At 48.4% G+C, this 70906-nt stretch overlaps 2 protein-coding genes across 2 annotated transcripts; both read right to left on the bottom strand.

Annotated features, from left to right (window-relative positions):
• Positions 1-19979: 19979 nt before the first annotated feature.
• On the bottom strand, positions 19980-39497 carry LOC136168303 (solute carrier family 22 member 20-like). The gene is made up of 10 exons (XM_065935586.1): positions 39123-39497; positions 38939-39042; positions 37271-37425; positions 33768-33936; positions 32210-32333; positions 31107-31222; positions 26790-27004; positions 24634-24742; positions 24227-24430; positions 19980-20076 (listed from the first exon to the last, which is right to left on the bottom strand). The coding sequence occupies exons 1-10, from the start codon at positions 39495-39497 to the stop codon at positions 19980-19982; spliced, it is 1668 nt and encodes a 555-aa protein (XP_065791658.1).
• Positions 39498-40920: 1423 nt separating this feature from the next.
• CAPN1 (calpain 1) lies at positions 40921-67840 on the bottom strand. The gene is made up of 22 exons (XM_065937709.1): positions 67700-67840; positions 66138-66405; positions 65914-65983; positions 65538-65656; positions 63979-64112; positions 63723-63891; positions 62819-62902; positions 62386-62471; positions 61948-62022; positions 61657-61817; positions 49478-49659; positions 48637-48648; positions 45717-45928; positions 45576-45615; positions 44952-45017; positions 44814-44871; positions 43780-43844; positions 43318-43386; positions 42998-43076; positions 42300-42416; positions 41984-42042; positions 40921-41674 (listed from the first exon to the last, which is right to left on the bottom strand). Exons 2-22 carry the CDS (start codon positions 66402-66404, stop codon positions 41648-41650), a joined length of 2151 nt encoding a protein of 716 aa, XP_065793781.1. The 5' UTR covers position 66405; positions 67700-67840; the 3' UTR covers positions 40921-41647.
• Between the last annotated feature and the right edge of the window lie 3066 nt (positions 67841-70906).

The raw sequence follows: 70906 nt of genomic DNA, 5'->3' as shown, positions 1-70906 counted from the left end.
GTGATGAGAACTCCAAGGGTTTACTCTTTAACAACTTGCGTATATAGTGTACAGCAGTGTTAGTTATATTTATCATGTTGTACATAAATCATTAGGTCGCATTTTGGGGTGGTCCAAGAGGCTCTAGTTCTTTATGTCTCAGTGCAGAAAGAACTCACTGAGAGGCGAAGTGATAGATAAGAAGTGATTTACTAAAATAGAACCCTTGTGAGGCTTACAATTGGGTGGGCAAGAGGGTGCCACACCCCAAGAATTTATTGGGCTACAGTTTTATAATCACAGAAAAAGTGGGGAGGGGAAAAAACCACTTTCTCCCTCATTCTTTTTTTTAACTATTTATTTAATTTTTGGCTGCGATGGGTCTCTGTTGCTGCGCCTCTGTTCTCTCGTTGTGGGGATTGGGGGCTACCCTTTACCTCCGGCTTCTCGTTGTGGCAGCTTCTCTTGCTGCGGAGCACCGACTTGAGAGTGCTGGCTCAATAGTTGTGGCTCAATAGTCTTGCAGCATGCAGAGTCTTCCCGGACCAAGGATTGAACCTGTGTCCCCTGCAGTGGCAGGCGAATTCTTTACCACTGAACCAACGGGGAAGCCCCAATCTGTCTTTTAAGGTTTTTAGGTTCCCTGCTTTACTTAACAAGACCTTCCCAACCTAAGCTTGTTCAGTTGTCCTTCTAATATTTCTTTTGTTAACTGCTTTACATTTTACTTTATATACTGATCTGAATCTTTAAAAATTATTTATTTATTTTGGCTATGCCAGGTCTTAGTTGTGGCATGCGAGATCTAGTTCCCTGACAAAGGAGTGAGCCCAGGCCCCCTGCATTGAATCACAGTGGACATCCATCCCTTCTTCCTGTGTCTGATGTCAGTGGCTTCAGGATGGCTCATTTAGTTTGATGTTTCCTACTTGTTTGTGTTATGAATTCATAATCAGAGTCCAGTATTTTTCTTCCAGTTCTGTTTTACTGAAAGTGGTTTTTAGAAATGGCTGCTGAATTCTGCCCAATTCCATAAGAGAATGATTTCCTTTTTTAGTTTATGAGTGTAATAAAATGTCACTTTTATAATGATGAAATAAAGATTCATTCTAATTTAACAGATTGTGTATTAAAAACATTTACGTATCAAAGAATACTATCAAGAAAGTGAAAAGATAATCCATAGAATAGGGGAAAATGTTTACAAATTATGCATCTGATAAAGGTCTAGTTTCCAGAATATGTAAAGAACTCTTACAACTAAGCAACAAAAAGACTCAATTTAGAAATGGGCAGAGGACTTGATTATACTTTTCCCTAAAGAAGATATACAAATAACCAATAAGACATGAAAATATGCTTAACTTCATTAGTCCTTGGAGAAATGCAAATCATATTACTTCACACCCACTAGAATGGTTATAACAAAAAAAGATGAGCAATAGCAAATGTTGAATTTGTGAAGAAGCTGAAACTTTCATACATGCTGATGGGAATGCAAAATTTAGAGCAAACAGCCTGATCGTTCCTCAAATAATTAAATGTAGAGTTACCATGTTGCGGTGCTAAGTTGCTTCAGTTGTGTTTGACTCTTTGTGACTCTTTGGACTGTAGCCCACCAGGCTCCTCTGTCCATGGGGATTCTCCAGGCAAGAATACTAGAGTGGGTCTCCATCCCCTTCTCCAAGGGATTTTCCTGACCCAGGGATCGAACCTGTGGCTCTTACGTCTGCTGCACTGGCAGGCATGAAGCCCCTGGGAATTACCATATGATCCAGCAATTCCACGCCTAGGTATATACCCAAGAGAATTGAAGGCATATGTTTTTACAAATACTTCTATAAGAATATTCAAAATGGCGCTATTTATAATACCCAAAGAATGGAAACAACCCAAATGTCCATCGACAGATGAGTGGATAATAAAGTATGACATATCCATACAATGGAATATTAGTCAGTGAACAAAAGGGAATAAAGTTACTAATTCATGCTACAACATGGATGAATCTTGAAAGCATTATGTTAAGTGAGAGAAGACAGAAATAAAAGAAACAAAAAAACAAAAAAGAAACAAAAAATATATATGAGATGTTCAGAATAGATACATCTGTAGAGACAAAGAGTAGATTTGTGGTTTCAGGGGCTAGGGAGGGAGAATGGGGAGTGACTGCTAATTGGTAAAGGCTTTCTTTTTCGGGATGATGAAAATGTACTAGCATTTGATGGTGCTGATGGTTACACAACAGTGTGAATATACAACATTGTGAATGTACTGCTGCTGCCGCTGCTAAGTCGCTTCAGTTGTGTCCGACTCTGTGCGACCCCACAGACGGCAGCCCGCCAGGCTCCTCTGTCCCTGGGATTCTCCAGGCAAGAACACTGGAGGGGGCTGCCATTTCCTTCTCCAATGCATGCATGCATGCTAAGTCTCTTCAGTCGTGTCCGACAGTGTGACCCTATGGACAGCAGCCCACCAGGCTCCTCTGTCCATGGGATTCTCTAGGCAAGAATACTGGAGTGGCTTGCCATTTCCTTCTCTGAACAACAAATTGTACACTTTGAAAGGGTGAAATATCTCAATAAAGCTTTTAAAAATGGTCATGTGGCTGTGTTTTGTAATAGTATGCTGCTGCTGCTAAGTCGCTTCAGTCGTGTCCGACTCTGTGCGACCCCAGAGACGGCAGCCCACCAGGCTCCCCCGTCCCTGGGATTCTCCAGGCAAGAACACTGGAGTGGGTTGCCATTTCCTTCTCCAATGCCTGAAAGTGAAAAGTGAAAGTGAAGTCGTTCAGTCATGTCCGACTCTTAGCAATCCCATGGACTGTAGCCTACCAGGCTCCTCCGTCCATGGGATTTTCCAGGCAAGAGCACTGGAGTGGGGTGTAATAGTATAGACCAATGTAAATGCTCATTATGTAGTATCTCACATTAAGGAAAAACAATTTCTTTTGAAACCATCAGGTGGAGTTTTGGGGAACTCCGAAGAGCTCTGGTCCTTTATGTCCTAGTTCAGAAGGAATTCAGCAAGAAACAAAGTGATAGATAAGTGATTTATTAGAATAGGCCTTGTGAGACTTACAAGCAGGCAGGCTAGAAGATGCTGCCTGAGAACTTAGTGGATTACATTTTTACAGTCAGAGGAAGAAATCATCAGCTTCTCCTCCAAGTTGGGCAGGGAGTTTTCTTGTCCCTACATGGTCAAGCTAGGTCTACAAATTGCTGTTATTTTGTGTGTGTGCAGAGAGCGTGTCCTAACTTGCTGAGTTCACTGGGCAGGATATGGGTCTCATGCCGCCCATTGTTTTTTTGGTTGTGCTGGGTCTTTTTTCTCTAGTTATGCTGAGCAGGGGCTACTCTCTAGCTGCGGTGCATGGGCTTCTTGTGGCCGCGGCTTCTCTCTTTGTGGAGCACAGGCTGTAGGGTGTATGGGCTTCAGTACTTCCAGCTCCTGGGCTCCAGAGCCTGGGCTCAGTGGTTGTAACCCAAGGGCCTAGTTGCTCCACAACATGTGGGATCTTCCTGGATCAGGGATCGAACCCACGTCTCTTGCACTGGCAGGTAGATTCTTAACCACTGAACCACCAGGGAAGCCCCCACCATTGTTTCATTGTTTGGGGGCATGTTTCATGCTTCTGTTGCTAAGCAAACCTGCTTTCTTGAGTAAATATTAACAGGGGTCTCCCATTTTTTTTCTACTTACAATTGCCTAGTGGGATTAAGTATTTAATCACCTATTTTGTCCTTTTACTCTGTCCCTATCACTGTTAGGCTGTGAAAAACCCTTAATATCATGAAAGGCTGGGGCAGAGAGGGTTTATCATCATCATCATTATTATTATTATTTTGAATAACTTGTCATCTCAAAGGAACAGTTTGGTCAGGGAATATAATACATGCGATATCCCATGCTGTGACATGCTGTCCTCCCCATATAAAGTCTGCCTGTGGGTGGAAAGCCCAGGCTATCTATGGCGGAGGCAGGAGCAGCTCCTGGTCCAAGTGGCCATTCAGGGAACAACCACTCTCTGGGGAGGTTCCCAGACCAGCCTGTGTTTTCTAACAGAGACCTTGGCCACCAGATATTGTGAACCTGCTCTCAGATAGCTCTTTGACCTTCGCTTTGTCGTGCAATGATGATGCAATCCCTGAGTCATTGGTATTGTTACCTCTATTTCCCACATGCAAATAAGGAAATTCAGAGAGGGAAGTGAAAGCCCTGGGGAGAGTTCTCTCTGGGCAGAGGCAAATCCAGTCCAGCCCAGATCTCAACCTCAAGTTCATGCTTCAAATGCAGCCCTTAACAAACAAAACTCCCCTAGATGAAAAAAAAAAGAAAAGAAAAACAGGGAATCCCATCTTAATATAGGAATACAATACTTTCTTAGTGCTTTCCAGCTTATGATGCTTTTACTATAGTTTGTCATTTGATTTTTGGCACATTGGTTGTTAACCCCATTTTACCGATAAGGATTCTATAAACTTGGAGAGTTTAGATAATTTGCTGGGTGGGTCACATTGCTGGTAAGGAACAAGCTAAACTGTGGACCAGTTCTTTCATACTGCAGCTGTGAGTAAGTGTAGAGAAACTAGTGTGGGGAACTCCCAGGGAACAATGAGGTGAGATTTAAAACCAGCTCCTGTCAGAGATCCTGGACTCTGATCGCAAATCGGGACCTCCTGTACCTCACATTTGTTAGAAATGATTTAAGGAGTTAAGGTCAGGGCCAATGGCACACTGCTGTTGGTTCATGCCGTGGCTAGGTCACAAGTATTCTGTACCTCAGAAGGAGCTGACGCAGTGGAAATCAGATGGAACATGATGCTGAGAGTTTATGCTTGCAAACTTCTTAAAGGGTGGCTTTTGAGCCAAAGAGCAGCAGTATATATAAACATAGCATATAACATATTATTGTCGTTCAATCACTTGGTCATGTCCGACTCTTCCCGACCCCATGGATTGCAGCATGCCAGACTTCCCTGTCCTTCACTATATCCTGGAGTTTGCTCAAACTCATGATACATGTTTAATAGTATATAATTATATACATCCCCTCTTGAGAGTCCCCTGGACTGCAAGGGGATACAACCAGTCCATCCTAAAGGAGATCAGTCCTGGGTGTTATTGGAAGCACTGATGCTGAAGCTGAAACTCCAATACTTTGGCCACCTCATGCGAAGAGTTAACTCATTGGAAAAGACCCTGATGCTGGGAGGGATTGGGGGCAGGATGAGAAGGGGACGACAGAGTATGAGATGGCTGGATGGCATCACTGACTCGATGGACACAAGTTTGAGTAAACTCCGGGAGTTGGTGATGGACAGGGAGGCCTGGCGTGCTGCGATGCATGGGGTCGCAAAGAGTCGGACACGACTGAGTGACTGAACTGAACTGAACAAATATACACCCCTAAGGATGCCCAACAGAAATATAAAGGGCTTGAGGGAAATGTAGAGATAGGACAGAACTGTCATGTAATAATACAGTTTGTAATAATAAGAAATAAATCTTGAGACTACAGCATAATCCCCATATTAGGCAATGCTATATCCTAAATCAAGTGAGAAAGGATTTATTTCACACTTCTAATTTTTATTATTTCATTTATTTTTATTGTGGTAAAAACATAAACCTAAAATTTACCATCTTAACCACTTTTATTTGTATACTTCATTAATATTACCTTTTATTTCTGACACTAGTATTGCCTGGAGGTATTGCCCTGCAGTGTAGACATGTAGCCACCACGAGGCGGCAGTGCGGCTCAGTCCCAGGGACTGAGCTTCTGCAAGACTGTTCTCTCTGTCCTTCCCAGACTCCCAGGCTGTTGCTATGGGAAACTAAAACATTCTGAATAGAAGGAGGCAAGATTTTAAAAAAGAAAGCTATGAACCTCGAGCTAATTAACTACAGTTTATTGAGTTACTATAGAGTCTGAGGTGCAGAGATGGGGGTGGGGGGAGGGATTGTTACAAAGACGGTACATCCTGGGTGGGCTGAAGGCTGGGGTCATAATAACTGCAGTGGGTATCTACTTTGCACTCACTCTGCTGGGTGCCTGTCCTGAGTTTTCCTGGCTCCTAAGGCAACCTTATGTGGTGTTACTGCAACCACTCTCTACTCCCCCCACCCCCACCATGTGTGTGTGTGTGTGTGTGTGTGTGTGTGTGTGTGTGTGTTTTAGTTGCTCAAATGTGTCTGACTCTTTGTGACTCCATGGACTGTAGCCAGGCTCCTCTGTCTATGGGCTTCTCCAGGCAAGAATACTGGAGTGGGTTGCCGGTCACTTCTCCAGGGGATCTTCCCGACCCAGGGATCGAACCCTGGTCTTCTGCATTGCAGGCAGGTTCTTTATGGTCTGAGCCACCAGCGAAGCCTACCCAGTCAGTTAGCCGCTTCCTTATTTTGGCCTCTGTGATCTGTGAAATTCAAATGTAGTCACGTCAGCCCTCCCCCTTGGGTAGAGCCCTTTCAGTGGATTCCTCTTATCTCTGGACCCCCACCCCCAGGCCCGGCCTTTGTTGGCCTTTCTCAGGCCACACTGGTCCATCCTCCACAGAGGTTTTGTTCCCGCTCTGCTCTGCACCTGGGAAGTTTCTGCGTCCCCTCTTCATGGATTACCTCCAACTCCTCTTTCTCAAGGCCTCTTCCTTGACCTCCAGAATCTCTCCTTCATGACCCTTATCATGGCTTTATTTTCATATTTGTCATTTATTTGTCTTGGATTCATATCTCTCCAGCTCATTCTCCCGCAAGCTCCCTGAGGCAGATCACATGTCTGCGCTGACATCTCGGTGCTGACCCTTGGCAGGTAAATGCTCTCAGGAGGTGCTTGCTGACTAAACAAAGGAAAGAAGCAGGCAGTTGGAGGGTCTTGCTTAGGCTCCTGCAGCCTAGAGGTGCCAGCCGAGATTGGGAGCAGGTTTCCGCTCTGTCCACTCAAGTTGAGCCCTTTGTGACCTCGAACTGATGAGCTGACCTCTGCACTTCAGTTTCCTTATTTGTCAAATGGGTATAAAACCAGGTGGAAGGACTGTGGGACTCCAGGATGGCTACGAAACAAAATGAGTTGACACATGTGGAGGAAAGATACAGGCATTGGAGTGCTGGCTAGAGACCAATGAAAGAATGTAAAATATCTCATTAATACTGCTTTATATTGATTGCAGGTTGAAATGATAATATTTTGAATATATTGAGTCAAGTAAAATGTCATATTTTATTAAATGTATATTATAAATTAATTTCTTTTTACTTTTTTTGGCCGTGCTGGGTCTTTGTTGCTGCATGTGGGCTTTCTCTAGTTGCGGTGAATGGGGGCTACTCTCCAGTTGCGGCGCACATGCCTCTCCTTGCAGTGGCCTGGCCTCAGCAGCCGTGGCACACAGGCTTAGCTGCTCCTCTGCATGTGGAATCTCCCAGGACCAGGAATTGAACCTGTGTCCCCTGCACTGCAAGATGGATTCTTAACCACTGGACCACCAGGAAAGTCCCTCTTTTTACTTTTTTAAATGTGGCCACTAGAAAATTTTAAATTACACATGTGACCTGCATTATATTTCTACCATCCTGTCTCACCAGGATGGCTGGATCCTGGTGTGGTCCCCACACCACTCTGGCTCCCTTCCAATCTATTTTCTATTAATACTCCATAGCCAGAGCAATCTTTTCAAAAAGCAATGTAATCCTGTCACACCTGTCACCTCTTGCCCCATCTTATGTAAGACCAATCCTTCATTTCCCTTTGTTTATAGAATGAAGAACCACATCCTGTTGAAGCCTTAAGCCTCTGCCCAGACTGGCCCCAGTTACCCTCCTCCAGGCGGCATGTGAACTCTTAATTGTGGTGTTGGTGTGTGGGATCAAGTTCCCTGACCAGGGATTGAACCCAGGCCCCCTGCATTGAGAGTTGCAGGGCCTTAGCCACTGAACCACCAGTGAAGTCCCAGCAGCCTCCTCTTTAAAAAACAAAAAAAGAACGTTCCCAGTGGTGCAGTGGATTGGAGCTTGCCTGCCAATACCAAGGACATAGGTTCCATCCCTGACGCAGGAAAATTTCACATAATACCGAGCAACTAGCCTGTGTACTGAAACTGCAGAACCCATGCTCTAGCGCTCGAGAGCCGTAACTACCGAGCCCGCATGCTGCAACTACTGAAGCCTGGGTGCCGACAGCCTGTGCCCCGAAACAGGAGAAGCCACTGTAATGAGGCCTGCTCGCCGCAACTACAGAAAGCCCGTGCATAGTACCAAAAACCCAGTGCAACAAAAAATAAAGAAATTAATACAATAAAATAAAAATTTAACAAGAAAGAAAATAGCTATTGCTGTGAGTTTTTTAAAAAAATATTTTATTTTTATTTATTTATTTTTGGCTGTGCTGGGTCTTTGTTACTGTACGGCTTTTCTCTAAGTTGCAGGGAGCAGGGGCTACTCTCCACTTGTAGTCTGAGAGCTTCTCATTGCTGAGCACGGGCTCTCAGGTGCTCAGGCTTTGGTGGTTGTGGCACGTGTGCTCAACTAGAGCTCAGGCTCAATAGTTGTGATGTATGGGCTTTGTTGCCCCACAGCGTGTGGGATCTTCCCGGATCAGGGATCGAACCCGTGTCTCCTGCATTCGCAGGCGGATTCTTTACCACTGAGCCACCGGGGAAGCCCTGCTGTGAGGTTTTGAGAGTTATCAGTAAACTGTACACGATAGGAATTAGGCCAGGCAGATTGCCTTCCTCCTACAGTAGAAGAGCTTAATGTTTACTGAATAAGCAGAACCTCCGAGTGCAGTTGTGCAGGCTGTTCACTGAGCAAGGAGGCCTGGCCAGATGGGCGGGAGCAGGCTGTTGAAATCGAGCTCCTGTTTTGCTAGCCAAGCTGCGGATCTCCCTGGGGGTGGAGTGGGCGCCACCCACTCACCAAGTTGGGTGCTGAACATGCTGCATCTGCCTGGAGGGGGTATCTTTTCTAAATTCACCCATGGGTGGTGTGTGGGCTAGGTGGCCCTGCATTTATGATCAGCCCAATGGTATGTTTTAATTGAATCAAGCGTTCTATTGTAAGAAATTACGAAGAAAAGACAACCTGTTTATTTGGGGTGCCTGCTGCGTGCTAGGTCGCTTCAGCTGTGTCTGACTCTTTGCGACCCTATGGATTGTAGCCTCCCAGCCTCCTCTGTCCCGGGAGTGCTGTGTCTAAATGGGAGAATATGGCAATGACATCAGTCTTTCTTCCCCTCACTTTCCCAGCTGTGCTCTCGAGTTACAGGATGCTTAGCACCTAGACCTTCTTCTTTAGCACATGATGTGAACTAGAACCAGGTTGGACTGAGCTGGACCCCAGTGTGGGCTGTTTACCTTGTCCTTAAAGGTGACCTGTGGGAGATAAGTTGTGTTCCCAAGGATCACGCCAGCGTACAAGACAAGCTCTGCTTCTCCCTTTAGCAAACACTCCCTGAGGGCCAACCCAGGCGACTCCTTGCCACTGCTGTTACCCGGCCTCCCCCACCCCCAGCCCCATTTATAGAAGAAAGGCTGTTCTGGGAATTCCCTGGTGGTCCAGTGGTTAAGACCCCATGCTTCCACCGCAGGGAATATGGATTTGACCCGTGGTGGGAAAACTAAGAACCCACATGCCATTAGTGAAAGTGAAAGTCGCTCAGTCGTGTCCGACTCTTTGCCACCCCAGGGACTATACAGTCCATGGAATTCTCTACACCAGAATACTGGAGTAGGTAGCCTTTCCCTTCTCCAGGGGATCTTCCCAACCCAGGGATCAAACCCAGGTCTCCCGCATTGCAGGCGGATTCTTTACCAGCTGAGACACAAGGGATTGGGCATGGCCAAAAAAAAAAGCTGTTCCTCCCCGACCCCTCTCCCCCAGGGCTGGGGAGGGGTGGAGACATCAGCCAAAGAGGGGTGCCATTTCCCTCCTGTGTGTTTCACCCTGAGGTCCAGTCAGAATGCAGCCACTGTCCCAACTGCTCCAGGTTCTTGGGCTGGAGGAAAGGGCAAGTTTAATGAGTCCAGATGTCTTTCTGACTGGTTCTGGGCACAGTACAAGTGTTCCAGAAGACAAGGAGGTGTGTGTGAGCTAGGCCTGGAAGATGGAGCTATCAAGAAGACAAGTTTTTTTTTTTTTAATTAGCTAATTTTATTATTATTATTAATGAACAAAGCAAAATAAATACCTGGAATACATGAGGTAGCTAGCAAGTGGCCACAAAGCTGAAGTGCATTTTAAGCTCCATTTTTATACAGAATTAAAGCTACAGTTGTTACACATTCTCCTACTTTAGTAAATAGCAAATTTTCAATTCATGTTAGTAGGTACAATGAGCTTCTTCCTCAAGATGATCAGGCTGATTCTGACATTCTGTTCTGTTCTTTCTCTTTTTTTAGGCATAAAAAAGTCTTTTTTTTTTTTTAATGAAGTATAGTTGATTTATTTTCTGTTTCTTTATCTTGTTTTCTTTTAACTAATGTGTTTTCATAGTTTATTATTTTTTCTTTCCTAATCAGGCCAAAAAATAAATATAGAACATTATGAGTCTTTTTCAGATACAAGAGGACATTTAGTTATTTCTTATTCTTTGTGTAATATATGGGGCTTCCCAAGAGGCATAGTGGTAAAGAATCCACCTGCTAATGTAGTATATTCAAGAGACGTGGGTTCGATCCCTGGGTCGGGAAGATTCCGTGGAGTAAGGAAAGACAATCTACTCCAGTATTCTTGCCTGGAAAATTCCATGGACAGAGGAGCCTGGCGGGCAGCAGTCCATGGGGTCTCAAACAGAACCGACTGAGAGCAGTCACACACACACATACCCCTACATGTAATATTTAAGTAACCTTTTATGTTCTAAAGTCACATTGCTGTTTTTTAAACCTTCAAAACTGTATTGCATGTAGCGTGGCTTTCTGATAAATAACAATGTCTTGTTTGGCATGTTGAATGAACTGATGTTTTATTTTTGGCCGAGCTGGTTCACTGCTCTATAGTTGTGGCCAATGGGCTTAGCTGCCCCACAGAAGGTGGGATCTTAGCTCCCTGGCCAGGGATCAAAACTGCATGCCCTGCATTGCAAGGTGAATTCTTAACCACTGGACCACCAGGGAAGTCCCTTGAATGAAAAAGTATTATTACAAGTTTGTTGGTTGAATTTACTTTCAAATACTTCTTAGCTTTTACCTGTTAACATGAAATCAGGCAAAAGTATGGGAAGAGAATAAACTGTGAGCATCATGGTAAAACAAATTTACAATATGGAAATCCTTGCTATGTGTCATCAGAATTTCTCTGAATAGTTATGTTTCTGCAGCAAGCAAGCATTTACCCCTCGAGTGTCTGGACCCCAGGGGCCCTTGGGGTGGCTCTGTGGCTCGCTGACCCCCCACTGGGTGCTCCATGGCTGCTGCCCAGCTCTTCACTCCCCCCATCTCCTTGCCAGGCTCCCCACTTGCTCACAGATTAACGTCTTCCATGGAAAAGCTCAGGCAAGACCAGCTACGTAATTTGTGAGACCTAGTGCAAAGTGAGAATGCGGGGCTCCTTGTTCAGAAATGACTGAGCATTTCAAGATAGTTGAAGCCAAGCTTTATACCCAAACGTGGGACCCTTCTGAGTGTGGAGCTCCGAGCAACTGCAAGTTTGCACACTCATTAAGTCGGCCGTGTTCACAGTCCTCGCGAATGCCAGAGCCTTCTTTTGCTTGAAGCCAGCACTAGACTAGACCCCGGTGGGCTGGCTGCCCTTCTCCTGACTTGGGTTCTTCAGCTGCTTCCCCTCTGCCTGATGGGTCTATTTTATAATCTTAATTAAGTCCTTCTGAGACCTGAAGCTGCTCTGTGAGAGTGGAGGAGTGTCCTGGGAGCAGACATGGCCGGGGAACCAGGAGACCTGGCTGGGTTCTCTCTCCAGAAAGGGCTGGGTTGGGGTTAGGCTTATATGACAGCTGACCTTGGGTTGCCCTTGGGTGAGTGCTTGCTAAAGTGAGAAGTGGTCTTGGCACCTGGGAGCTGATGAAAAGCTGCCCGAAAGAGATAACAATGGTAGCATTATTTAAGTTTGGGTGTTTTTTTGGTGTTTTGCACAGTCATCCTGTCTTGCACAGAACTACTCTGGAAACTTGTTTAGAAATAGTTGGAAATCACCCAGGAAATTCATGTGTATCCATCACCTTATCATTAAAGGTAATCAGGACTCATTAAAAGAGCTGCCTTCTTGTAAATGAAGGAGCCTCTATGCCCAGCACCCCTTCAATATCCCAACAGTGATAATCCTGAGACAGCTGGAGAGGAAGTATCTAGAGCAGGGCCATGGTGGAAAGTTTCTAGATCTGTGCCTCCTGGTACAGTAGCCACTAGCCACATGTGGCTACTGAACACTTGGAATGTGGCTAGTTAAACCCAGGAACTACATTTAAATTTTATTTAATTTTAATCAGTTTCAATCTCAGTAGCCACAGGGACCCAATAGCAATTGCATTGGACAATGCAGACTAAATCTGGAGTCTGGATTCAGAACAATGTAACCCAAACAACTTTAAAATATTTGCAAAGACTCAAATAATGTCAAAAAGTGGTTCTATTAAATATTTTAGGCAGACAAAGCCCAGAATGGGGAACCAGATAGAAGAGCCTTGTGTTGACAAGGAGACAGATAAGGAACATTGACTAAGATGTAAGAATTGTAGAATTTGTGAGCTGATGAGATCTAAAGCTTTTTAAAGTCCTTTTCCAATTGTGCCGGTAGACCCTGTTGTAGAAACAACCATGCAACATGATGATGATGGTAATGTTTTGTCAATGTCATCCACCAACAGTCAGCAAGGACAGTGGTCCTTCCAGTGGAGTAAGTACTTCCAAAGTCTTCTCCCCCATAAAAACATATGAACACTGGCAAAAGATGTTGAAATCAACTTTCTCAGAACTCTGAAAATTAATTAGTCAAAGGCTTGCAACAGATGCTCAACAGATCAGTCATTAACAAAATGCAAATCAAAACTGCACTGAGACACCACTTGACACCTACTAGGATAACTGTAATAAAACATGGAAAAGAAGTACTGGCAAGGATGTGAAGAAACTGGAATTCTCTGCTTTATGGGGCAAATGGAAAATGGCACAGCCACTGTGCAGGTCCTCAAGAAATTACCTGATTACCCACAAATTCCTCTCCTGGGTATTTAACCAAAAGAATTGAACACAGGTATTCAAACAAATACTTGTATATGAATATTTGAAGCCACACTATTCACAGTATTGCCAAAGTGGAAACAACTCAAATGACCATTAGTTGAATGGTGAAACAAAGTGTGGTTTATCCATGCATTGGTGTATTATTTGATCATAAAAAGGAATGATGCACGGATACACGCTACTATAGGGATAACCCTTGGAAGCATTATACTAAGTGAAAGAAATCAGACACAATGACAAGTTTTATATGATTCCCTTGTCTGTCTCTCTCTCGAAAGGTAAGTACCATTCATGGTTCTTTATGACTGGTACTTAAGACAAATCTATAGAGATAGAAAAGTAGATCAGTACCTAGAGGGGTGGGATGGGAGGGAGTGGGAGTGGGTGGGAGTCATGTTCCAGTGGGAAGGGACAGGGGTAAACCTCTGGCTGATTCATGTTGGTGTTTGGAAGAAATCAACACAATACTGTAAAGCAATTATCCTTCAATTAAAAATAAATAAATTTAATAAAAGGAAAGCAGATTAGTGATCGCCAGATGTTAGGGGAAGGAAGTCATGGGGCTTGCCTTCACAGAGTTCACAGTCTAGCAGAAAAGGCAGACGCTAAACAAGAAGGACAAATGAGATGATAAAATGTGCAAGGGGCTATGGTTCTATTCTAAGAGCGTGTGGTCCAGTCTGGAGGGGATCCTGGCAAAGGGTGGGGGTGCTTCCTGAGGGAATGATATCCACCCAGGACCTGCCGCGTGAGAAGGCATTAGCCAGGGTAGAGGCGGGGGAGAGAGGAGGGCCAGCCACCAGTTCATCCCCTTCTCTTGCTGCTCTTTCTTCCAACCCTGACACGTCTGACCCTCCGCACTGCTGCCAGAGAGGTTTTTCTAAAATTCACATTTGTGCTCGTCACTTACTTGAAACCCTTGACTGAAAAAAAACCATATAGAACTATGAGCGATACTTACCTTTGGGGAGAGAGACAGACAGAGGAAATAATTTTTTTTTTTTTCGTTTTGTGCTTTTCTGGGTTTATATTTTCTACATGTACAACTTCTGCTTTTAAAATGTCAACAGAGGTCATTTCCTTGATATTTTCCCTTGATACATCCTTAGGAGATTATATTTTTCTTCACACTCTTCTCTGACTTTCTGCTGCCATTTGGAGAAAAAGCCAGTTGTTTAGCAAATGCGACCTTCCCTCACCTCTCCCATTTTTTTCAATCCCAGTTGATACTCCAGTATTTCAGTCAGGACCTAAGAAATGACAGAAGCATGACTCAAAATAATTTATGCTCTTGACTTTGCTTTGTTCTGGTTGGTTTCATTCTCACCCTGACTTTTTTTGTGTGCAATTGACATGGGCTGGGGAGCACTGCCCTACCTGTTCCGTGTCTATCTTCTATTTGACTGTCCTATTGGGTAGGCAATGCTTATTTCTCTCATTTCATAGAGAAGAAAACCAAGACAAGAGAGGCTAGGCAGCTCCCCCAACGTTTCACATTTAGTAAGGGAGCTGGAACCAGGCAGATTGCCTCCAGAGCCTGCCACCCGAGACATGGATCTCTTGTTGAAGACCCCCTGGGTCAGGATCCAGAGGATATCGTCCTCCAAACCCTAGTCGGGATTTCATTAAGTGAATCTTATTGACCCTCCTTGGGTCACATGGCCTCCCTGCACCAAACCTTGGTGCTAAGGAAATGGCATGTTCTGATTGGTCAGGCTGGCCACCGAGCCAGCCTCTTTTGAACCACAAGGACTGGTTTTTCCCACCTGAAAGTGGGGGGCTTTGTTACCTTTGTTCTGAGCTCATCTAGCCACAGGATTCCACCTTGCATCTTCCAATATGCCTCACACTATCTTTACTTCTTTGTCTTTGCTTATGTCCTTTCTTCTTTCTGGGACTCTTCCCCACTCCCTTCCACCCCACTCCCCCCTCGCCACTCCCCACCAGGCCAATGCCAACTTCTCCATCAAGATTCAGGTCTCTCATTCATTTCCCGCAGGAAATAGTTTATAACTCAGCAGGCTGTCAGACCCACAGTTCTCCTATGGCTCTGAGCGATCTTTACCCCATTCTGGTTGAAGCTTTCTGATCCTTGTGTTCGGGATGCACCAGAATCAAGCAAAGCAAGTCAGATGCCATCCAGAGATTTGAAAATGTAAGTGAGGAATCAGAGACAGAAGGTGCTCAGAGCTGCACCATCACCCACAGGGCCCTGGTTGTCTGCTAGGGCTGGGGCACTCTTGTTGAGCAGCCCTGGGGCTGTTTGGATCCTTTCACTTTTTCTTCCAGTCTGTCAATTCACCCAACAGCTGTCCAGAAAAACCTCCCCCGGGATTCAGTTTAGCCAGAGTCAGTTTCTGTTGCTAAAGACTAGAAGAATCTTAGTAGACAAGTGCCTCTCGCCCTGGTCATACCTGTGCACACCCGTCACACATCAGCAGAGCTGAGTTATTTGCTCACTAAACCGGTTTCCCTTTATACAGAGTATTGTCCCATCTTACAGATGAAGGAAGCTAAGCTTTAAGATGTTAAATGCCTTGCTCAAGTTTACACACTTAGTAACTGATAGCACTGGGACAGATAGGTACTTGAAATAATGGGAAATGAATGGTTTTATGGAAATGCAGTTGTTGTTCCATTGCTCGATCGTGTCTGAATCTTTGAGACCCATGGACCACAGTACACCAGGCCTCCCTGTCCATCACCATTTCCTGAAGTTTGCCCAAGTTCATGGCCATTGCATTGGTGATGCCATCCAGCCAGCATTCTCTGATGCCTCTTCTCCTTCTGTCCTCAATCTTTCCCAGCATCAGGGACTTTTCCAGTGAGTCGGCTGTTCACATCAGATGACCAAAATAATGGAAATGCAGACCTGGGTTCAAATTACAGTTCTGCCACCAGTCAGTCAGTCAGTCAGTCAGTCAAGTTACTGACTCCTTCACTTTTAGCCAGGAGAGGTATTAACTGAACATTTGATAGGTGCCAGGTAAGGTTCTTTGTATATATCATGTCATTTAATCCTTAAGACAGCTCTGTTGGGTAGGCCTTATTTCCCCTCAATTTACAGTTGAGGAAACTGAGAATCAGAGTAGTCAAGTGACTTGCCCAAGATCACAAGAAAAAAAACATTCTGAAAGAATTTACCTCTAACTGTGAAGAGAGCGTGGGGACTGACAGAGTACAGGGAAGAAAATTTCACGTTTTTTCCAGACACTTTCCTCTCAAGTTTGAATTTTTACAATATGTGAATTGCTCCCCAGGTGGCACTAGCAGTAAAGAACCTGACTGCCAATGCAGGAGACTTGAGAAATGTGGATTTGATTCCTGGGTCGGGAAGATCCCCTGGAGGAGGGCTCAGCAACCCACTCCAGTGTTCTTGCCTGGAGAATCCCAAGGACAGAGGAGCCTGGTGGGCTATATATAGTCCAAGGGGTTGTAAACAGTCAAACATGACTGAAGCGACTTAGTTCATACACATAGATAAAAATGTCTGAATAATATTATCACTGTATGAAGGCTTTAAGTTGGTAGGTGAAGTCTGGGGAGGAAATACCTTGCCAAAACCACAGTCAGAGTGTTGGAGGAGAGTGTGGCAGCCAACCTCCAAAACCTCCTCCCCAAAATCTTCACCTCCTGATATCCAAGGCCACAAGTAGATTCATTTGGCATGAGTCAAGGCTTACTTGAGTGATTAGCAGAATGTAGCAGAAGGGTGTGCTTTCTGAGGCTAAGGTGACAAAGAGCATTCATTCTGGATTCTACCTTGAGCTCTGGATCACTTCTTATGGAGGAAGCCAGTCGCCATATTATGGGAATACTTCAACAGTCCAGTGGAGGCCTTCAGGGAGAGGAACTGAAGCCTCCCGCCAACAGCCCGCTCCAACTTGCCAGCTATGTGAGTGAATGACCTTGGAAATGGATCCTCTAATGCCACTTATATTGTCACTCTGCTTATTTAACATACATGCAGAGTACATCATGAGAAACGCTGGGCTGGAAGAAGCACAGGCTGGAATCAAGATTGCCAGGAGAAATATCAATAACCTCAGATATGAAGGTAACCCACCCTTATGGCAGAAAATGAAGAGGAACTAAAAAGCCTCTTGATGAAAGTGAAAGAGGAGAGTGAAAAAGTTGGTGTAAAGCTCAACATTCAGAAAACTAAGATCATGGCATCTGGTCCCATCATTTCATGGCAAATAGATGGGGAAACAGTGGAAACAGTGTCAGACTTTATTTTTTTGGGCTCCAAAATCACTGCAGATGGTGATTGCAGCCATGAAATTAAAAGACGCTTACTCCTTGGAAGGAATGTTATGACCAAACTAAATAGCATATTAAAAAGCAGGGACATTACTTTGCCAACAAAAGTCCATCTGGTCAAGGCTATGGTTTTTCCAGTGGTCATGTATGGATGTGAGAGTTGGACTGTGAAGAAAGCTGAGCACCGAAGAAGTGATGCTTTTGAACTGTGGTGTTGGAGAAGACTCTTGAGAGTCCCTTGGACGGCAAGGAGATCCAACCAGTCCATCCTAAAGGAGATCAGTCCTGAGTGTTCATTGGAAGGACTGATGCTGAAACTGAAACTCCAGTACTTTGGCCACCTGATGTGAAGAGTTGAGTCATTGGAAAAGACCCTGATGCTGGGAGGGATTGGGGGCAGGAGGAGAAGGGGACGACAGAGTATGAAATGACTGGATAGCATCACCGACTCAATGAACATGAATTTGAGTAAACTCCGGGAGTTGGAGATGGACAGGGAGGCCTGGCGTGCTGCGATTCATGGGGTCGCAAAGAGTCAGACACAACTGAGCAACTGAACTGAACTAAACCTCATGAAATTCCTGAGTTAGAGCCACCCAGCTGAATTCCTTCTTGAATTCCTGACCCACAGAAATAATAAACATCAGGAATAATAAACATTTATTATTTGTTTAAACCACTAGGTTTTGCGATGATTTGCAAAGCAGCAACAGATGACTGATTATGAGGGTGAATGGAGTGGGGTGGAGATCATGGTTGATTGTTTCACTCTGTTTTTCAAACTTGCCATAGTGTCATATTCCTAAGGAGAGAGTAAGGGACAAGGTAGGTGATGAAATAGTTAATCCCACTAGGGGACTGTAATTAGAAAAAAAAAACATGGGAGGCCCCTCTAAGTTAACGATTACACAAGAAAGCAAGTTTGCTTAACCACAAAACCAAGCAGGCTTACTTAGCAACAAAACGATGTAGCAGAAACAAGAAATATACTCCAAAACACTAAAACAATGGAAGCAAGAGACCCACGTCCTGCCCAGTCAACTCAGTAAGTTAATGATCCCTAGGACATACTCTCTGTACACATAAAAAATGATAATTTACAGAAAAGTACTCACTGTACAGAGACCTGAAATAATTTCTACAGTCCTGACTTGACCATGTAGAAACAACAACAAAAAACTCTCCTGCTCAACCTGGAGGAGAAGCTGGTGTTGGAAGCATGACGTCTACTCAAGAAAGACAAAGACGGTCTTCTCCCCCTCCCTACTCTTCTTTTGATTATAAAACTGTAGCCCTCTAAGTTCTCAGGGCGGCACCCTCTCCCCCACTTGCTTGTAAACCTCAAAATCATCCTGTTCTAACAAATCACTTCTTATCTATCACTTTGCCTCTCACTGAATTCTTTCTGTGCTGAGACATAAAGGACCAGAGTTCTTCAGAGCCCCCTAGAATGCCACCTATAGTTTGCTATAACTGAAGTTTGCTATAACTTCAAAAAACAGTGGCAAAAATCATTTAAAAGAAGAGAGAGAAACACGTTATTTCTATACCTCTATATTTGTTCCAATACGCCATGGAAATACCCCTTGAAAACATTATAATGTCTTAGTATTTACTTCTTTTTTTTTTTACTAAGATAATAAAAATAATGCAATGTATCAGAAATTTGTGTTTGTACTTTTGAATTTGTGTTGTACTTGTTTCTGCTAAGTCACTTCAGTCATGTCCAACTCTTTCTGACGCTATGGACTGCAGCCTGCCAGGCTCCTCTGTCCATGTGATTCTCCAGGCTAGAACACTGGAGTAGGCTGACATTGCCTTCTCCAACTTGTCTCTAATCTTTCAAAATATATTTAATATTGGATCTGAGCTCCGAGGGGTGCTGTGTCATACCAGGGACTCGATCTTCTGCCTGACTCCTGGGGAACCAAACCACATCCCATTTCTGCAAAGTGGAGTTGCTAGAAATGCCAGTGATGGGTGGAGGTCTCTATCCATTGCCCGAGTCTGGCTGCATCATTTACTCATCAATTGTGTGTTGAGACTGTACTGTCTCCGAGGCCCATTGCTGGGGAGACATTTGCCAGGGGAAGATACAAGTCACACACCGGGGAAGCGCTTTAATCATACAAGGCAGGAAAGAGTTAATGCCAAATGAGTCCTGAAGTTCCTGGAACCCAGCAGGCAGGGGCTGTTCCAGGGGAGCAGAAATATCACCTTAACCCTACAAAGACATGGCATTTCCATGTGGGACAAGGATGAACAGAGAGGTTTTTAAGGGGCAGATTCAGGGACTGGAAAGGAAGACCGTGCCTTCTTTGATCCCTGGGCACCGTTTCTCTTTTCTCCACATTCACAAAGCCACCGGGCCGCTGCTGACCGGTTTTCTCCGGCAGCCCCAGCCTTGCAGTCAGGGCAGCTCTCTCTCATGGGTGTGCAGGGTCGCCCTCGTCCTCAGCCAGTCTTGCCCCCATCAGCGCCAGGAGAAACGGGAGGAAACTGGACACTGGCTGGGGCGCTGCCAGCAAGTGCCAGGCTGCTGGCAGCTTAGATGGTTTCCTTGAGGGGTGAGGCTCCCAGCTGCTGAAGAGAAACTTCTTCACCCTTCTCTTCTGCATCCTTCCTGGACAGGCGTTCCTTGACTCTGTTGAAATGAAAAGACAAAGGACATAAAAAGGAGGTGATGAGGGGCAGGCGTTGTGAGCGTTGTGGTCAAGGGTACATTTGTTCCACGTACAGGAGGTTTTATCTCCGCTGTCCCAAAGTCCCCAAAGAAGGTGACCTGTTCCCTCGTCCCTGTGAGGAACCTCAGCGGGTGCCCTCCCACCGTCCTGTCCACTCCCTCGCTCTCTCCTGAGGTCCACAGCTGCCAGGGGCTGGCCTGGCTGGTATCAGCCAGACTTGGAAAGGATGCAAAGTCAAAGAGTCTTAGGATGAGGCCCTGAGGCCAGACACATACCCCAGGTCACGGAGCTGGTGAACAGGGCACCAGGCTCAGCCCACTTTCTGCTACTGGGCCGGGCTTGCCTGTGGACCAGGGGTGCCAGTGAGACCCCGGAACTGGGCCCTGGTACAGGTAGAGGTCAGTCGCTCAGGAGACAGGGAGGGAGGAATCAGGGGAGGATGAGGGGAGGGAGGTCACTGAAATAGCCTCCCAGTAGCCCGAGGGCTGCCCCCAGGGCTGCCTGTCCCTGACCACATCCAGCTCTGCTGTTTCCTATTTGACCTTCTAGTCTTTGATATGATTGTGTTCTGATCTCCTTCTGTTTATTTCATCCTCCTCTGGCACAAAGAACTGTTTGTTTTTCTATTTAGTTTTTCTTATCTTCTTGTCTTAATCACTCACATAGCTTGCCAGACTCTCCTGTCCAGTTTTAGCTGGTTCCATTTTTAGAACTTCTTCCATGTTCAAAACATTTCATCAGTGTTTTTTTTATTTTTAATCCTTACCTATTCTATTTCTGATCTTTTAGTTCAATGGTTTAAGCCTTTGTGTGTGTGTGTGATCATGTCCTAACATAATCACAAAGGAACATTTTTCTTCTCACTTTACTGTTCTGCATCTCTCTTTTCTGCCATTTAAGCCTCATTTTTCTGACCTCTGTCCCTTACGGTCATTGAGGGACAGAAGCTTGTTGGTTTTGTCTGCTAAGTGCCTGCGGTGGGGACTGAGCGGTGGTTCTCTCCAGTTCTGTCTACTAGCATCCTCTTCCCTTTCAAAGATGATTCCTAAAAACCCAGAGACAGACATTCTCCACATTCAACTGCTGCAATGGGTAGGCTTGCTCAGTGTTATTTTTTAAACTCATAAAATGAGCAAAGATGACCAGAGGCAGCCTCTTCATGTAATCCATAGTGGTTTTTTTTGGCTATGCCTCACACCTTGCAGAATCTTAGTTCCCTGACCAGGGATTGAACCCAGAGCACAACAGTGAAAGTGTGGAGTACTAACCACTGGACCACCTGGGAATTATGCATGGTCTTCTTTTTATAAGTATCTGCAATATAGTATAAAATATATATATAACTATCTGAAATATAATATATATATACACACACACAGTGATTAGGACTCCACGCTCTCAAGGTAAGCATTAAAACCATGCTTGGGTCAGCCATTCAGCTGGTGCTCACCTTGGGTGGGAGGGCAGCAGGAGGTCCTAGTTGACCAAGAGCCTGGCCCTTGGCCTTGGTGGAAACCAGACCTCTGCTGAAAGGCTGAACCTCTCTCTCCACCCCTCACCTCTCCATGCCCCTCACCAGTGGGAAGAGCTCCATGGAAGGTCACTGGTTGGACCTTTGGCACTTTCTCAGGCCAGGCTACCTCTCTTCCAGTTTTCCTGACACCTCACAAGCTTAGGGGAGCTTCAGCTTACTTCTAGGCCCCAAGAGGGACTGCCCTGTGTCTGGGAAATGGCCTAACTGAATTCTTACAATTTTTTTCATCGTGTGACTCATCTTTTTGATTACCAAAGAAAACCTGCCCAATGCAGATAATCTGGAAAAAAAATTCTACATATAAAGTAGCCAGGAAAAAAATAAAATATCACTTATACTTTGAGACAACCACTGTCACCATTTTAATATACTTTTTTTTTCTCTTTCGGGTCTCTATTTCTTGACATAACTAGGAAAATACCTTAATTATAACACACTGTTTAACAGCAATATTAAACATTCCCCATGCCATTAAAAACTCCTCATCAACATAACATTTAACTAATGCACAGTGTATCATAGTTTATTTAAATTGCTGGATATTTGGAGAGTTGAACTTTTTTTCTGATACATTAAGCATGATGATGACTATCCTTGTAAATAAACCCATTTCAGCTAATTTTTTTAGGGCAGAGTCTTGGAAATGTCATTGCTGCCTAGAAGCTTGTGAAAAATTTTCCAACTCATGGTAGTAATGCCAAAGAACCTTCCAGAAAGGTTGCAGGAGTTTCCTCCTTGCTACCTGTACATCTCCTGCATTGAAAATGTTTCCTCAGTGGATTTTTAAAACAGGGCATCATATGGTTTTAATTGCATTTCTCTGATTATGACTGAGGTGGATACTTTTTCTCTGTTTACTTCCTACTGGCATTTCCTTCTTTATGAATGTTCTATTCTTACATAAAAGGGCCTTTTTTTTTTTTTAAACAGGATTAGTCAACTGCTCCTTTGCTATGTTGCTCCAACAAACTAGGGCATAGACCCAGCTGGGGCTGAGCCCTGGACCACACCAGGCATTCAGATACTCTCAGAAACAGTATCTGGTCTCGTGATGAATGAAGGATCTTGAGGATGAGCAACTTGAACCTTAGAAACAGGCATTTTTTTTTTCATCTTAATCTTTAACATCCTAGGCCTGTGACAGACATTCATAAGTAGCTGATGAGATTAGAAACAGAAAAATGAGAGGGGCTGAGAAGTTCTGAATTCTTATCATCTAAATGTCTGAAACTCCAGGGAAGGACACTTCTCTCCAGTTTCTCTTCCAAGTACGTGGGGCTCTCAGGCAACATCTCAGAGCACGTGCGAACAGACTCCGGACTGGGTTATTAACAAATACTTACTAGCCCCTGGGATCCCTGGACCTACATCTGTTCTGTGGGATGAGTAGGGGCTAAGAACAAAAGGAAGAGCATTCCACCTAGGGACCCCTGGTGGCGGGCGGGGGTCAACCATGGGAGGGTGGGCTAGAACCAGGTCCTGAGAGTTTTGTTAAGGTTTCAATTTTTATCCTCAATGCAAAAAAGAGCCAAGGAAGGGTTCTGAGGAGAGAAATGCTGTGATTCTACTTACAGGACAAGTCCTTCACACCAGCGCCTGTGTAGAGAGGAAAGAGGAGAGGGGCGGGAGAGGACCTGAAGTTTTTGTGATTGTCCAGACGAAAGATGATGGTGGCCAGGAAAGTGGAGAAAGATGGACAGATTCAAAATATATTTTGGAGGTAGAATGGACAGGACTTGCCATGGTCTACATCCTTGATTTATGTGAGTCCAGACTTTGTCCACAGCTCAGGGTAGAGATGGGATGTTTCTGGTTTTGGTGATGGATCCCGTGAGGCTTGTAGGATCTTAGTTCCCCAACCAGGGATTGAACCTGTGCTCCCTGCCATGGAAGTGCAGAGTTCTAACCACTGGACCTCCTGAAAATTCCGGGGGGTTATTTTAAAGGGATGCAAACACAGTCCACACACACAGGCCTCTGGGCCCAGATGGTTCAGCTGTGGCATCAAGCTGGACTCAGAGAGGTCTCCTGGCACCCTAAAACTAAGGCTCATCACGGAGCCCTTGTTGGTGAGAAATGCCTCAAGAAGCCACAGGAGTCCCCTCCAGCTCTTATTTTAGAAACATTGTCAGCTCACACAATGACTTCTCTGAGAAGATGTGTTAGAGACACGTCTTCCAGTGCTAGCTGCTGATAAAAACTTCCTTTTCCCTAAGGAACTGGTGTTCCTCCTCCTCTCTGAAAAGTCATCAATGAGGGTTTCCTTTCTGCTGCTAGGAAGCTTAGAGCCAAAATGGACAGCCTGGGGACAACCACGTGGGCCCGTCTCAGCCTCAAACTGGGGCACCTCTTCCTCCGGCTAAACATCACCCCACTGCCCTGCCACATTTCCCTTCAATTCCTCCTATTTTTCCTGATCTATAGGTTTTTCTCATTTCCAATTGACCGTTCGCTGTGGAAAGATGGAGGCGAGCAGGACGCTGGTCTCTAGGGCTCTGTTGTCTCCACCAGACCACGTGTTAGCGGCACGTGGAGGACTCCGCCGCCCACCCCGACTGTGCCCAGAGGCCCCTCACCTCCTCTCCATCGCCTCGATGGTCTCCACCAGGGGCACGTCGCGGGTCTCCGCCAGGAAGCAGACGGCCAGCCCGGCCAGGATCGAGGGGGCCCCGAAGCCCACGGGTGGCAGGACGGCGCTGAACTCCCTGAGCATGGTGAGTAGCGGCGCCGCCAGGCCCCCGAGCCGGGCGTTGACCGAGGCGAAGCCCATCCCCATCTGCCTGTCGGAGCAGTAGGGCCGGGTTAGCGGCTGTGGCCTGGACGCCCGGAGGGCCGGGCGCGCCGGGTCCTGGGTGTTGGGGGCAGAGCAGGACGGAGATCGGGTCCTGCTTCAGCAAACCCAGCAGGCACCAGCCTGAGTGAGAACCTCCCAGTTCGGGGCCAGCACCCTTGCGTACCCCCTCACCTGCCCCCAGGCCCCCACCTGATCTCCGTAGGGTACAGCTCTCCCGTGAACAGGTACACGCAGATGAAGGAGCTGGCCAGGCAGCCTTTGCCCAGCGCCGCCTGGGCCGTGCGCAGGCTCTGCATATCTGGGGGACAGGGGGACGGAGTTTCAGGGGGAGCCCGGAGCAAAAGGGGAGCAAGGAGACACAGCAGGGTGGGGCTGGAGGGGGAGGGACTCCTGGGGAGGAGGGTGGATGAGGTTCAGAGGCTACAGGGGGGGAAAGGAGGCAGAGCCCCAGGGTAGAGGCTGGGGGCGCACAACATGGAGGGGAGGATGGGGGCTTTCTACCTCCTGGGACAAAGAAGTCTGCACACTGCCCTTCTCTGCCCTCTGCTTTCTTCTGGGGAGGCAGGACAAACTGCAGAGTTAGGCCTGGGTTCCAACCCCAGCTCTGACTCAGCTGGGTGACCTGGCTACTGGGTCTCAACCTCTCTGAGCCTCCCTGGCCTCATCTGGAAAATGAGGAGAATACCTGAACCGGCTTCATGGGCTTGTCAGAAGGTTGACATGATGTGATGAGCGCAGAGTGCTCAGTGTCATTGAAAGTTTGCTGCTACCATCATTATTCATCATGCAGCTGGTTATAAACAGTAAAATTCCAATAACAAGCCCAACATCAGGGTGATGGTCAAAGAAATTATGACACGTCCTCTGGATTTGGGGGCAGCTCCTTTTACACACTGGAATCAGGAGAGGAGATTTTATAAAACACCCACACCTGGGCCTGGCTCCATCTCCATTACATCAAAGCCTCTTGGGGCTGGTTCAAGTTTGGGTATTTTTAAAAGACCCCCCCAAGGGAGCCTGATGTGCAGCTAGAGTTGAAAAACACCAATCAGGTTAAATACTAAACAGTATAAAAAATTAGGGTCACGAAACATTTGCATGAATGTGGAAAAGCAGATTTGTGTTACAACAAATAGTGAAAAGAGATATGTTTTATATAGATAACTACGTGCAGTATATACATATATAATCCTATTTATAGTATTATGTATATATTTATCTCAATTATGTCAAGTACAAAATCTATGAATAGGAAAAAAGATTGGAGGAAAATAAGTCAAAATTTCAATAGTAATAATCTATTCTACTATTCCCTGGTGGCTCAAACAATAAACAATTTGCCTGCAATTCAGGACACTTCGATTCAGTCCCTGGACTGGTGAATGGCAACCCACTCCGGTATTCTTGCCTGGAGAATCCCAAGAATCCCATGGACAGAGGAGCCTGGTGGGCTACAGTCCTTGGGGTCACAAAGAGTCAGATATGACTGAGAGACTAACCCACACACCCATCTATTCTTCAGGGGGGGAACTGAAGCACAGAGAAATCAAACAACCTGCCCAAGGCTGTGGTGGCAGAACTGGGGTCACAGCTGGGCCCTTGGCTTTGCTCGGGTCTCTGATATGCAAGCCTGGCTTCTTGCTGTGATCACTGGACTAAATACTGAGGTTTGGGTCCCTCTCTTTGAGACTGGTTTCCTTGGCCTGGAGTCCATGGGCTTTGGGAGTTTTCAAAGGTCTCCAAACTGGAGATGATTGCAGCCAGCTTTGTAAACCACTATTTCAGGGCCAGTCGGCAGAAGTTCAGACCCTCAAGATACTGCCTAGCCAGGCTCCAGGTGGACATGCCAGCCAGCCCTCTGCCTCTCCAGCTATTCTTAGTGAAGCGAAAAGTGACAGTGTTAGTCGCTCAGTTGTGTCCAACTCTTTGCGACTCCATGGACTATAGCCACGAGGCTCCCCTCTCCATGGAATTCTCCAGGCAAGAATACTGAAGTGGGTAGCCATTCCACTCTCCAGTGGATCTTCCCAAGCCAGGGATTGAACCCAGGTTTCATGCGTTGCAGGCAGATTCTTTACCATCTGAGTCACCAGGGAAGTCCTGGTGTTCTTATCCATCATTCTAATCTCTCTGGCAAGACAGTAAATGTTCTGAGGGCGAAGACTTAGGTCCTTTGTAGATTCTCCACTGCGATACTATCGCTAGGTCCTCGTGCTTATTAAAAACTCCAGTCGTCTATCGTCACTTTCTTTCCAGATCCAGAGGCATATCCCTCAGCCTTGTTCCTGCACAGTGTCTGTTGCCCCTCAAACCCTCAACCCCAAAGGCAGAAGCAGGCGGCTCACCTTCTGGCACAAACATGTTTGAGATCACCATGAGCCCGGCCAGGATGAGGAAGGAGGCCACTGTGGCCCGGCGGCCCACGTAAATCATGGTGGTGGTGGCCACCAGCATGGCTGGGATGTCTATGACGCCGAATAGCACCTGCACCAGGTACACGCTGAGCCCAAACTTCTGCAGGTCCATGGCCAGGCCGTAGTAAGCCAGGGAGTTGGAGAACCTGGGGGAGGAGGCAGAACGGCCCTGCTTCACCCCAGAGCTCACTGTCCTGGATCTGAGGAGGGCACCCAAGGATGAACAACACAGGACTCCTCTCTCAGGAAGTGAAAATCCCCCGGCTTGGCAGGACACTCCCTCCTGGTCTCCTAAGCCTCTGATTTTGGCCTTGGAGCCCACGCCCCTCCATCCACATCCCTTTCCAGCCACCCTGAGTCCAGCCAGCACCATTTCTGCCTCTCTGTCTCCAGGCTTCAGCAGCTGATCTGGACAGGACAGCAAGAATTAGAGGGAGGTTCAAGAAAAAGCTTGTGATCATTTTGTATGGCTTGTATGGAAACTTCTATAAATCTTATGTTTAGTAAAATATTTCTGTTATTCTTTAAAAAAAAAAAAAAAAAGAATTGGAGGGAGGGACATCCCTGGTGGTCCAGTGATTAGGACTCGGCTCTTTCACTGCCGTGCCCCGATAGGGCCCCGGTAGGCAAATCCCTGGCCAGGGAGCTAAGATCTCGGGGTTCACAGCCAAACTGACTGCACTGGCCTGGAGTTCCAACACTTGGAGTCTCCACAGAAACTTACAAGGTCCCTGAGACAATGTCTCAAAGAGTTACTTGTACATCCATGTTCATAGCGACATCATTCACAACAGCCAAAAGGTGGAAGCAAGCCAGGTGTCCATCAACACCAAGTGGTCTACACACGCAATGACTCGGCCTGAAAAAGGCAGAAATCCTGACCATGCTACAACACCAATGGACATTGAGGATGTTATACTAAGCAAGATAAGCCACTCACAAAATGATAAGTATCGTATGATTCCACTTACGGGAGGCCCCTAGAGTAGTCAAGTTCACAGACATGGAGGGTAGAATGCTGGTTGCCAAAGGCTGGGGGCAGAGCAGGAAGGGAGGAGATATTGTTTAATAAGTACAGAGTTTCAGCGTTGAAAGATGAAAAGAGTTCTGCTGATGGTGGTACAATAATGTTGCAGGTACTCAACACTTCTGAACCGCACAGTTACAAATGGTTAGGATGCTGAGACTTCCCCGGTGGTCCAGTGGTATAGATTCTGCACTTCCACTGCAGGCGGCACAGATTTGATCCTTGGAAACTAAGACCCCACATGCCATGTGACATGGCACCCCAAAAATGGTTAAGATACTAAAGTTTATGTTATGTGTATTTTGTGACACTTTCTGGAAGTGAAACAAAATAAAATGTCCCTGAGGAAGGGGCTTGAGATGGGCCCTCATGACCCACCCGCACAGGTCTTATTTCTCTGTTGGACATGCTGGCGCAGACCCAGGAGTGTAGGGAGAGGGGAAGTGGAAAAACAGAAAGTGGCAGTGGGCTCTCTCCTACCAGGGCCCAGCATCAGCCCCCAAACCACTTACTGAGAAACTCCTGCCATCACTACCGGTTAGCCCCAGCCGTGTGAGTCAGTGAAGATGGAAAAAAGGAGAACAGACTTCAGGAAAAGGTGATAGTCATTCTTGTGGGCACTATTGACAATAGCCAAGACACGAAAGCAACCTAAATGTCCATGAACAGATGAATGGATAAAGAAGTGGTAGGACTTCCCTGGTGGTGCAGGGGTTAGGAATCCACCTGCCCGTGCAGGGGACATGGGTTCCATCCCTGGTCCAGGAAGATTCCACATGCCATGGAGCAACTAAGCCTGTGTGCCACGTACTAAAGCCCACGTGTCCTAGAGCCCGTGCTCCACAACAAGAGAAGCCACTGCAGTGAGAAGCTGGGCGCCGCAACTAGAGAGTAGCCCCAGCTCTCCGAAACTGAAGAAAGCCACTGCAGCCATGAAGACTCAGTGCAGCCAAGAACAAAATAATAGAATGAATAAATAAATTTTTTAAAGTAAAATAAAGGAGATGTGGTATATTTATACAGTGGAATATTACTCAGCCATAAAAAAAGAATTAAATAATGCCATTTGCAGTAACATGGAAGGACCTCAAGTTTATCACATCAAGTGAAGTAAGACAGAGAAGATAAATATCATTTGATATCACTTATATGTGGAATCTAACAAATGATGCAAATTAGTTTATATACAAAACAGAAAGACCCACAGACATAGGAAATAAACTCACAGTTTTTATAGGGAGAAGCGGAGGAATTTGAGATTAACATACATAACTACTATATACAAAATAAATAACCAACAAAGACCTACTGTACAGCACAGGGAACTATACTCAATATTTTAAAATAAACTATAAGGGGAAAGAATCTGAAAAAAAAGGATAATGTATAACTGAATCATTTTACTGTACTATCTGAAACTAACACAGCATTGTAAATCAGGTATATACTTCAATTTTAAAAAAGAGAGAGAAAAAAACGACAGATTTTTCTGGGTGAACCTGACCTGGTCATGGAAATCCTTTAATTCTGGATATAGAGGTCAAAGGTGGGGAAGCCAGAGACTCGAAACGTGAGAAGGATTTGCTGTGATGAAAATTCTCCATTGAGATGGAGGTGGCCATATGGCAAGGAATATAAATGGCTTCAGTGACCTGAGAGTGGCCCTTGGCTAACAGCCTGTGGAGAAATGAACTTGTCAGTCCCACAACAACAGCAAAGAACTGAATGCAGCCAACAGTTTGAATGAATCTGAAAGTGAATTCTTCCCATGCAGCCTGCCCACCATCTTCATTTTAGCCTTGTCAGAAAATCCTGAAGAGAGAACTCAACCATATTATGCCTGGACTTCTGACCTACACAGCTATAAGCTCATAAATGGGTATTGTGTGGAATCTAAAATATGACACAAAGGAACTTATCTATGAAATAGAAACAGACTCACAGACATAGAGAACAGACTTGTGGTTGCCATGGGGAAGAGAAGAGGGGGAGGTTGGATTGGGAGTTTGGGATTAGCAGATCCAAACTATTACACATAGGATGGATAAACAACAAAGTCCTACCGTATAGCACAGGGAACTATATTCAGTACCTTGTGACAAACCATAAGGGAAAAGAATATGAAAAAGAATGCATATATATGTAATATAACTGTCACTTTGCTATACAGTAGAAATGAACACAACCTTGTAAATCACTGTAAACCAACTATAGTTCAGCAAAGTAAACTCTGAACAAATGGTGTTTTGAGGGCAGTTCAAGAGAGAGAGGACATATGTATACCCGTGGCTGATTCATGTTGATGTTTGACAGAAAACAACAAAGTTGTGTAAGGCAATTATCCTTCAATTAAAAAATAAAAAATTTTAAAAAGGGGAAAATTGTTGCCTAAAAGACATTGTTAGTTTATTGAACCTGGGTATTTCTTAAGACTTCAAATGTACTTCTGTATCATTAATATTTCAGTAAAGAAAGTCAATTAATGAAAAAAAATGGTATTGTTTTCAGCCGTTAAGTTATGGTCATTTGTTACGTAGCTAGATGAAAGTAAAACAGTCTATGAAAACTAAAGTGACTGTTGAGAGGGTTGAGGGACACCCAGCCAAAAACTAACTGGTTTCCATTCATATCCTTTGCTCAATAATGCATTTGCTCAAGTGGGGATTAGAAAGTGGGGAATATAAGGAGTGGCCTGTGAGGACATGAGCTCCCTAGCTGAAAGTATTCCCAGAACCTGGGTCCTGAGGAGCTCTCTGGCTGCCCAGGCCCAGAATGGCCTCACAGGCAACACTTTTGGGGCAGAAGCCCTCTGAATGCTCAGTGCGGGGGATAACCCGGCATTTGCAGGGAACAGGGACACAAGTGTTTTTCCAGAGTAAGGAGCTTCCCAGAATCCCCTGGAGGCATATCAGGATGCAACTAGGTATATTCAAGTTGCCTGGCTGATTTCAGTCGGTGCCCCCAACTGGGTGAGACCCATCCCCAGATGTGGGTTCCCTAGGTCAGCAGGGATATCTTATGCACGATCAGGTCTCAGCAACCAGCAGGGTCCATCCCAGAGAACCCTGGATGCTCAGAAGACACAGGAGAAAGCGTGGGGAACAGGACTGACTTCACAAGACCCTTCTGCGCATTGCATTGAGTATTTAAGAGTTTGTCAGTGGGTACACTGGCGTGTCCTGGCCTTGGGTCAAAGTCCTGGATAGGAGTCCAGTACCTACCAGACCACCATGAGACAGCACGTGACTTTACGGATGGCTGGGGTTCGGAAGAGGTCCAAGACTGAGTTGGAGGGGCGACCAGATGCAAACTCACTCTGGATGTAGGAGCTCACCACCTGGGCATGGAAAATCTGATCAGGGGAAGGGCGGGATCTGTGATCCTATTCCCAGGGGAGGGCCAAGGTCAAGAGCCCTGGCAGGATGGTTGACCCTTGTCTCCTCCCCAGGCTGGTTCCAGGGCTTTGAGGTGAAGCAGAGGCTCCAACCCAAGTCCCAAGACTCCTGGGCTGCCCACTGATTAGGCTGAAATAACCAGGGACACCCTCAGGCCCCACTCCTGGCATCAGCTCTGAGAGAGTCTCAGCCAGTGGTTAAGAAGTCAGGTTCCCAGGGGTTCTGCCACCTCCTGCTGTGTTTTCTTAAGCGGATTGCCTAAGTTATTCTTTCCCTGTCTGTTCCCTCTGGATCCAAAGTGTTGGGTGACTTGGTAATCCAAACATCAGATACCTCATCTTTAAAAGTGAGGCATTAGGAAATCCCCTGGTGGTTTGGTGATTAGGACTTGGCGCTTTCACTGCCATGGCCCCAGTTCAATCTCTGCTTGGGGAACTGAGATCCCGCAAGCTGCACAGAGCAGCCAACAACAAAAAAAGTGAGACATTAAATGAGATTGTGTACTTAAAACCCTTAGCACCGTACTGAGCAATTGGCTCAATAAATGTATTTATTTGTAATAAATGGTAGCTATCTTATCATAAATGGTATGCATAGTAAATGGTACTTTTATTATTGATCATTTGAAATTTCATCTTAAGATTTTTATTTTATTTTATTGAATTTTTGGCTAAATGTGAATGGGTTATTTCCCCATCGCACGGATGGGTAGACTGATGAACAAAGATGTGAAATGATGTACATCCCCAGATCACAGCGCCATTCAGTGGCTAAACATCTTTGCCCCACTGGAGCTCTTCCCGCTCTGCTTATTCTCAGCCTGTTCACCTGGGTGATGAGTCCTGGCAAGTCACCAAATCCTAGCACATCTTGAGGCTGCCAGCAAGACTGAAACCAGTGCTCCCCTAACTTGCACCAGACCTGCCTACCTCCTTGGTCAGCCTTTCCCCTTCCTCCTTTCTCCCGTTCATCGCAGCCACCTTCCGCAGGTTCTTCAGAGCTACCTGGGACTTGCCATGAAGGAGGAGCCATCGAGACGACTCTGGCAGCCACCTGGGACCAAGAGAAGGATGGAGAATGAGTGGCACTGAAATGGCCATTGTGATGGCCTGTGATGGCCACTGGGGCACTGGATGGATTGAGTGGTACTCATGCTGTTCCTCAAACCAGAATACACCCTCTTTCACCTCGCAGACCCCAGAAAAAAGGAAAAACCCTTGCTGTCAGCAGAATCGGGAAGACTGGGGGACACGTGGCCTCGCTTTTTTGCAGCACATCTTTCAGAGACTTTCTGCAGTGTACTTAGAGACGACATGGACCTTCAGGTATCCACAGATCTGGTTTTGAACCTGGTTCTGACCCCAGTAGGTGGTTTTTTTGCTTCTTTTGTTTTGGTTGGTTGTTGTAGTTAATTTCCTTTTTTCCTTAAAATTTTTACTGGAGTATAGTTGATTTATAATGTTGTGCTACTCTCTGCTATAACAGCAAAGTGAATTGGTCGTACATATACCTAAATACCCTCTTTTCTAGATTCTCTTCCTATATAGGTCATTACAGAGTACTGAGTAGATTCTCTATGCTATACAGTAGGTCCTTATTGGTTATCTATTTTATATATGAAAAAAAAGTCAAAGTGTGTTGCTCAGTCATGTCTGACTCTTTGCAGCCCCATGGACTGTAGACTCCTCTGTCTATGGATTTCTCCAGGCAAGAATACTGGAGTGGGTAGCCATTCCCTTCTCCAGGGACTCTTCCCGACCCAGGGACTGAACCTGGGTCTCCTGCACTACATGCATATTCCTTACCAGCTGAACCACCAGGAAGCCCTAATTTATATATAGTAGTGTATATATCAGAGAAGGCAATGGCAACCCACTCCAATACTCTTGCCTGGAAAATCCCATGGATGGAGGAGCCTGGTGGGCTGCAGTCCATGGGGTCACTAAGAGTCGGACATGACTGAGCGACTTCACTTTCACTTTTCACTTTCATGCATTGGAGAAGGAAAAGGCAACCCACTCCAGTGTTCTTGCCTGGAGAATCCCAGGGACGGGGGAGCCTGGTGGGCTGCCGTCTACGGGGTCGCACAGAGTCAGACACAACTGAAGTGACTTAGCAGCAGCAGCAGCAGGGTGTATATGTCAATCCCAGTCTCTCCCAGTATGTGGCTTTGAAGAAGTCATGGATCCACTTGGACTGCCTCAGCACTCCTCCTATAAAATGCCCTGGGGTGGTTGTGAGGCGCAAAAGAGTTGATGAAGGCAAAGCTCTTGGTGTGTTCTGGAGCCTCACAGTAATATAAGGAGTTCTATCCTGATCCTGCCCACAGCCATGCATAATCCTCGTGAGCCCATGTCCTCACTCCTTCATGTCCCTACCACGTCCCCCAGATTCCAGTCGCTGCCCACCCCAAGGCTCCCCCAGGGACAGGTGAGGGCCTGGCTATACAGGTGCACTCTGCCCCAGCCCTTTCTGCTCAGGACGTACCAAGAGTAGAAGGAAAAGACGAGGAAGGGGACAGAGACCGCAAACTGCAGCCACCGCCAAGGGCGGATCACGTACGCCATGCCCGCCAGGATGAGCTGACCCGAGGTGAACGAGTACCCCAGCAAGATCCCCGCCACGGTCCGGCCCCGGGTGGGCATCCACTCCACGACTGCGGAGAAAACCACGCCAGGCTCAGTGGGGCTTGTTGCTCACGTGGGTGTTTAATTCAAGCCCCCCTGCTCCTTTAGAATGACTCTGTGGCCACTGGAAATCATTCCAGAGAGGCAGTGAGCATGGGCAAAGGTGTCCCAACCTCAGTCCTTACCCTTAGACAAGTGCCAGGTGGACTAAAGAACTCCATGTAGGGCTTCCCTGCTGGTCCAGGGTTAAGAATCCACCTTGCAAGGCAGGGGACGCTGGTCCAGGAAGATTCCACCCGCCATGGGGCAACTAAGCCTGTGCACCCAACTACTGAAGCCTGAGCCTAGAACCTGTGCTCCACAATGAGAGAAGCCACTGCAGTGAGAAGCCTGCACACTGCAGCTAGAGAATAACCTCGCTCTCCAAAGCTAGAGAAAGTCCCTTCACAGCAAGGATGGCCCAGTACAGCCAAAAATAAATAAATACATACTAAAAAGGAACTAAATGTAACAATAAAACCACAACAATATTAGAAGAAACCATGCTAGATGTCTTTTCAATTTTAGAGTCAGGAAAGGGTTTTCCAAGAATGTCACAAAACCCAGAAACAACAAAAGGGAAGACCAACAAAGAGCTTCATGAAAATAAGAAGTATGCTGAAAAAAAATACCCATCATAAGCAGAATCATAATTTCAGCAAAAAAGATAGGAAAAAAAATACCATTTCAAATAACAGTCAAAGCGTGAATTTCCCTAATCTGGGAAGACTTCTTACAGATCAATAGGAAAACAACTAACCAAAAGGGAAACAACTAGCCAAAAGGAAAAATGGGCAAAGAATGTTGAAAAGGGAATATAATGACTCTTAATTACATGTGTGTGTGTCTGTGTTGGTTGCTCAGTCGTGTCCAACTCTTTGTGACCTCGCGGACTATAGCCCGCCAGGCTCCTCTGTCCATGGAATTCTCCAGGAAAGAATACTGGAGTGGGTTGCCATTCCCTCCTCCAGGGGATCTTCCTGACCCAGGGACTGAACGAACCCAGGTCTCTTGCACTGTAGGCAGATTCTTTATCATCTGAGCCACCAGAGAAGCGTCTCTTTAAATACATGATTTTTTGCAAATAGCAAAACTTGGAAACAATTTAAATGTCCTTCCGTGGGGGCCTGGTGAAACAGAGCATGCACACTCTCACAGAACAACCAGATGGATGCATGAGACAAGTGCTCGGGCCTGGTGCACTGGGAAGACCCAGAGGGATTGGGTAGAAAGGGAGGTGGGAGGGGGGATCGGGATGGGGAATACATGTAAATCCATGGCTGATTCATGTCAATGTATGACAAGATCCACTGCGGTATTGTAAAGTGATTAGCCTCCAACTAATAAAAATAAATGAAAAAAAAAAAAGTCACAAAACAACCAGAATAAACGGAAGAGCATGCTGCTTTCAGTCAGCAGCCAGCTCGTGTGTTCGGTCCATTGGCAAATCCTGTGGCTTCTCCCTGCAGAACCAAACCAGACCCTGAGCCTTCCTGCCTCCCGCTGTGCTACCGCCTGGCCCACTCCAGCCTCGCCTGTTACCAGGTGACGGATAAGCCTCAGACTGGCCTTCCTGCTCCTGTCCTCGAGCCGCATGGCAGCCTGAGGGGTCCTGGCCGATGCCCAGTGGGACCAAGTCAGGCCTGTCCTCAGCTCAGGACCCTCCCGAGGCTGCCTCCTCTCCCAGAGTCAAAGCCAGCGTCCTATGTATAACAAAACCCACTGAAAAATAAAAAAATTTAAAAAAAAAAAAACAAACAAAAAAAAGCCAGCGTCCTTCAAGGCCCCCAGGTCTAAGGACCTGCCGCCGTCACCCCAGCCCTGTTTGCCACCCACCTCAGCTCCGTCCAGCCACAAGGACCTCCTCCTTGCTCTCGAGTCCACTAGACACACTCTTGCCTCAGGGCCTTGGTCTGGAACGTTCTCCCCCGGTGGCCACAGGTCCCCTTCCCTCACCTCCCTCAAGCTTTGGTCAAAGTGACCCCTCTCAGCGAGGCCTGCCCTGAGCCAATAAGACTGCAGGCTCTCTCCGCCTCAGGCCGCCACCGTCTGGCCGCTCTCATCCCCTTTCTGTTTTCCTCTGTAGCACTTATCACCTTCTAACACGCTATGCAGTTGGCTTATTTGTGTTGTTTATCTGTCTTCCTGCAGGAGAACACGGGGTCTATGGAGCAGGATCTACTTGTTCGCCATCTCCCACACCTAGAAGGGTGTGTGTGTGTGTGTGTGTGTGTGTGTAGGGATGTGTGTATATGGTGTATGTCTTGTGGTTAGGAGTGTGTATGGTATGTGTGTAATGGTTAGGAGCGTGTGTGCGTGTCTGTATGTAGGAGTATGTGTTTATAGGTGTGTGTGTTATGGTTAGGAGTCCATGTGTATGTGTAGAGGTGTGTGTATATTGTTGTGTAGGGGTGTGTGTTGTGGTTAGAAGTGTGCACGTGTGTATGTCAGGGTGTGTGTATATGGTCTGTGTGTGTGTGTGTGTAGGCGTGTATATTATGCAAGTGATTCTAGCAGGAGATGGATTTTGGACGACTGTTTCTGCCTTTAGATTCCACGAGCCATGGCTGGATGCCCACCCTGAAGAATGAGGCGGGTGGGCTGGGGTTTGCTGAGATCCCACCATGAGCTCAGCCCCCTTCATGTCCGGATGTGGGGAGGAGAGGTGGTCAGAGTGTGACCTGGAGCAGTCTGGTTCTCCAGCCCCAAGATTCCCTACTACCCAGGATAGAAGACCCCAGCAAACCAAGTAATTAGAGGCAGGGGGTGGGCGTGCGTCCAGGGTGGGCTTCCTCTGCCCACACAGCTCTCTGCCAGAGCCTCTGGGAGCTGCCTGGAGCCAGCCTGGAGTGGCAACTGACCCTGTCACCGCGGGATGGGGACATTCTAACCTGGCACCCAGGAGGCCAGGCCACAGTGCCCTCAAGGGGAAGCCTCACCTCTTTTGGATCCACATACTTTTGGGGTGCCTGCTGCCCACCCCGGGGACCCCTGTGTCTCACCTCGCTTCCATGTCCCCACACTAAGCCCCACAGGAGCCTGGCACACAGTAGGTCCTTTGTAAGTTTGTTGCTGACTAAGTCACACAAGAAGTGAACCCAGCCCTCTCAGCTCGCAGACAGGCAAATCGCAACCCAGGGTCCCTGGCTCGCTGCTGGCAGGGACCAGGTCTCCTGAGAACCCTGGTGGGAGGCTGTGAATTGAGGTCACTGGATGAGAATCCCACCACAAGGAAATGGGAACGATGCCCACCAATGGGGCTGCCACCGCCCTCCTGCCCCTGCAAGCCCCCTCCCCTCCAGGCCCCTCCATGGCTGGACTCACCCAGAGACAGCGAGTTTAGGATGATGCCGGAGAAGGTCATGCCCATCAGGAACCGGCAGAAGCAGTAGGCGCCGAAGGAGCCGAAGTACGCCGTGGCCGCCCCCGAAACTGCCAGCTGCAGGTATGACCAGACCAGGGGGGCCTTGCGGCCCAACCTGAGCCCGGCCATGGGCGCAGGGTTAGGGTTCCGAGGTGGCAGCAGCTTCCCCCATGGCTGTCATGGAGGGAGGATGAGAGGAAGCTACTTACCCCCAACCCTCTCACCCTCCAGTTTGAAAGCCACTCATCCTAACAGAAGCACACTCACTGGAGCCCAGGCGCTGGCAAAGGCCAGAAAGGGAGAACACGGTGTGGAAGGAGAGCGGGGATGAAGAGACACCTTCCCGCCTTTGTTCTTTCACTCAAGGAGAATTCTAGCTCCCGACCAAGCCCCCACTCTCCCAGGATTTGGGGGAAGGCAGAGATTCTGCAGAGGCCCAGAAGCTGGTGCAGAGGGTTATGAGAGGGTCCCCTGAGTGACTTTCTGTTCGGGGGTAGCCCTCGAACCAGAACTCATGGGGGTGTGAGCCCTTGAGGGGGCCCAGGCTGATGGGAACAGGACCTCAGGTCTTCATTGGAATTGGTCATTTTGGGGGGGCCAGGGTGAGGTGGGACTTGTTATAGTGTAAAGGAGTCCAAGGCCAGGGAAACAGGGCCTTGGCATTGCCCCATTTGTAAGTGAGGGTCCAGGGCCGGAGCCCCAGCTTGTCCAGGTGGGCAGCACTTCTTGCTCACACACCGCATGTCACACTCATTCATTCCATCATTCATTCACTGATTCTGTTGCACAGATGTCCATTGATGACCTCTAAGCGGTAGGTCTGAGCTGGGGGCTAGTGACAAAGAAGACACTATGCCTAAGACACAGCAGTCCAGGGGACCCCAGAACCTGAAGATTGAGAGGAGGGGCTGTGGAGAGGGGAGAGGAGAGGGGGTGAGAGAGAGAAGGGGAGGCGAAGCAGGGAGGGAAGGGAAAGAGGGCAGAGGCGGGAAGGAGCCAACTCCATCAGAGCCGTGGTGTGCGCTGCATTTCGGGGCGTCTCTGTATCCTCAGGGGCGCTTATGGTCAGCAGTAGCTCACCCACACAGTGGGGTGCAGCCTGGATGTAGGCAACACACAGTGTCTGAAGCAACACGCAGAGGCCACGAGTGAAGTAAAATAAGATCTTGATAGAGAACCGTGTGTGGGCTGTGCCCGCGTTTGTACAGACAAGGGGGATGGAGCACATGCACGCGCTCTCTCGAACTGGTGTTCAGTCGCTCAGTTGTGCCCGACTCTGCGACTCCACGGACTGCAGCTCGCCCAGCCTCGGATCGTACAAAATCGTAAAACATCTCTGTGAGATACACAGAAACCAGGCTGCCCTAGGGGAATTACTGGAGCGCAGGGCGGAGGGGAGAACGCTGGCCTGCATACCTACTTGTGCCTTCTGGAATTTTGAACCACGTGAATGTATTCTATGCATTATAATAAATTATATAATACAATATATAATACATATATCTACTTTAAAATACACATTTTAAATACATTAAAATACATATTATTTTAAAATTTGGTTTAAAATAAACTTTAATAAAGAAAAGTTAATGGAGAAACTGGGGAGACCTTTGCCCCCGAAGGCTCACCTGTCTGCAAGGCTGCCAAACACAGCGGCGCCTGCCAGCACCCCGGCCATGTAGACGGACTGAGCCAGGTCACGGAGGGTGCGGGCCTCGCACACCAGGTCCCACTGCGGGGGAGGGAGGGAAGCTCCAGCCTCGAGCTGGGGTGCGGCCCCCACCAACCCCGCCGCCCCTGGCCCCACCTGACCTCCGTCACGATGGTGGACGGGAAGACACTGCGGTTGTAGACCCAGCCGTCCTTGCAGCCCTCCGTGGCTGCCCCGTGGACAGAGGCGTTGGGGCTCAGGAGGGCCCACTGAGGCCGTGTGAAGCGCCGGCATGGCTCGGGGACCCCGAGCGGGTCCAGGGGTACGGTGGCTCTCAGCCAGGCCTCCGAGCCGTAGACAGCGGCTACAGTGCGGTTGGCGGGGCTTTGGCAGTGGTGGGGGGGCGCGGCGGCCGTGAAGTTCTGCAGGAAGTTGTGACAGGCCAGCAGGCTGCAGGGCAGCAGCAGCAGGGCCGTGGAGACCAGCTGGAAGCGACCCACGCCTCCCAGGGCGTCCAGCAGGTCTGTGAAGGCCATGGCCCTGGGCCTGACCTGAGGCCCAGGTGTGGGGCCTTAAGTAAAGGGGCTGGGACGGGGCCCTGGGAGGTGGAGGAACAGGCCGGGGTTAGGACCGCAGATGCCCCGTGCCCGGAACTCACAGGGGTCCGGTTACACCTCACAGGAGGCCTGGGGCGTCCCCACGTCTGCAGGTTTTTCTCCTGCCAGGCCCTTTCTCCTAATCTCTCACCTCCTGGGTTAGAAAAGCGAGGGGTCCCAGGGGGCCGCCTCACAGCCCCCTGCCCCCGGCCCTCATGGTGGGGGGGGGGGCGGACAGTAAATGCAGCACCACCGTCACCCTCCCCTTCTCTCTGGAGGCCGCAGTGAGGCATCTTCAGGAACCTAATTCCAGCCTCAGCACACGGGACCCAGGCCTGCCACTGCTCTCCCCTGAGGCCAGAGCCTTAAAAGCTTGGAGATCATGTAAGGGGGTGCCAGCGATTACTGCTGCTTGCCTCTCACCCATTTTCCTGGAAGTCGGGGGCTGCACAGGAGATACTCAGAAAAAAGTCCTTTAAAAATGCCCAAACTTTTGGAAAAAAAAGAAAGCCCAAACTAGGCAACCAAGAGGAAGGCCTGCTCTCCCTGCCCCCACCCCAGGCACCCTCAGGCTGGGGGTGGGTGAGGGGGCAGGGCCTCTAGGCTTGGGCACCCACAGTGTCCCAGCCTCTCATCAAAGAAAACCCACTACAGAGAACCAAGAGGGTGGGGCCCTCCACCTGCCCCCTCTCACAAACCAGCCCTGGCGCCCAGGAAATGACGGGCCACTCCCCTTATTGATGAGACCCAGCGGACAGGCCCATGGACTCCCAAAGGCAAAATGCAGATTCCAGGCCCCGTCTGCCACTCGGGGCTCCGCTTGGGGCTCCCGGGGCCAAGGGCAGTCCCCACCCTCTACCTGCTGCCCTAGTTTGCAGCTCCCCCCAGCCCCTCCTCTACACCCAACTCAACCTACTCTTATCTCTGGTAAGAAGAACCGGGATCCCAGAAGGACTGGAACAGCTTATACAAGCCGCAGGTGTCTGGGTCACAGGGGCAACTCCCCTCCCCCAGCCTCAAGGCTTTCAGGAGGCTCTGTGCTCTGGGGAGCTTCCTGGGGGTCAGGCTGGTGTTAAGCAGGGGTTTGGGTCTCAGCCAGAGCCTCATGTTCCCTGCAGAACGTGCAGGGAAGGAAGGGGTCAGGGCTTAGAGGAGGGGGGCATGGAGGACCAGCAGGGCCACGTGGGACCTCAGCAGTGTGGCCCCATCCCCGCCCCCACCCCCTGACGCCCAGGACTCTAGCAGAGGTGCCAGCCACTGGGGCGATGGGGAAGGAGACAGAGGGCAGGGCAGGGGCGGGTGCAGAACCAGGTGCCCTCATGAGCCAGCAGGTTTAGGCAGAAACACACTCCAGAGACAGAAGCGGGGTCTTTGCCTTTATTGTTTGGGGTTTCTCCGCATGTAAACATGAGACCCCTCCCACCCCATCCCCAGGTGCCTCTGGTACCCTCGTCACTGAGTCCCCACAGAGTCCCCTTTAAAATCACCAATATAAAAAAGGAGAGCGGGAGGGAGGGAGGGAAGGTCTGACCACCCCCCAGGCTAGGCTGCTTCTTGTCAGCTGGCAGGGACAGGCTGGGGGGTGTCGTGGGGCAGAGGGGAGCGTTGGCTTCCGCACAGGCACGAACAGGTGTTCCCAGTCCTGGGGAGGGGGCCCCAGCTGGGAGGGGGCTCCACAGGTCTAGACTGCAGACTGTTGCAGAGCTAGTGGTTATAAAGTGTGCAGGTGGGGGAGGGGGCGGATGGGGGCCTGTGGGGGGAGGAGAGAGGACACGTCAGGATGTGGGAGGCCTGGGGCCCCCAGCTCCCCGGGGAGCCCCATCCTGAGGCAGGAACTAGCGAAAGCTGCCTCCCTGTTCTGGCGGCCAGAGGAGCTGGGGGAGTCCATGTGCACCCGGTGGAGGCAGGGATGGCCCCACGGCTCTGCCCAGAGCAAATGAACTGCGGCGGCTGAGAGGTGAGGGGACAGGAGGTTGAGGCCACCTCCTGCTCCAAGGAAGGCACTTGCAGCTGATGTGGCGTCACAGGAAGGCATGGCTTGGCGGACGAGGAGGACAGAGGAGCGCAGCAAGGGGGCCCGAGCCCCCGCCTCATGCAAACATGGTCAGCTGTAACCACTGCCGGTCAGAGAGGGCATAGAGAGTGGTCAGCCAGGGCAGAAGCCCCAGGTCCAGCCTCCCAGCTCCATGGCTCACGGGCTGCCGTCTCCTCCCCCTGTCAAGGGCAGGAGGGCGAGGGACCCTCTGGGGAGGGGGCCACTCTTACCTCCTCTACCCCTGGGGGCCCAGGCTGCTGGCTCCAGTGCAGGCCTCCAGGGGCCTGGGACTCCCTGCCCCGCCCCGGCCCACCGCCATGGGGTGGGGTGTGGGTGAGAAAAACCCACTGCCCCTGAGCCCTTCCCCCAACCGACCAGAGAAGAGTCCCACCTTAAACAAGTCAAAGGTCACCACTCCATCCAGATCGGTGTCCAGAGTTTTGAAAAACCCTGTGTGTTCAAGAAACGATGAGGTGGGAGGAGGACTCAGTTCGAGGGCTGGCCCCACATCCCGCCTCACCCTCCACCTCCCCACGGCACCCCAAACTCTCGTACCCTCACAGCCAGGGAGCATCTCCCCCTGCTGCCCGAGAGCCCCCTCCAGAGTTCCCTCCCTACTCCTCAGTTCCTGGCAATCAGGCTGTGTGGACCCCCAGCTCCACTCCCCGAGACCCCCATGGGAAGGGGGCGCCCACGGGAACACTCACGGAACATGGTCTCCAGCCGCACCAGGCAGCACACGAAGTTGTCGAAGTCCACGGCCAGGTCAGGCTCCGAGTAGCGGGTGATGATGAGCTCGTAGAGCTTCTTGTTGAGCTTGAAGCCTGGCCCAGGAGAGCAGGTGAAGCACCGGGAGGTGCAGGAAGGGGGACGGAAGGCTGGGCGGGGTGAACCCTGGGTGGGGGTTCCTGGGCAAGTGCTGGCCCAGAGAAAGCTTGAGGACCCAGTATGCCCCACCCAGGAGCTGGCCATCAGGGCCCACAGGTCTAGTTTCATCTGCTCGGAAAGCCCTGACCTCATCCTGAAGTGGGACTGTGAGGGTGAGCCCTGCATGGCTCCCATTGTAGCCCCTGGAGGCCAAATCTACTTCTCCCTGGCTGTGTGGCTCCAGGCCAGTCACTTCCCCTCTCTGAGCAGGCACTTTTCTCTGTGCTCAGTGTGATAATAAAAGACCCTATCCTCAGCAGGCTGCAGTGAGGACAAAAAGAAATGCTGATAATAGTCACCAGAAGAAAAAGGCAGTTAGGTGGCTGTTATCACTTCACCACCATTGCCATCAACACCCCTGCCCTGCCCCCTCTCCCCTGCCCCCGTGGGTGGGCCAGTGCCCTGGGAGCTGTCAGGGAAGCGACCCGGGGCCATCTCCCTGGTGGCTCCACAGGTCCTGCCCGCCCTCAGGCCTCACCTGCAAACTCAATGGCCATCCGCATCTCGTAGGCGCTCATGCTGCCGGACTTGTCCAGGTCAAACTTCCGGAAGATGGACTGGGGTGGGGGCAGAGGGTGAGGGCTCGGTAAGCACCCAGCCCTTCCCATCCGCCCAGCGTGGAGGGTTACCGAGGGTGGGGGGAGAGGGGGTGAGCCGCTGGGACATGTGGGCTCAGAAAGGCAGAAGCCAGGGTGAGGGCTTGGGAACCACACAGTCAGTCCGAGAACCAGAGGCCCGCCGCCCGCTGTGATCGAGGCCGCAGAAGAGGGGAGGGTGCTGCCGGCAGGAACTACCCACCAGGTAATTGCGGATCCGGTTCCACAGGATGTTGAACTCCACCAGGCCCAGTTTGCCATTGCCGTCGCGCTGGGTGGCCGTTAAGAAGAAAACTCCACAGCTTAGACCAGACACCGGGTGAGCGGGTGCTGAGCACCGAGGGGAGGGGAGACTGGCCGTGGAGAGAAACCCGAGGCAGGGGAGCGGAGAAGCCGCAGGAGCCGCCCAAGGCCAGGCCTGAACGGGGTAGGCTGGAAGGGGCATTCACAAGCTCCAGCCTTGGGGTCACCTGTGGACGAGGCCCTCCCCTGTCACTTGACACGGCCCTGCGCCTCAGTTTTCCCCCCAGTCAAGGGGAGGACGCCAGGAAGAAGGAACTGGCCCGTCCACACCTGTCCTTTTCCCCGCGCTGCTCCTGGGACGGGTCACCCACAGCCCTTCCTGGGCCGACGTCCCAACCCCGGGCCCTGCTCAGCAGGATACATCCATGAGGTTGACCATACTGCGGCAGGACTCCAGGCTGAAGCCCGTGGTCCGCAGGTCTTTGTCTGCAAGAAAGACCAGTCTCAGCACCTCAACCCGGCCAGGGCCCCAGCCTGCCCCGTGCTGGGCACTCTGCGTGGGACAAAGGGGCAGGGAGGCACCATTCCCGTCCCCTGGAATCTGAACTCTAGCTGAGGAGGTGTGTAGTATTGTTTTTATCATCAGAAAAAGGAGTTTAAAGTATTCTAGGAGTCAAGCCGCTGACCCAACAGCCACATCAACACCACGATTAGATGTGAGTAAAAAGGAACAGTGCTAGACAGAAGTGAAGGAAATGGAGTAGAAAGATGCAGCAAAGGTGGTCCCGGCAGGGCTAGGGGTTGCTGCAGGTCCCGAAGGGTGAGAAGAGCAGGAGAGAGGGGTTCTGGGCTGAGGGAAAAGCATGGACAGAGGTCGGAGGTCAGAGGTCAGAGGCGGGGGCTAAAGGGAAGGCTGAAAGGCAGCTGCTTTCAGCTGTACACCTTGGGAGGTGAAGCCAGTCACCTGTCACCTGCCTTCTGGGAGGAAGGGGGCTGGCACACCGGCCCTAAGGTGCCATCAGCCAGCTAAGCTGCTGCTTTTTTGAAATATCAATCTATTTATTTATCTGGCTGCGTCGGGTCTTAGTTGCAGCATGCAGGATCTTCCTTGCGGCACATGGACTCTCCAGTTGTGGCACAAGGGCTTTGCTGCCCCTGGGCCAGGGATCAAAGGTGGATTCTTAACCACTGGCCCACTCCCCAGCTAAGCTCCTAATCACACCAAGGCCTGGAGCTCAGGCACAGAGAATGGGATCTGGCAAGAGGAGCTTAGGAGGAAAAAGGGGGGTGAGCAGGGTTCTGAAAGGCAGTGGAGGGTGCCAGCCCTCAAAGATCGAGGGGCTGGGTTCAGCCCAGGGTGGGAGGAGAAGGCTAGATCCTGGAGTCTGGAGGAATGGGGGATGAGGGGGTGGAGGCAGGGCACGGGGTGGAGAGCAGTTGCCCGGGGACACTCACGTTTGCTGATGATCCTGTTGAGGATGGTCCGCAGCTCCTTGACACTGATCTCCAGGTCCTGGGGGGAGAAGGAGGATGGCATCTGCCTTGGGGAAACCCCTCGGTGCCCTATAACACCCGGCACCAGGCCCAGCCTACCTCCCCTGCTAGTTGTCTGAAGAGGGACTTGAAGTTCTCATCAATCTCCTCTTCTGAGAGCACTTGCTGGAGGGAGAAGGCGGGGAGAGCAGGTCAGGGGCACCCCAGCCTGGCCTCTGCATGGCCAGCAGCTGCAGGCGGGGCTGGGAGCACTCATCAGCTCGGTGTCACTTCACTTCAGAGCCTCACTCTCCTCATCTGTAAAATGGGAACCCAGCCCCTCCTCTACCCCTGCCCAGAACTCCTGTGGTCTAAATGTGGAGGCAGAAGTTCAGTCCAATGATGAGGGGCGAGGCTGGATCCCTGTTGCATGACCATGTTCCCTAACTTCTCTGAACCTGAGTTTCCCTCTGAGAGGAGAGATGGTGACAGCATCCTGACACGGTTGTCATGGAGGAAACTGGCTGACCCGGGTAAACAGCTCAGCACAGACCCCGTAGAGAGCAAGAACCCAAGGGCCCTCCACCATTACTATCACCAAGTCCTTTGCAAACTGTAAAGTGCTTGGCAAGTGAGGGATGTGTATGGCTACTGCCAGGAGGGGCTCTGCCCTGCCGGCTGGAGACAAAGACACAGGCCACCCGGGTCCCCATCGTGCACCCAGGGCGGGGGCAGGGCACGTACCTCGTCGGGGAGATTGGCCTGGACCTGGTCGTCCAGCTCTCTGCAGAGGGTGGGGAGAGAGAGGGGCCCGTCAGCGGGGGTTGGGGTAGCGAGGGCGTGGCGGGAGGAAAAGGGGAGACGGGGGAGGGGCTTTCTACTCACTGGGTCCCCGCGCACTTCTCTGAGAAGAAACGCAGCACAAAGTCGCCCTCCTTGTTAGGCTCGAAGGTGGAGGGCACCACCACGTACTCCCCAGGCGGCAGGCGGAAGCGGGTGCTGACCTCCCGCAGGTTGATGAACTGCTCGGACCGGGCCCGGGATGCATTGGCCAGGAAGAAGTCTCGCTTCAGGTGCACGGCCGGCTGGCCCACCAGCTGGTGCAGGGAAGGGAGAAGTGGGGGCTGCAGCTCAGCCCACCCTTAGGAGATGCCCCCAAACCTAGACCCAGACCTCAAGCTCCAGGTTCTGGCCAAGGGGCCGGAGAGCAGGGTCACGGCTCAGTCACCCACATTCGGTCACATTGCTTGTTTCCTCATCTGTAAAATGGGTATAAGAGCCCTGCCTACTCCACAAGGGTGAGAGGAGGAGACACCATGGAAGTGAACGCAGACAGCAAGGGAAAACCACTAGACCATTCAGGTATGACCTAAATCAAATCCCTTACGATTATACAGTGGAAGTGACAAATAGATTCAAGGGATTGGATCTGATAGACAGACTGCCTGAAGCACTATGGACAGAGGTTCGTGACATTGTACAGGAGGCAGTGATCAAAACCATCCCCAAGAAAAAGAAATGCAAAAAGGCAAAGTGGTTGTCTGGGGAGGCCTTACAAATAGCTAAGAAAAGAAGAGAAATGAAAAGCAAGGGGAAAAAAGGAAAGATAAACCCATTTGAATGCAGAGTTCCAAAGAATAGCAAGAAGAGATAAGAAAGCCTTCCTCAGTGATCAGTGCAAAGAAATAGAGGAAAACAACAGAATGGGAAAGACTAGAGATCTCTTTATGATATGGACCTAACAGAAGTAGAAGATATTAATAAGTGGCAAGAATACACAGAAGAACTGTACAAAAAAGATCTTAATGACTCAGATAGCCATGATGGTGTGATCACTCGCCTAGAGTCAGACACCCTGGAATGTGAAGTCAAGTGGGCCTTAGGAAGCATTACTATGAACAAAGCTAGTAGAGGTGATAGAATGCTGAGCTATTTCAGATCCTAAAAGATGGTTCTGTGGAAGTGCTGCACTCACATGCCAGCAAATTTGGAAAACTCAGCAGTGGCCACAGGGATGGAAAAGGTCAGTTTTCATTCCAATCCCAAAGAAAGGCAATGCCAAAGAATGCTCAAACTACCACATAATTGTACTCATCTCACATGCTAGCAAAGTAATGCTTAAAATTCTCCAAGCTAGGTTTCAACAGTACATGAACCAATAACTTCCAGATGTTCAAGCTGGATATAGAAAAGGCAGAGGAACCAGAGACCAAATTGCCAACATCTGTTGGACCATAGAAAAAGCAAGAGAATTCCAGAAAAATATCTGCTTTATTGACTATGCCAAAGCCTTTGACTGTGTGGATCACAACAAACTGTGAAAAATTCTTCAAGAGATGGGAATACCAGACTACCTTACCAACCTCCTGAGAAATATGTATGCAGGTCAAGAAGCAACAGTTAGAACCGGACCTGGAACAACAGACTGGTTCAAAATTGGGAAAGGAGTACGTCAAGGCTGTATATTGTCACCCTGTTTAATTAACTTATATGCAGAGTACATCATGAGAAACGCTGGGCTGGATGAAGCACAAGCTGAAATCAAGACTGCAGGGAGAAATATCAACAACCTCAGATATGCAGATGACAACTCCATAATGGCAGAAAGCAAAAGGAACTAAAGAGCCTCTTGATGAGAGTGACAAAGCTGCCTTAAAACTCAACTTTCAAAACACTAAGATCATGGCATCTGGTCCTATCACTTCATGGTAAGTAGATGGGTAAACAATGGAAACAGTGACAGACTATTTTCTTGGGCTCCAAAATCACTGCAGATGGTGACTGCAGTCATGAAATTAAAAGACACTTGCTCCTTGGAAGAAAAGCTATGACAAACCTAGACAGCTTATTAAAAAAGCAGAGACATTACTTTGCCAACAAAGGTCCATTTAGTCAAAGCTATGGTTTTTCCAGTAGTCATGTATTGATGGAATAATTGGACCATAAAGAAAACAGTGCTGAAGAATTGATGTTTTTGAACTGTGGTGTTGGAGAAGACTCTTGAGAGTCCCTTGAACTGCAAGGAGATCCAACCAGTCCATCCTAAAGGAAATCAGTCCTGAATATTCATTGGAAGAACTGGTGCTGAAGCTGAAGCTCCAATACTTTGGCCACCTGATGGGAAGAACTGACTCATTAGAAAAGATTGAAGGTGGGAGGAGAAGGGGACAATAGAGGATGAGATGGTTGGATGGCATCACTGACTCGATGGACATGAATCTGAGTAAGCTCCGGGAGGAGGTGATGGACAGGGAGGCCTGGCATGCTACAGTCCATGGGGTCACAAAGAGTCAGACACAACTGAGCGACTGAACTGACTGATGACACCATGAAATTACTTTCTTATCATCCTTACCAGGAGTTTCCCATATAAGACACTGCAGGGCCCTCTAGACAAGGCACCTCACTTATGCTCATGGGAGCCCATGAGGCTTAGAGCTTAAGCAACTTGCTCAAGGGCACAGAACACTCAGCCCACCCACTACCCCGTTCCCAACCAGCATCCCAGATGTCCTCAGTGTAAAGAGTCAGACAGGAAGAGCCTCATGGGTGCGGTTCAGGCGGGGCTCTGAGGGTCAAGGTTCAAATCCAGCCTCCTTACTTGTTACCTGCTCTGACATGGACAGTGTTTGCTCTGCCCACTGAACAGTGGGCAAGGGGTTGGGGGCACTGTGTGAGCCCCCAAAGGAGGTGACGTCTTAGCTCTCTACGTGTGGGCGTGCCGCTGTCCTGCTCCCTCTGGGCACCATCAGGCCACATGTGTTCAAGGGTGTGTAAATCCAGGTGAGTCAGGTGCCACACCTACCTCTGGAGGGACCTGCCGGAGAAACGAGGGGAGTTAGAGATACACGTTTGGCCCAGGGGCAGGGGGTGTGATGTGTGCCACACAGGGGCCCCGAGTTCTTTGGATGAAAAGGACAGGATGGGGAGACCAGGAGGGTTAGGGATGGGCCTGGGGCTACTGTTGCCTCAGACCTGTTTTCACGCCAGAGGGCTCTCTTGGTCCCTGGAATGCCCTGCACCTCGGCTCTGGACCGGAGTCTCCAGGATTGCCCCCTGGGGGGCCAACTGAGAAGTCCTCCAGTCCAGGGACATCAGACATCCACACCAATCTGCTGCTGGGGGCTGCGGGCCCGGGCAGAGGCTGTGACTGTCCTTTACCCTCACCAGGGAGATCCAGAAGTGTCTGTATGTGGCAGGGCCCTCCATGGCCAGCATCTGCCTACATACTTCCCAGATGGGGAGCTCACTGCTCCTCCAGGGCAGACCACTTGCCCACTCCTTTCTGAAACTGAGCCAGGCGGTCTGTCTCCCAGGCATTAGCTAAGTCAGAGCTCTGCCCAAGTGCAGCCTGCTGGCCTCGGAGGACAGGGAGAAGAATCTCAGGATCTCCCCTTCTCCTGGCTAAACATTTTCCTCACCCACTATCCGCCTCCCGGGAAGAATTTTAGGCCCTGGCTGCCCTAGTCCTGGTGCCTCCCCAAGGTCGGGTTAGACTGTGCACCTCACGGGTGTGACCGGCCCCCGTTGTCCCAGGATTGGCAGCTGTCACCAAGTCCTCCGGAGCCCCCTGGCGCCCCCTGGCGGAGCTCGCCGGGAGGCCGCTTTCTCTGCCGCGTTCCGCGCGAGCCGATCCGCCCACTCACCTCGTAGACAGCGAAGCCTATGGTCTCCATGTCGCGGCCGAAGCGGCGCTCCCGACGGCGGTGCTTCTGCATGAGGGCGAGCAGGAAGCTGCAGCCTGACTCGCGACCCCCGTAGTCGTCGTGGTCCGGGTCATCTGTCTCCTCCAGCCGGATCTTGAACTGGGGATTCACCCAGAAAGTAGCTGCAGGAGGTAGAGAGGCGGGGATCAGAGGAGACGCGGAGGAGAGCAGCCCCCCATCAAGCCTTCCCTCCTCCACGTGTTCATTCAGCAAATATCGCTGTGTCCTCCGTGTGCCAGGTGACATGTGTGCGGTGGGGACACACGCAGTCCCTGCCCTCAGGAGCTCGCATTCCAGAAGGAGAGGCAACGCGCGTGCAAGTCGGGCTAGTCAATGGGACGGTTACAAAGAAAGCAAGCTGGAGTTGGGCAGGGAAGGAGTCTTCAGGTGACCTGTGAGCTGAGACCTGGAGGGCAAGGCCTGGGAAGCAGGACAAGGCAGAGAGAGAAAAAAGACCCACAGCGGGGGCTCCAGTGAGCAAAGGGGATCTGGGACGGTGACGGGTCAGTGGTAAGAAGTGTGGACTGAATCAGAGAGCAAAAAGACCCCCTGACAGGTCTGCACTGCGAGGGGCGTGATTGGATTAGGGTTTTAGAAGGTGGCTGCTGTGTGGACAGTGACTTGGAACAGGGGCAGAGAAACAGGGTCTGAGGCGAGGCCACAGGGCTGAGGGAGACTTGCATTTCTGGCTGTTTAGTAACTCAGCTGCCTGAACAACCCCCCTGACTAGAACAACAAAGTGCGGGACAGAAAATACAAAACCTCCTTTTAAAGGTACCAGTGAGTCCAGCATTCCCTCCCCCCACATACCAAATGAACATTAATCAAAAAGATAGATAATAAGCGAGGGTGTAGAGAAATCAGAACCTCACATACAGCTGGTAGGAACATAAAATGGTACAACTACTTTGCATAATAATCTGGCAGTTACTCAAATGGTTAAACATAGAATTACCACATGACCCCATGATCCCACCCCTAGGTATATGTATGTATGTATGTGCATATATATGTACACACATGTATATGTATGTATATACACACATGTGTATATATGTGTGTATATACATATATGTATATATCTCCAAGACTAATGACAACATGTGGTGGTGGTGGTTTAGTCGCTAAGTCATGGCTGACTCTTGCGACCCCATGGACTGTAGCCCGCCAAGCTCCCCTATCCATGGGATTCTCCAGGCAAGAGTACTGGAGTGGGTTGCCACTTCCTTCTCCAGGGGATCTTCCTGACCCAGGAATCAAACCCGGGTCTCCTATACTGCAAGCAGAATCTTTACCGACTGAGCTATGAGGGAAACCCCTCTACAAAAGCTATGAGGGAAGCCCCTCTACAAAAAGTTCTATAAAATGGGAGGTGCTTTTTGTCTCAGCCAGAAAGTCTTTACTCAGACCATCTTTTCTAAAGTAGTTTCCACTGTCATCCTAGCAACCTCCAGTTTCTTAGCATCTGCATGTGTACTGTCTCTTCAGTCACCTCCAACTCTTTGCCACCCTATGGACTGTAGCCCACCAGGATCCTCTGTCCATGGGGTTCTCCAGGCAAGAATACTGGAGTGGGTTGCCATTTCCTTCTCCAAATGACAACACATGTCCACACAAAAAACTTGTATGTGACTATTCAAAGTAGCATTATTTATAACTGACAAATGATAGAAACAACCCAATTTGAACAAAATGTGATATAACACAATAATGGAATATTATTCAAAAAACGAATGGAGTACTGACACATGCTATATAACAAGGATGAACATTAAAGACATTATGCTAAGTGAAAGAAGCCAGTCACAAAGGATCACATGTTGTATGATTCCATTTATATGAAATTATTTTCTGGAACAAGCAAATCCATATGAGACAGAAAGTAGATTAGTGGTAGGATAGAAATAAGGGGGAGAAGTGACCTGGGAGTAACAGCCAGGAGTGTGTAGGGTTTCTTTGGGGGGGTAATGAAAATGTTCTACAATTGATGTGATAATGGGTACAGAGCTCTATGAATACAGTGAAGGCCACACTGGATTTTACACTGTAAAATGGGTGAAATATATGGTATGTGAATTTTATCTCAATAAAGCTATTTTTAAAAAATGGAAACTGAGAGCCATGAAAGGTAAATAATGCCAAAGGACTTCTACGGACTCATAGAGACCTGGAGTCCTGCCTGGGCACAAGGGCAGGAGAAAAGTCCAACAAGAGATCCCAGCAATAAAACTGGAAGCTCTGTGAGGAATGCCAGCAGTGGAAGTGTGAAAGAAAATAAAACCACTGGGAGGAAGGAAAGCATTCTCTGAGAATTTACAACCATAAGCAGCCTTCTCATGAGCTTGCAGTTTTAATTCATCCTGCCTGTGAGGTAAAAAAAAAAAACTTAAGGAGAGAATTTATATTTAAGAGTCATGGCTTTGGAGTATCCCAGGTGACTGGCAGAAACACTCGAGGAACTTAACTTCATCCAAGAACTCAAAGAACTCCCACAGATATACTTCTAGGTCAAATAAGCTAAAAACCTCACAAGGCTGAGAACAAGCAGCCACAGTGGACAAACCTCATGATGGCTGAGACTGACCAGCCATGATGGATGAAAAGCAATTTGCCAAGACTTCAGATACTGAAATTATCGGACATGGACTATGGAAGACTGAGCTTACTATGTTTGAAGAAATGAATGAGAAGCTGAAATATATGAGCAAGAATGAACAGATTAGAAAAAAGCCATTAACACTTCCAGAAATAAATTTTTCAAGTGAAATTAAGTATTTGGTGGAAAGATTAACCAACTGCAAAAAAGAAGTGAATTGAGAATGGATCTAAAGAAACTACCCAGAATGCAATCTAGAGATTCAAAGAAGGACCATTTAAGAGACGTTAAGAGATCTAGAGGATTGACTGAGGAGGTCTTGCTTACATTTGATTGGCATTCTCAAAGCAGAAAATAAAAAGACTAGGAAAATGGTATTCTAAAAGAGCATGAAAAAAATAAATAAATAAATAAAAGAGCACAGGTAAGCATTTTCTAGAATTGCTGAAAGACATCAATCTTCATATACAGGGGGCTCAACAAATCCAAAACAGAATCCCCAGCTCAGCACATCATTGTCTAACCGTAGAATATCAAAGAAAAGTAATCTTAAAAGAGGAAAGACAAACATTTCGGAAGACACGGTAGATGGGCAGAGTCCAGACTCATAGAGCACCAATGGCAGCACAGTCAAGAGTAAGAGCATCTCCAGGGAGGCGAGAGCCATGTCGATTCAAGATTCAACATCCAGAGAATCGTCAAGAATGAGCACATCATAAAGGCATCTTACACAAGTTCTGAGAAAATTTATTACCAAAGACCCTCACTAAAAGAAATTCAGAAGGATATATTACAGACAGACAGAAAAAGACCTCAGGTGAAAGGTCTGAGTATGGTGAGCAAGAATATTAATATTATGTGGGTACTCAAACAAACATGGATTATACCAAATGATGGGGATGATGATGGTGCTTACTTTAGGACAGGCAGGAAATAGTTAAGGATTAAAATACTAGCTAAAGATAGCATATTGAACAAAGAGAGGATGTGATCCAGCTCAAACATTTTCAGGTCTTTATACTGTTCAGGAAGAGGGTAAAGATACTGATCAACTAACTTTGGAAGTTATTAAGCAAGCTCTTATATCTTCCAAACTCACAGAGGGAAAAACTAGCAGACAGAAAAGAAAAGAACTCACTCTAAAAGAAGGCACAGCAGGAGGGATGAACAGAAAATGCATAGTAAGTCTGCTGAAATAAATACAAATATATCAGTAACACTATGAATGTAAATGGGTTAAATTTTCCAATTGAAGGACAATGTTTTCCAAATCTATTAAAAAATAGTCATATGCTATTTATAAGAGATAACACTGAGCTATAGAAAGATCAGACATCAAAGAGTATAAAAAGACATACCACAAAAACAGTAATCAACAGAAAACTGGAATAGCATAGTCACACAGACAGAAACAGACTTCAAAGTAAAAAGAATTATTAAGATGAAGGTGGGCACTAGAAAATAAAAAAAAGTTTAATTCACCAGGAACTTAAAACAATTTTAAACTTGATACACCTAAAATCATAGCTCAATATATGTAAAGAAAAATAATTGACAGAAATAAAGGGAGAAATTGGCAAAGCCAACAGGATGGTGTGAGATTTTTATTATCCCTCTTCCAATAATTGATAGATTAAGCAGACAAAATAATCAGTAAGTTTGATACAATGAACAACTGTAGAAGATTCCCTCTAAAATTCAGAGAATAGTCAAGAGAATAGACCTGTCAAGAGAATAGACTCCAGATTGGGTTAAATCCCATCTCAGCCACTTATTAGTGACGTTGGTAAACTATTTAATTTCTCTGTGCCTCACTTTCTCCATCTGTAAAACAGTGATAATATATATATATTATGTGATTATATTATATATTAATATATATATTATATTATGTGATAATATATATATATGAGGGATATAACATCCCTCATAGGGTCAGTGTGAAAGTTAAGTAGATTATATTTTAATTTTTTTTTTTTAATTTTATTTTATTTTATTTTTTTTCAGTGGGTTTTGTCATACATTAACATGAATCAGCCATAGAGTTACACGTATTCCCCATCCCGATCCCCCCTCCCACCTCCCTCTCCACCCGACTCCTCAGGGTCCTCCCAGTGCACCAGGCCCGAGCACTTGACTCATGCATCCCACCTGGGCTGGTGGTCTGTTTCACCATAGATAATATACATGCTGTTCTTTCAAAACATCCCACCCTCACGTTCTTGCTCAGCATACAGTACACAACATGAAAGTGTTAACCAGTCTTTTTAAGAATACATGAATATTCATGCTGGGCCATTGTACCAGCTTCTGTTTATTTCAAAGTTATGATCTTATATAGATCATATTTTCTGACTGCAAGGAAATTAAATTAAAAATCAACAATAAAATAGGGAACTCCCTGGCAATCCAGTGGTTAGGATGCCACATTTCCACTGCACAGGGCTGGCCAACTGTTGGCTTCATTGATTTTTCTCTATTATTTCTCTATTTCATTTATTTGGCTCTTCTGCTTGCTTTGGGTTTAGTTTGCCCATTTGCTAGTTCCTTAAGGTAGAAAATTAGGTTATTGTTTTGAGTTCTTTTTTAATATAGGTACACAGTGTTTTAACTCCTACCTTATGTGATTTCTCATTTACATTACTATTTCTTTGAGATAAACTCATTCTACGGGGCAGCATTACCTTGACACCAAAGCCAGATGAAAACATCATAAGAAAAGAAAATTACAGACCAATATCACTCATGAATAACAATATAAAAATCCTCAACAAATACTAGCAAACCAAATCCAACAGTTTATTAAAAAGATTACATGCTATGAAATAAGATTTATCCCAAGAATGCAAGAACAGTTCAATATAAGAAAATCAACCAGTGTAATACATTACATTAATAGGACACAGGGGAAAAAAAATACACGACCATCTCAATTGAGACAGAAAAGGCACTTTAGAAAATCCAACACAAATTCATGACAAAAACATACATAAATTTAGGAGTAAAAGAGAAATTCCTCAATAAGAAAAAGGGCATTTAAGAACATTTAAGTAATATATTCAGTGGTGAAAAAAAATGAAAGCTTCCTCTCCAAGATCAGGAACAAGATGTCTCTTACACCACTATTATTCAACATTGTACTGCAAGTCCTAGCTAGATCAATTAGTCAAGAAAAAGAAAAAGGAACCAAATTAAAAATGAAGAAAAAAACTATCTCTACTTGCAAATGACATGATCTTGTATGGAAAAACCTGAAAAATTAGAATATTAGAATGAATAACAAATTCAGTGAAGCTGAAGATTACATCAGGACACAAAAAACAGTTGTGTTTCTATACACCAACAATGAAAAGAAATCAAAACAGGAAATTAAGAAAACAATATCTTTATAAAGATATTGTTTTCTTAATATAAAATACCTAGGAATAAATTTTACCAAGGAGTTGAAAGACTTATATACTTAAAATTACAAAACTTTACTGAAACAAAAAAGACATAGAAAAGTCAAAAGATATGTTCACGGATTGGAAGACGTAATATTATTAAGATGTGAATAATACTCAAAGTAATCTGCAGATTCAATGCAATCCTTATCAAAATTCCCACAGAAGTGAAAAGCAGATCCTCAAATTTATATGGAATTTTAAGGGTCCCAGAAGCTAAAATAATTTCGAAAAAGAGCAAAGTTGGAAGACTCATACCCCCTGATTTCAAAACTCACTACAAAGCTAAAATAATCAAAATAGTGTGATATTGGAATAAGAATAAACAGACACATAGACTAAAAGGATAGAACTGAAAGACCAAAAGTAAATCCATACATAAATGGCCAAATGATTTTTGACCACTGGGTGCCAAGATCATTCAATGCATAAAGAATAGTCTTTTCAACAGATCCTAGGACAGCTGGATTTCCATAATCAGAAGAACTAAATTGGGCACCTATCCCACACCATAAACAAAAACTAACTCAAAATAGATCAACAACCTAAATATAAGAGCTAAAATCATAATGCTCTTAGAAGAAAATGCAAAGATAAATGACCTTGGATTTGGCAATGGATTCTCAGCTATGACACCAAAAGCACGAGCAATAAAAGAAAAACTAGAAGATTGGACATCATCAAAATTAAAAACTTTGGTGCTTCAAAAACACTATTAAGAAAAAGAAAAGACACCCAACAGAATGGGAGAAAATACATACAAACCATCTGCCTCATAAGGCTCACATCCAGAATATATAAATATATATATGAAGAATACATGAGAAGACAAACACCCAATCTAAAAATGGGCAAATGATTTGAATAGACATCCCAGAAAAGATACACAAATGGCCAATAAATACATGAAAATATACTAAACATTATTTGTCACTATGGAAATGCAAGTTAAAACTGCAATGTGATACTACTTTAAACCAGCCAGGATGGCCATCATAAAAAAGGTGGACAATAAGTGTTAACAGGATGTGGGGGAAAAAAAAAGGATGTGGAGAAATTGGAACCCTCATGCACTGATAGGAGGAATGTAAAACAGTGCTGCCACTTTGGAAAACAGATCACAGTTTCTCAATAAGGTAAACATGGAGTTACCATACAACCTAAAAATTTCACTCCTACTTGTAGACCTAAGAGAACATATGCGTATACAAACACATGTACATAAGTATTCGGAGCAGCTTACTCACAACAGCCCCAAACTGAAAATCATTCATCAATTGAGGAATGAATAAGCAAAATGTGGTATATCCATGTCATGGAATATTATTCAACCTTACAAATGAAATGAAGTATTGATCATGCTGCAACATGGATGATCTTTGAAAACACAATGCTAAGGGGAAAAAGCTAGGCACAAAAAGTCACATATTGCATGATTCCATTTTTATGAAATGTCCAGAACAGCAAATCTACAAAGACAAAATTAAATTAGTGGTTACCAGGGATTGGTGAATGAGAGGGTTAGGGAGTTACTACTAATGGATATAAGATTTCTTTTGCAGGTAGTGAAAATGTTCTGGAGTTAGGTAACGGTGATGATTATACAGCATTGTGAATATATTAAAAACCACTGAATTGTACCCATTAAAAGTGTAAATTTTATGGAATGCAAATTATATTACAATTCTTAAAAATATTACATATCAAAACTGTATAACTCAAAGGTACACACAGAAAAAAATTAATGAAGTAAGCATCTAATTTAAGAAGTCATAAAATTACAATTGCATCAAAAAGAATAAAATACCTAGGAATAAATCTGACTAAGAAGGTAAAAGACCTGTTCTCGGAAAACTGCAAGACACTGAAGAAAGAAATTGGAGAGGACACAAACAAATGGAAAGTTATATCATGCTCATGGACTGGAAGAACTAATGCTGTTAAAATGGCCATACTACCAAGACAATCTACAGATTCAATGCAACCCCTATTACAATACTAATGGTATTTTTCACCAGACTAGGACAAATAATTCTAAGATTTGTATGGAAACACAAAGATCTTGAATAGCCAAAACAATATTAAGAAAGAAGAACAAAACTGAGGTAGCACACTCTTACTTCAAGCTATACTACAAAGCTTCAGTAATCAAAACAGTATGCACAGGTTGCTTAGTATCCCACTTTGGACACCATATATTGTCAACTAAAAAAATATAGAAAACTGCTAATAAGAATAAAGGATTTATTTGGGTTCTTTAAAAAACAACAACAACAACAATATGGTACTGGTAGAAAAACAGACACGCAGATAATGGAATAGAACAGAAAGCCCAGAAATGAACCCACACTTATATGGGCAATTAATCTATGACAACGAAGTCAAGAATACACAATGAGGAAAAGACAGCCTCTTAAATCAATGATGTTAGGAAATCTGAAGAACTACATGCAAAAAAAACAAAACTCAACTATTTTCTCACACTATATACAAAAATAAACTCAAAATGGAATAAAGATTTAAATGTAAGACCTGAAACTATAAAACTTCTAGAAGAAGCCATAGGCAATACACTCTGACATCAGTCTTAGTAATATTATTTTGAATCTGTCTCCTCAGGCAAGGGAAACAAAAGCAAAAATAAACAAATGGGACTACATCAAACTGAAAAGTTTCTGCACAGCAAAGGAAACCACCAACAAAATTAAAAGACTGCCTACTGAACGGGAGAAAGAAACTCATAGGAGATCACATTTGTGGTAATTATTGGCGAGGGGTAGAGGCAGAGAGAATTGGATGAAGGTGGTCAAAAGATACACATTTCCAGTTATAAAATGAATAAATACTAGGGATACAATGTATAACATGATAAATATAGCACTGCTGTATGTTAGATATGAAAGTTGCTAAGAAAGTACATTCAAAGAGCCTAAGAGTTCTCATCATAAGGAAAAAATACATTTTTTTTCTATTTCTTTAATATTGTATCTATATGATATGATGGATATTCACTAAACTTATTGTGGCCATCATTTTATGATGTATGTAAATCAAATCATTATGTTGTACATCTTATACAATGCTGAATGTCAATATATCACAATAAAACTGGAAGGAAAAAATGTCGTAAAATAAATTCTAAAAATAAATCCAAAGAAAGCAGATGAATGAAATAACAAGCAAGAAAGATTCATAATATGGAAAAAAAATACTAGAAAGAATAAAGTAAAAAATCATTTTATTTTAAAGACTTATATTGACAAACCCCTCACAGGATCAATAAAGACAAAAGAGACAATGAATAAAACAGATGTTATCATTACAGATGAGGTAAAGTATATTAAGGATAACTTCATGTTAATAATTGAGAAAACAAGATGCAAAGGATATACTACTAGAAAATAAAACTCCTCAAAATAGTTTCAAGGGAAAGCAGAAGATGTGAAAAATTCAATGACCATAAAAGATACTCAATATCAAAAGTTAATCTTCACATAAATAAAAGGCCTGGTAGTTTTCTAGACCAGCTTCACTAAACATTCAAACAAGAAATCATCCTCACCTTATGCAAACTCTTCCAGAAAAACAGGAAAAGAGAACATTTCCCAGTTCACTTTGCCAGTCAAATATAGCACCCATATCAAAACTAGATAAAGTAAGTATGAGAAAAGAAAACTATTGGTAAACCTCACTCATGAATGTGGATGCAAAATTATTGTATAAAAAATTTATATCATTACTCTGTTGTTTTATCTCAGGAAGAATGTAAGGTTAATTTAATATGAGAAAAGTGATCAATGTAACTTATTGTTTTAACAGGTAATTTAAAACAGCCAATTCTAATAATAAAGTTATTTCATAACATTAAGTTTCATTACTCTCATAAAAGGTGCATACACACACACACACAAAAAATCTAGAGTAGAAAAGTTTTTAGTGATGAAATCTATAGTCAACATTTAATAGTAAAAGCTTTTCCTTTGAAAGAAGGGTAAGACCAGAATATAGTGAATGCTAGTGGGCAAGCAGCAAGCCTGACCAGCACATTAGACAAGAATGAATATGTAACAAAAGTTACAAGCATTGAAAAGAAAGAAATTTATCATTATTGGCAGATGCTATACTGTCAGTTAGAAAACCAAAACAAGTACAGAAAAATGAGTAAAATTCATTACAGTTTAACAAGCTTGCCAGATGTAGAATAAACTTAGAAGGTCAGCTGCATGCTACAGTGTCAGCAATGACCTGGTAGATGTCATTTAAAAAGAGATACCATTTACAACAGCAACAAGATGATAGAGTACCTAGGAACAAATCTCAACAGATGTATAAGCCCTTTACAATGAAAATTATAAAATTTTATTGAAAGACACTAAAGACCAAAATAAAGAGACATGGCACATTCTTGGATAAGAAGAATCAAAACTGAAAAGATGTCAATTCTCCCCAAATTGGTCTATATAGTCTATGCAATTCCAAATTAAAATCTCAAAAGGGCTTTTTGTAGGACTTGGTAAACTGATCCTGAAATTCACACAGATGAAACACAATCAAAAGAAGAAAACCAGAAAGAAAGAGCAAGAGGAGCTAAGAGACTCTTGAAGAAGGAATTCATCCTGCCCAAATGCAGGATTTATAAAGCTTAGTTCCACAACCAGGATTCAAACATGCACCCCCTACACTGGAAGCACAGTCTTAACCACTGGACCACAGCAAAGTCCCCAGGACTTAAAAATCTATAGCTACTAAACCAATGCACAAGGAGCAAAGGGGTAGGCTGAGGGACAGAAAGGCAACTCAGAAACAGACCCACGTATGTGGGAACTGTATGGAAGGGCTGGACCTGCAGGGAAGGGACAGACTTCCCAGTACACAGTACAGGGAACAGTGGTCATCTGTTGGGGAAGAACTGAAATTAGATTCCTGTGAGGGAGAAGAGTGCTTGAACACAGAGGGCTGGGAGCCAGGCTGAGAGCTGCTGGAGGAGGCAGGACGTGAGAACAGAGCAGTGGTGGTGGATTTGACAAAACCAAAGGGACAAGGAGCAGCTGCAGCAGCGTGGTGGGGACGCAAGGTGGACTGGAGCGGGTTAAGCACTGAGCTGGAATGAGGAAGGAGATGGGGAGGGAGGCCATCTTGAGAAACTTCACTTTGAATGGGAGCAGAGAAATGAGCGGGGAAGTGGGTTCCAGAGACAGGCAACTGTTTGGAGGCAGGCAATTTTCCCTTGTGACCCAGAGCGTGAGGTGACAGGTGAAGGAGCCTGAGGGAGAACGGGGTCTAGAGCACAGGTCAGGGGCGGGAGTGCCCCTGAGCGGGCACAGTTCTGCCACTGTCGCAGGCAGGAAGGCAGCAAAGACGGGCACAGGTCCAGACAGGCTGGGGGACTTGGAGGTGGGACTGTGAGGGGTGTCCTGTGAAATCGGACAACAGTGACAGTGAGGAGGCAGGTCTGAGGAGAGGCTGGGAACATACTAACCAACAGTGGAATTGCTGGGCTCACACAAAGTGCATATCTGAGGTCTGCGGCTGTGAATTCACAGGGAAAGTACTGCCCTAAGTGTGTGATTTCTCTCCAGGCCCAGTCAGCGGTTCTGGAGCCGGTGGAGAGGGTTCAATTAGGATTACGGTTGTGCCAGGTAAGAGGACCAGAGGGAGCCAGGAGCCAAGAAACTCGTTTGCAGGGACAGCATTAAAATGCTGACTCCAACCTGGCAAGGATGAGGATGCTAACCTGTTAAGAAGAGAAGGCAGGGTGGCAGAGGAAGGATACCCACGGACCCCAGGGAAAGGTGCCAGAAGGACCAAGGAGGGAGACGGTGGGCCAGGAGGAAGGTCTGGAATGAGGAGTGACAGGAGGTGGCTGGACAGCAAGGAAGTCTCCTCTGTCGGCACCCCGAGCTCAGGCTCCAGCAAGGCAGTCAAAGGTGGCTCTTGGGAATTTACACATTTTCATCCTCAAAGTAAATTTGCAAAACCAGCAGAAACTACCCCTATCTTACAGGTGAGGAAACTGAGGCTCAGACAGAAGACATGTCTTGTCCAGGGCAGCAGGGCCCAGGACCCGCCCCCCAGGTCACCTGGGTAGTTGCGGCAGCCCCCTGCGGTGCTCCCCCGACGCCAGGTGCCCTCGTACAAGGTGGTGTTCCAGTTGCGGAACCTCTGGCTCTTGAGCGCGTCGGGCGTCAGGTTGCAGATCTCCAGGCGGGTGAATTCACGCATGAAGTCTCGGAATGACATCCTGGGGGGGTCATGGTGAGAGTGAGCCAGGGTGTCCAGTCGGAGCATCAAGAGACAGGGCACAGCTGGGTTTCGGGGGGGGGGGGTTGGGAGCTGGGGTGCCCACTCAGGCTGAGGTGGGGGCTGCTCACCAGAACTCCCCGTCCTCCATCTTGACCCGGAGCTGCTCCCGCACGTAAGGGTCCACGCCATTCCACTCCGAGGAGCTGCGGGCAGAGGGCACTGCCAGGGGCTGGCGGCCACTGACCTGCCCAGACTCTGTCCCTGGGGGCCTGTCCTTCCCCGGCCCAGGTCAGGAGGCCTCCACAAGATCAAGTCCAGAGACCCCAGTCCCAGAGGTGATCTTATGAGGGCCAGGTCAGACACCTCGAGGATGCTCGCAGGCGGGCACAGCCGCCCGCACGCACAGCCTGAGCTTTGCCAGGGCAGCCCCCAGACCCAGTCACACGCAGGTGGGCCCCTCTGTTCAAACCTGAGCCCACTGTGGGCTGGCAGAGGCCCCAGCAGAAATGCCAGCGTCACTGAACAGTCGTCCCAGGCCTCCCCAGCCAGCGTCCGTAGCCCCTCACCCGTCACTCCAGGCTCCCGTCCACTCCACCTCGCCCCAGGGGTTCCGCATCCGGATCAGGTTCACCATCTGGCCCTGGTAGTTCACCTGTTCCCCAGAGCTCCCGTCAGCGCCCGCTTCTGGCACATACTTTAACACCCCTTCCCGCCACCTCATCCTCACAGAGCCCCGCTCAGCACCCAGCACCCACGTCAGAAGCGCAGCTGAGAAGCCTGTCTGGGCATAAACTGCTGAGGGAGGCAGCTCTACACGCAAAGTACAGTAAATCAGGGTGGGACAAGATAACCATCTCTGGGTGAGAGTCCCCGGGAGATAGGGAAGGTGCTGCTGGAGGTCACGGGGAGAGTCGGCCTCTCCCACAGACTTGGCCATAAGCCAGAGAGTCAAGGAGGCTGGAACCACCCTTCGGGGAAGACCTCCATCTGGGGCGGTACCTGCTTGGCCCCAGTCACAGAGTAGGCGTGGCCCTTCACCAGCTTCTTGAAGGTGACGGCCTCCATGTCCAGAATGCTGGAGATCTGCAGAAAGACACGGGCTGCAGCCACTGTCCCCACCCCCATTCAGGAGATGAGCCCCGAGGCTTGGCTTTCCCTTGCATATACCCACCGTTACTGGGAGCGATAGGCAGGACCCCTGACCCCATCTCAGTGTCTGGAAGGGGGGCTGCTGGCCACTCCACCAATGTTACTGCTGGTGAGGGGGCCCGTGCACCCCACTGACACTGCTTTTGGCCAGAGCTGGCCAGACCCTGGGCAAACATGCGCGAACACAAACATACAGCCATGCAAAGCCTCTCCCCTCACCCAGGAGCCATGAGGTCCTCAGGGGACATCATGTGGAGGGACACAGGGAGGCAGAGAAGAGGGGTGAGCAGAGACGAGTCGGGTAGGACTGGGGAAGAGTGCGGCAGCGGGGTTAGAGTGGAGAATGCAGTGATGGTGGGGGGTGGAGGCCGAGATCAAGGATGAGGGGGGTCTGAAGATGAGTCAGGGAACATAAGAGCAACTGAAGGAATGAATGGGGAGCATGGGGCCCATGGGAGCTGGGACACAGGAAGAGCTACGGTCAGGCTATGAACTGGACAGTGAATGTGTATGGCCTCAGATGACAGGAAAGAGGAAGTCGAAAAACATGCTGAGGTCTGAGGTTTTGGGGACCAGGAGGAAGCCAGGCTTGGAGGTGGAGGACAGGACTGAGGTGATAAGCGAGGCTGGGTGAGGATCTGGGGATGGTGTGAGGTGAAGGACAGGGTCTGGAGCAAAGCCCGCAGAAAGTCTGAGGCTGGGCTGAGTAGAGAGAAGGAACCACTAGGAGACTCAGGATGGGGGAGGCACTCACATCGATGGAGCAGCCCAGAAGGGAGCCACGCTCCAGGGCCTTGAGGATGATGTTGTAGAGGTCGCTGGGTGCCTTCCGCAGCTCATACCACTCGGTGACTCCGCCGGTGAAGTCCTCAAAGCCCTCAGAGGTGCTGCCTCCTGAGAGGGCCTCGTAGCTGCCATTCACCCTGGGGATGGCACAGGTCAACACTCTGCACCGAGCAGGACCCCCCACCCTGGGGGTGGCCCGGAGCTGTCCCTGGGCCCCCACTCACTTGGCGTAGGCCTTCTCCAGCAGGGCGCTCCAGAACTCATTGCCTTGGGCAGAGTGCACGAACACCAGCTTCCCATCCTTGGTGGGCAGCAGGTCATCCACCACCACGTCCACCCACTCACCAAACTGCCACAGCTGGGGGAGGAGGGGCATAGTGAATCCCTGCTTTGAGATCCCTCAGGCCTGAGGTCAGGCCTCAGCAGCTCTGCCACTCACTAGGTATCTGATTCTAGGCCATGCATCCTAGATCTGAGCAAATCATCCTCTCCCAGCCTGTTTCCCTCTCCACAAAAGGGAACAGTAATGCCTTCCTAATGGGAAAACTAAACAAGATTAGGCAGGTAACGCCTGTAAGGCAGCATTGTTGATATTTTTGCTTCTTCAGGTACAAAGACGTTGCAAAACCCTTGGACCTTGGCTCTGCTGGGACCTACCATGACCCCAGACTTTCCCCCTCCCCACCATTCTAGACCAGGGTGTGTGTGTGTGTAGCGAGTGGGGATACCTAGGTAAATTAGGTGTGGAATGAAAATGAGGGATCCAGATCCTTCAACCACAAGGTGGACTGGATTCCCACAATCGCGGGCTTACTTCAAAGATGCCTTGAAAGGCAAGTTTCCCAGTGGGAGAAGGAGTTCCGCACTGGGGGCCGTGAGCATGCAAAACAATGGGGCAAAAGGGAGGAGGTGCATCCACAGCGCTGGGTGTGGAGGAAGTGAACGGGCCAATCAGAGGCCGCGGAGGATCGGATTGGCGGAGTGAGAGGAGGGGGTGGGGAAAGGGCAGCGAGGCCACGCCCCTGCGGACCCGCGCTGGTAGGTGCCGCATTGTGGGTCCCGCAAGTCAAGCCATAGGCGCCAAGGCCGGTGAGGATTAGGGCAAGGTGCTCCCTGACTAGTCGGAAGGAAAGGACACCAGCACCAGGGGGTCTCATCCAGGGTTGCTGGGCGTGTCTCTTCCCCAAAATGAGCCTACTGAGAATTCATCAGTGTGATTTGAAAAGTGGGCCCCGTGCGCCAAGAGCATCAGGAAAAGCTGGTTTAAATAAACTTTATCCTGAGTCTTTCTTTGCCGCAGGGCTGGAGACTGCCAGAGTGCAGGAGGAGTTGGGGGTGAGGGGGTCAGGGGGAGACTGAGGCCAAGGGTGTAGATGGCCACAGGTGATAGCCGATTTTCCCCAGCGGAACATTATTTCTCAGACAGGGAAACTGAGACCCTGAGGAGGAAAAGGGTTTGTCCCACAGGACATAACCCAGAGAATTTTCTCCTCTTCTAAGCACTTTTTTTCTCCAGTACAACCAGCCAGGAAAACTGCCAGCCAAAATACCTGCCCAACCATTTCACACATGACAGATTCTCACACATGACAGACCTGAGATGGAATCAAGAGGTCAAATACTTTTGGGGTGGGGGTGGGGGCTGGTCCGGCAAGGTGCGGCCCTGAGCCACCCTAACTTCAGGGTTCCCCCTGCCCATCTCCAGTGCCTGCTACCCCTCTCTCCCTCACCGCGCCCCCCACCCCTCCCCGACCTTGTCCAAGGTGCATGTGGGGCTCCTCACCTGGAAATGGAAGATGCCAGCGTAGCCATCCTGGAAGCTTTGGCCATGTGGAACTACTCGGTGCAGGAGGGTGTCATTGAGGGTAAGGGAGGCGATGGCAGCCAGGAGCCAACAGTCCCCTGGGATAGGAAGGATCCACGTCAGGTCTCTCTACCCGTCTTCACCCAGTGAGTGCCATCCTGGGGAGAACCTGGGACTCCCCGGGCAGGGTGCCCCTCAACTTACAGAAAAGACCCAGGAATCTGGGCAAACCAGCCCCAGCACTGAGAGCCAGAGCCTGCTCGGGCTTGCAGGAGGGAGAGGCTGAGGCAGAGCAGGAAGGAACGGGCACAGGGAACTACCACGGAAAAAACACTCGGAATCCCCCAGGGCCTACCCAGTGCGCCCTGGCAGATGTCCGTGCGGGTGGCTCCATCCACGATGAACTGGGGGTTTGAGAACAGCTCCTGCAAGAGACCCAGAGTCCTGTCTCTGGGCCAGCCCCTCCTAGAAACTGGAACCCAGCCGTCCCAGACCCCACTCTAGGGACCTGGCGTCCTATTCCCACTCCTCACCCAGGAAGGGGGTAAACTGAATTCCACCCAGGGTGGCCCCTCTCACCGTGGGACGCTTCCACTTGATGCCATAGGTTTTGGAGGAGTTGGGGCCCAGCTCCTTGAAGCCCAGGCTCTGGGGCACCGGGGGGAAAGCCTCGTCACGGAAGAGGGCCCCGCTTTGCAGGCAGTGAACCCGCAGCTGCTCGTAATCCTGGCCCAGGTACTTGATGGCATTTTCATGGCGGCCCAGGCCCAGCCCCTTGGCCCGCTGCTTCTGCACTTGTGCAGACACCCCGGTGCAGTACACCGGAGTGATGAACTCCTCGGCCATCCTGTGGGACAGAGGGGCCCGGCTCAGAACCCAGGCCTTCCCAGGACTAGAGCTGGGGCTCCGATCTGCTAACACTGCTCTCTGGCCCGCTGCCATCCTTTCTCCCCAAGCCTGTGGTTTCCCCGCCTCCTCACTAAATTAGGGCTGGCAACCATACCTCTCTGCTCCCAGAATCCACGACAGGGGGCTTCCCATCCCCCAGGTGCGCTGGCCACCATCTCCCTACCCCCCACCCAATGCTACCACCTCTCCGTTCCCAGACTCCCATTGTCCCGGGTCTGCAGGCCTGCGGTCAGCCAGTCAGGTGGGGAAGGGCGGGGCCCGAGATAATAGCACAAGGAACAAGGAAGGTGGGAGACCCCGAGGCAAGTCCTCTTTGAATGCCCCACTCCCCAGACTAGTCAATCGCCTAGGCACTGGCCCCTTTCCCAGGCTTGGGGGCTGAGAAGTCCAGGCAGTCCGGGGTCCCCCTCCCCAGGCTCCTGAGACGGGTTGAAGGATCAGGGCTGCTCGGCCTCAGTCCTTTCCCCTCCCGCCCGCCCCCAGTCCAGCCTCTGGAGACAGTGAGGAACGCAGCCTGGGGCGGGCTCCGGAGCCTTGCGGTTCCCGAGCTCCCGCCCCGTTGCAGGCACTCAGAGAGCCCGGGGGGAAGGCAGCCCCGCAGCCAGGATCCAGGCCAAGCTGGGGGAACACCGGGCCGGCCTCACCCTCCTTACCTGGGGGAGGAGTGTTGGGGGGTCGCTGCGGTACCTGCGCTGGCTTCCCGGGTGGCAGCTGAGGACAGGGCCCAACCAGGAAGAGCGCTCCTCCCCGCCCTCCTCCGCCCCTCCCTTCTCCTCCTCCTCCTCGGGCTTCCACCCGGCTTCCTCTCCGCCCTCCCTTCTCTCCCGGCACCTTCTCCGACGATCTCTCTAACTCACGGTATCTCCCCGGCCCTCCTCCGCAGACGCCGGGCCAACTCCGCGAGAGGACAAATTAGTCAAAGGCAGAGTCGTCCCCGGGGAGCGGCCAGCGCCTGTCGGGTTGGGGAGGGCTGGGGCCCGGCCGCCAGGGCAGCGCGGGGGAGCGGAGGGGGAGGACGCGACAGGGGGTATTTTTAACCAGGGGCAGCAGCTCGAGTTGCAAGGCCGGGCGGCCCCACCCCACGCGGCGGCTCCGGAGGGCATTCCCGGGAGTCCAGCCCTGAGGCGCCACCTCCCGCAGCCCGGGGTCCGTCCCCCTCCCCTCCGCGGAGCCGCAGCTGTCCCCCCACATGGTCCCCGCCCCGCGCGCCCCTAGTGTGCGGCCGAGATTACCTCGGGCTGCGGCAGCTGCTCGGAGGAGGGGCCGGGCCGGCGGCGGGCAGATCCCTGCCGGACGCTCTGCAAACGGCAGCCCCACCCCGCCGGGTCCTCGCTGCAGCCCGGCTCCTGGGCTGGGCCGGTTCCCCGCCCCCACCCCGCCCCCGCGCCCCGGGGCGCAGGCTCCCAGCGTCGCCACCCCGCTTTAGCGGCTCGCGGCATCCAGGCGGGGCTCGGGGAATCGGTGTCCCGGACTCGGGCTGGCTGCGTGACCTTGGATGAGTCCCTGCCCCTCTCGGCCTTAGTTTCCCCATTCGCGCCGCGAACGGGATGAAATGAGGAACTGCGGGATCCCATCTTGCGCTATGAGGTTTCTTGTACCCGGAAATTGCGAGAGGCCAGCATCCTTGCCCTCTCCTCCTGGCCCTCCCTCGCCCACCCACCTGGGAACGCCCGTGTACCGCTTTACCCAGGAGAGGGCAGCAGAGGCTGCGAGGCGGACAGCAGGCCCACCCGGGACCCGGAGACACCCTGCCACCTGAGATGCAGAAGTAGGAGGGACGGAGGCCGCAGCGGATCCTCGGCTCGGGGCTTTTGATTGACCTTGGGGGCCCCAGCCAGGAAGGTCGCGGCCCTGACATGATGTTTTCTTGTTGTTCAGTCCCTAAATCGTGTCCGACTCTTTGTGATCCCGTGGACTGTGGCCCGCCGGGCTCCTCTGTCCATGGGATTTCCCAGACAAGAGTACTGGAGTGGGTTGCCGTTTCCTTCTCCAAGGGATCTTCCTGACCCAGGAATCGAACCCCGCGTCTCCTGCGTTGGCAGGCACTGGCAGGTGGATTCTTTACCACTGAGCCACCAGGGAAGCCCCTTATGTGATGTACACACAAGCCTTTTATTGGGGAGACAGTGCATAGCCTTCCTCGCTTTTGAGGGCCCATGACCCCAAGAAGGTTAAGGGCCTCTGATCTAGTCTGCCTCTATCTCACTCCTAGTGAACAGATGAGGAAAACTGAGGCATGAGAGTGCGGGTTGCTGATCTTCAACTGGTGAGTCAGGCCTGGAACCAGCTTCTGAGCTCTTTGCTCATCACCATTGGGCATTTATGTGTCCAATCTTGACCAAACCCTCCTGACAGGTCTTTGCATAGCAGACCCATGACTAAGGCAGACCAGGCCCGGCTAGAGGAGGCTGCTCTCCTGGTTCAGCTTTGGGGTTTAAGAAAGGTGAATCCTATTGGAAGGGTAGGGTTAACTAGGCAGTGGGGTGCTGGAAAGAGTGTTCCAAACTGAAAGAACTGTGCGTGTGCAAAGGTAGGGGCTGGGGGCACACAGTTCAATCAGGGGACCGCAATTGTTTCTTGTGACTGGAACGCAGGGAACAGGGGCCTGGGAGACGCTCTGGAGAGGTAGCCAAGGCCACCCTTCCCCTCAAAGCACTCTGGCTCAACCTATGTGCCCCAGAGTCCCCAGATTACTTTCACTAAACTGTCACTCCAGCTGACTGTGTTTGACTGTTCACCAAATGGGTACTGACTACCTCCTGAATGTGCAAGGCACCGTGGTCACTGGCCATCAGATGCTGAAGACCCGAGGCCTTGGCTCCCTCTGAAGGAGGCAGACATTGACTCAGCTCCTACACCCATGATTAACTGGGAAGAAGAATGATGTGAGGGAAGCCTGTGGCTGAAGCCCTTGCTAATCCAGGGTATTAAAGATAAATCAGACAAAGGAGTTATGGCAGAGACGGGAGAGATGCCAGGTAGGGGAATTAGTTGCCTTGGCATATGGAGGAACTAAAATATTCTGAGTGTTGCTTGAGCTAAGAGAGAAGGGGAGAGGAGAGTTGTGGCAGGGCTGGGTGAGCATGGAAGATGGATTTTGTTCTACCTGAGGTAGAAGCCCGCTCAGCTTTATACAGATGATGGAGGAGCATGCCTGGCAGTGGGTGGCTCAAACTCCAGAGGTGGTAGACATAAGAAAGAAAGAGATGGATTTGAAAACTATTTATTAATAGGATACAGCATATCAAAATTTAACTCAAATTGGATTATACACCTAAATATAAACCCTAGAACTATAAAACCTCTAGAAGAGGGACTTCTCTGGTGGTCTGTGGCTAAGACTCCCTGCTCCCAGTGCAGGGAGCCTGGGTTCAATCCCTGGTCAGGGAACTAGATCCCACATGCCACAGCTAAAACACCCTCTATGCCACAACTAAGATCCAGTGCAGCCAAATTAAAAAAAAAAATTTTTTTTTTTTAAATAACAACAACCTCTAGAAGAAAGCATTGTTGTTCAGTCACTAAGTCGTGTCTGACTCTTTGTGAATCATGGACTGCAGCACCCCAGACCTCCCTGTCCTTCACTGTCTCCCAGAGTTTGCTCAAACTCATGTCCTTCGAGTCAGTGATGCCATCCAACCATTTCATCCTCTGTCTTCCCCCTCTCTTCCTGCCTTCAGTCTTTCCCAGCATCAGGGTCTTTTTCAATGAGTTGGCTCTTCACATTAGGTGGCCAAAATATTGGAGCTTCAGCCTCAACATCAGTCCTTCCAATGGACACCCAGGACTGATCTCCTTTAGGATGGACTGGTTTGCTCTTCTTGCAGTCCAAGGGACTCTCAGAAGTCTCCTCCAGCACCACAGTTCAAAAGCATCAATTCTTTGCCTCTCAGCTTTCTTTATTGTCCAACTCTCTAACATCCATACATGACTACTGGAAAAACCATAGTTTTGACTATATGGATCTTTGTCAGTAAAGTAATATCTCTGCTTTTTAATATGCTGTCTAGGTTTGTCATAACTTTTCTTCCAAGGAGCAAGTGTCTTTTAATTTCGTGGCTACAGTCATTGTCCACAGTGATTTTGGAGACCAAGAAAATAAAGTCTGTCTTAGGTTTGGTATCACATTGCTTTATATTGTAGTGTACTAATACTAACATGACATACTTAGGATTTTTATAGTTCCTTTGACATCAATTAAAAGAAAATTGTATTACTTCTGCCTTTTATTCTTACGGCATTAGATATACAAGTGTTTTTCTTTGTTAATGTTAATATGAACTGTCTTCTGGAATCCCTAATGTTCAAGCTGAAGAACTCCTCCTGTAATTCCTGTGAGGCAATTGGCTACTAATACATTTTTTCAGTTGTTATTGATCTGAGATGATCTTTGTTTTGACTCCTATCTTTCAGAAGCTAGTTTTGGTCAAGATGGAATT

The sequence above is a fragment of the Muntiacus reevesi genome, chromosome 5, assembly GCF_963930625.1.
Source record: "Muntiacus reevesi chromosome 5, mMunRee1.1, whole genome shotgun sequence".
Taxonomy (NCBI): Eukaryota; Metazoa; Chordata; class Mammalia; order Artiodactyla; family Cervidae; genus Muntiacus; species Muntiacus reevesi.
This window is presented reverse-complemented; position numbering and strand designations above follow the sequence as displayed.

Bases quoted from the DNA above. Each gene is read 5' to 3' on its own strand.
- LOC136168303 (XM_065935586.1), bottom strand. From the start codon at position 39,497: ATGGCCTTCACAGACCTGCTGGACGCCCTGGGAGGCGTGGGTCGCTTC. The intron at 31,223-32,209 runs GTAGGCAGGTCT...TTCCATGCCCAG, and splicing joins GGGAAAGGCTGACCAAGGAG to GTGGTGAGCTCCTACATCCA. The intron at 27,005-31,106 runs GTAGGTACTGGA...CTCCTCCCCCAG, and splicing joins TGCTGTCTCATGGTGGTCTG to GTTCTCCAACTCCCTGGCTT.
- CAPN1 (XM_065937709.1), bottom strand. From the start codon at position 66,404: ATGGCCGAGGAGTTCATCACTCCGGTGTACTGCACCGGGGTGTCTGCA. The intron at 65,657-65,913 runs GTAGGCCCTGGG...TTCCTATCCCAG, and splicing joins CATCTGCCAGGGCGCACTGG to GGGACTGTTGGCTCCTGGCT. The intron at 44,872-44,951 runs GTAGGCTGGGCC...TTCTCCCCCCAG, and splicing joins TCAGACAACTAGCAGGGGAG to GACCTGGAGATCAGTGTCAA.